The 72,089-nt window shown below is 38.0% G+C and overlaps 2 protein-coding genes and 1 long non-coding RNA gene across 3 annotated transcripts; all 3 read right to left on the bottom strand.

The window, feature by feature from the left end:
* Nucleotides 1-4,301: 4,301 nt before the first annotated feature.
* On the bottom strand, nucleotides 4,302-5,201 carry LOC135087418 (uncharacterized). Its single transcript, XM_063982185.1, has one exon. The coding sequence runs from the start codon at nucleotides 5,199-5,201 to the stop codon at nucleotides 4,302-4,304; it is 900 nt and encodes a 299-aa protein (XP_063838255.1).
* A 17,406-nt stretch (nucleotides 5,202-22,607) lies between these two features.
* On the bottom strand, nucleotides 22,608-26,139 carry LOC135087417 (uncharacterized). The gene is made up of 3 exons (XM_063982184.1): nucleotides 26,098-26,139; nucleotides 24,493-25,359; nucleotides 22,608-22,631 (listed from the first exon to the last, which is right to left on the bottom strand). The coding sequence occupies exons 1-3, from the start codon at nucleotides 26,137-26,139 to the stop codon at nucleotides 22,608-22,610; spliced, it is 933 nt and encodes a 310-aa protein (XP_063838254.1).
* A 32,587-nt stretch (nucleotides 26,140-58,726) lies between these two features.
* On the bottom strand, nucleotides 58,727-61,009 carry LOC135087415 (uncharacterized). Its single transcript, XR_010260803.1, has 3 exons — nucleotides 60,918-61,009; nucleotides 60,382-60,536; nucleotides 58,727-59,092 (listed from the first exon to the last, which is right to left on the bottom strand). It is a non-coding gene; the product is annotated as an uncharacterized LOC135087415 (long non-coding RNA).
* Nucleotides 61,010-72,089: the final 11,080 nt, after the last annotated feature.

The following is a 72,089-nucleotide window of genomic DNA, read 5'->3' as shown; positions in this document are numbered from 1 at the left end:
GTGTGTGTGTGTGTGTGTGTGTGTGTGTGTGTGTGTGTGGGTGGGTGTGTGCGCGCCTGTGTGTGTGTGTGTGCGTGTGTGTGTGTGTCTGTGAGAGAGAGAGAGAGCAAAAAAGGGTGTAATGATTTAATTTAAAGTAAATGTTCAAAATGTCCGTCGCTCTGACCTGAATGCACATTCGACAACGACGCAAAACAATTATTCGTAAATTTACAAAAGCTTCTTGTATTCTAATATGGTTTATCATCAAAATTTTCATATTCCCTTTTGTATACCACATGAAGAGCAAGAGCTTCCACGTTGTGGATAAAAATAATATTTTCAGTTATTGTCTCTAAATGTGTTCTACATAACGTAAGTTTAGGGGATTGCAAATATTACTTAGTCCTAAGAAAGTCAAAAACATGTAACGGAATCTCCGACTTACTACTTTAGTAAAGCGATTACAGAAAATAATGGCCTATTAAGTACATGTTTTTTTGTGTTATTATGAAAGTTCAGAAAACTGCGCAGTTTTTAAAATTATTTTGGACCTATGGAAATTCTTTTTTTTCTCATACATTTCAGTTGAAAATTTTAGAATGTTCTGCTAATAGCATATTTTTTATGTTTCTAGCAAAAATTTTGTATCTTGCATCAAAGATAAGAAGGTGATTATTTTTTTCAAACATCTGCAATTACTAGGGAATCTGTCAAAAAAAAGAAATCTGAGAAAAGTCAACCCAAAAAAAAGATAAAAAAAAATTAAGCCACTAGGTCATAAAATTTGAAAAAATCTCAAAATTAACGATAACTTCTAAACTATGAAAAATCGTAGAACATACATGGGGGTGAAATCGATAGGTCTAGTCCTCACCTATCACCTGCCTTCGGCTTGACACCTTACAAGAAACACCCTGTATAATCGGATGTCAATACAATAGTTTAGTACAATCGAGCTGATGATATTTAAACATCCAAAAGAAATATTGCTATTAAAAAGTGATAGGAAAGTTATAATTCTATGTGACAGCCCTGGCGTATATTTTCAATTTGATTTTCCTCAAATATACCACGGAATTTAAGGGTGATTTTTTTTATATAATTAGATTAAATATCAAACTATATGTTGCAATTAAAAATGTTTGCATATATTATGGTATAATGGAGAAAAAAAATAAAAACAAAAATCACTAAAATAATTTTTCATAATTAACTGAATGCGTTTATGAAGCATTTAATACACTTATTACGTGTAGTTTTAAGAGCTCTATGAAGTATTATAACATTTCTGAATTAAATGTTATTAGTTAACGAGTGAGAATATTTTTGCAAATAACCGCGAAAACTACATGGAATTTTCAAACTGGAGTTTTACCATTATGTTTGTATAACTGAGCTCTATATGGTTTATCAAATTAATGAGAATGTCCGATTATACAGTCTCATAACATACTGTGTGATGGTCTGATGTCATGATGCAGTTCAGTCAGATTACGCAGCAAGTAAACTAATTTAATTTTCGCTATTCAATCACACACTCGCGATGGCAACCGAAATCGCCCGAATTAATCTGCCCCCTAGACAAGAGGCAAAATCTGACATTCTATTCGGACTGATTCGATTTTCGAAAAGTGTGACTAGTCTAGTCTACTAATAGACCCACTGATCGCGTTCGAAGCACCTGTGCGGCGCTAAACTCGTCACGACATGCAACGAGACAATGGGCCAACTATCCGGCCGCCGGATATCCGGCTATCCGGCCTAGCAGCTGGCCGGATATCCGGTATCCGGTATCCGGCCAAACAACTATCCGTTTCATCTCTAGTGTAAATACCTGACGTAGGTGGTCCTCGTGCTGGGCTTTATGTCTGCTAAACACTAGGAAATCGTCCAAATAACAGTAGACGAAGTCTAGTCCGCGCATCATCTCATCTACAAACCGTTGGAATGTTTGGCCTGCGTTTCGCAGACCAAACGTCATAAAGGAAAATTCAAACATACCGAAGGGGGTGGTGATTGCTGTCTTCGGTATGTCCTCCGCGCAGACAGGTATCTGATTGTAGGCTTTCACTAAATCTAGGGTGCTGAAAATAGTACAACCAGAGATATTGTGAGCAAAGTCATGAATATGACGTATAGGATACCTGTCTGGGATGGTTCGGGCGTTGAGCTGCCTGTAGTCACCGCAGGGTCGCCAGCCGTTATTTTTCTTTGGCGCTAGGTGGAGCGGTGAAGACCATGCACTATCTGAAGGCCGAGTTGTACCGTCTGCTAACATGGCTTCGAACTCTTGCTTTGCTATAGCTAATTTGTCTGGAGCTAGTCGCCTAGGAGGAATGTGGACTGGGGGACCTGGTGTTGTGCGGATGTGGTGTTGCGTGTTGTGTGGTACCGTACGCAGTGTGCCAGCTGGTCGCGTTATTTCTGGAAATTCCCGAGTTAATATGTGATGATACTGAGAATCGCCGGTCAGAATCTTTACCGATAAAATATTATTGTTATTCTTAGCCAGTGAAGCTGGAGTTGACACTGATGTAGTATTATCTATTAACTTTTGATTTTTACAATCTACAATAAGGTTATAGTGGCACAAAAAATCTACGCCTATAATTGGTTTGGTAACGTCGGCTACTACGAAAGTCCATGGGTAGTTACGACGGAGTGCGAGGTCCAGGTTGAGATGCGTGTAGCCGTAGGTGTCGATGGTCGTCCCGTTGGCTGCGGTGAGTTTGTATCCCGTTGATGTTCGCCGTTCGTGAAGTTGAGACCGTGGAAAAACGCAGAGGTCGCTGCCTGTGTCGACCAAAAACTGGGTTTTTGTTGCGCGGTCTGTTACTAAGAGGCGACCAGGGGAGGTAGGGCAGTCTTCTGTCGCCATTAACCCAGATACTCCTGAAACTTTTTATACTTGTCAATTTTTATAAATTTTTAGTATGTTTCTAAATAGAGGTCAAGTGTCCACAGAAAAATATTAGAAAAATTCTTGGTCAACCGGAAAAGCCGGAAAATGGGTGGTGTTTTAACACCTGGTCGGAGAATGGACTACTACCACAACTACTACTATGAGAAAAAAACATACTATGATTTTGTTAGGTTTAAGAGTTAAAAACGAATTGTAAGTTACACTCATTTACTAGAAAAATACCAAAATCTTATTCAGAGGTATGGTATATGGTAAGACATAAATCATAGCCTAGGATGCTTTAGTACGTGGCGCATTTTTTACACCAAATTGTTTTTTTCTTGCAAATTTTACATGTCACTTGCGTGTAGTACTCGTAAGTAAAGTAGTACATACATAGGGAGGGATGTAAGCTCCGTGGACCTGGTTGCTATGCCATGTATATTTTAGACATTTTGGCACAGAACTTTCACAGAAGGTGCTTGCACTATATTGATTTGTTGTAATTGTGATTGCGGTAGGTACTTTCATGGCAGAAGAACTAACTGCATTGGAGGCATCATTAGATTCATTTCGTCTTACTTTAAAAAAATCAGAGAGCGGGATGTTATCATCTTTATCTGAAGAAGATTTGTCGTACAGTACTTCTGCCTAGGCTCTAAGTTGCGAACCTAAAACGAAAAATAGCAATAGAAAACTTACACGCTATAAGTAGTAATGCAGAAGCAACGGATGAATATTCTGGTGAAGAAGACCACGTTACCTTACAAAATCTTCCAGGTTATAGTTAGATAAACGGAACCAGGCTAACCTGGAAGATTTTGTAAGGTAACCTGGTCTTCTTCACCAGAATATTCATCCGTTGCTTCTGCATTAGCATTTTCTGGTGGTAAAATTGCTATGTGATTCGGTATTTGAGCATCGTCGTCAATGTTTTCTAATACGTCCACAGTTTCGTGAAGTCTCAGCGGTCTTTTATATAGTGACCTAAATTTTTAATGAATATACAGGTTAGACGTCGATTATGCGACCAGGTGTTAAAACACCGATCGTAATTTTGTCATAAAAAGTATCAAAAATGTAAAGCTTTTCAAAAACATATGTTTATTGTTTTGTAGCTAACAGTAGTACATAAAATAATAACTAGTATAATCTGAGGTATTACTAGCAAGTTTATGAAATATCTTACCATTTATTAGACGTTTTTGCACAAAACTAAATAACAGAATTCAAAATAATAAAAAACTAACAAAATAAAGCAAATATGCGGTATCGAACATACTCAATTATAGCTTGATTCGTAATGAAGAGAAAATACAAGGAACAGTAAACAAATTCTTGATATTTTTATAATTTATCTGAGGATATTCCGAACTACTCTTTAACGGTGTTATAACGCCTGGTAGGAGTAAGTGGGTTAATGACCGCCCACGTCGTTTCCCGCCTTATAATCACAAGGCTTTTGGCATTTGCGCGCTTTCGAACCATATTTCCAGTGATACCAACAGACTGGGTGCCGATTGTAGTCGGAAGACGATCTGGATTGACTTCTTGAAGATGGTTGGCGCTGTTGTGGTCTAGACCGGTTTTGGGGGCGCGACGCTCTCGAGTACTGGTCCATTTTTGATTCTAGGCGTTCTACCATCATCCGTAGTTCTGCGATCTCGCTGTTCGAGGCGTTGCTGCTTGATGCAGTTGGTTTCGAAGTGGTAGCCACGTGACATCCAGGTCCTGTGATCTCTTGTATGCGGTCTGCTAAGTCTGCTAGCTGCTCCAGGGAGTGAGTTGGCTGCGTTGTGAGCACCGTTTGTATTTGTTTGGGCAGGCGGTTTGTCCAGATTGATCTTACAAACTCTTGAGGTACGTCTGGGCCAGCTAGATCCAGAAGATGGCGTAGAAATTGAGACGCAGTTCGATCTCCGAGTTCTTCGTATGTCAAGAGTTGTTTAACTTTTTTCTCGTGTGAGGCCGTTAGCCGTTTGATCAGCTCTGATTTGATCTTGTTGTATCGGTTTGTGTCTGGTGGGTTCACGATAATGTCCTTAACCGTCTTGGCATGGTGTATATCCAGGTTGGTAATGACGTTGTTGAATTTCATAAAATCGTCAGTTATGCCAAAGTTGTTAAATTGCCCTTCCAACAATGCAAACCATATCTCTGGGTCGTCTGGGCTGAATGTCGGAACCTTCAGGTTTAACTTTAGGTAGTCGACCGACTTTTTCTCGGACCCGTCAGTGGAAACGCGCTTGATCTTTTTGCGTTCCGTGACACCTCCCTTTTGTGTTTCAGTATTTGATGATTCGCTGACGTCGCTCATCGTGTAAAATACGGGGTCACCAGTTTGGGGATGTAGATGTTATTGTTGTGTTTGTGTATAGTAGTACTTAGCTGTAGGTGCGAAGAATAATACCGCAGTTCCAGTCCATACATTTATTTGCTACACACAACGGTAACAATTAGTCCCAACACTTATTTGTATAGCACAGAGAGAAGGAGAAGCGACAGTTCACAGCGAAGAAAGTTAGGAAGATACAAATAGGAAGCTTTCAAGTTCGCGTCACAAACAATTTACGCGAGCGGGTAGCGAGAAGCAAAGCCGGGCGCACGGCGACGTGCGTTTGGCGCTGGGCAGTGATTCTGACTGACGATACGCGTCCGCGGCCGGCGCTCGCGCCGTTCGGGTGCGATAGCTATACTTATACGCGTGTTGATCGTTGACTCGTTTCCACTACACAAGCGGCGGGCGGCCAGCTGATGCACGGAAAATAACGGCACGGGAATTTATATTATTTAAGATGGTTCGCAAAGTGATGTATGAAAGTAGAAGTGTGTGAACGATATTTATATACGTATTTATATTGTGTTTACATATATTAGATATTAAAGTAAGTGTTGCAACCTATAATTAAGGCAGCACTTAGATTAAGTTAAATACGTTATAAATATTGATTGTCTTCCAGTGTATGTCTTGTTGGTTGTCCTATTAAATAAATAAATAAATAAATAAAGTGTTTATATATGTGTGACTGAAAGAATGTATATATTAATATTTATAGTATATATTTATTTATGATGTAACGTAGCTTTAATATAATGTGGGAGAAGGCCACACACCGACACCTTTCCCTGGCAGCGTGTGTGTTATCCGGGAAGGTTTCCGTAAACAATTAATACCAGAGTCGGCTTTGGATGTCATGGTTGCCTCAATAGCAAAAAATACTATCACTCAGTATACGTCTAGTTTAACACAATGGTGGGAGTATTCTATATAAAATAAATAAAATAATAATTCTTTATTTCAGACAATTTTAAAAGTCCATATTAAACGGGTTTGAAAATAAACATACACACAAACAATGACAAATTAAAAAAATTGTACCCTGTGCAGAGACGGACCATCATGGGGGTGGATAAGGCCCCGTGATCAGTCTCTGCACAAGACACTTCCATAGCGGCGATGTGTATCTGTCCGCTAGGGTCCTCAGAATGCTGTTGCGACTGTCTCGCACCCTGGTAATAAGGGATACAGATTTCTTACGTATTATGGCGCTAAACCCGTCTGTATGGTAATCCGCAAACATGCCTGATGCGCTACAAAAACGAGGCAGTCTCAACAACGTCCTGAATATATTATTATATTGGACGCGCAGGGCCTCAAGCGATCTTTTGATATACCTGACCTACAGGTTCCCCGTGTACATGCTCTGGCAGTATGCTTTAAAAAGTGTAACCTTTACTTGGTCTGCACAACGGGAGAACCTGCGAGCCAACATTTTACCCCTTATCGCTAGAGCCCTGCCCATCCCTTTCAATGTCTGCATCATCCTTGAGGTCACTGGTAATAATATGTCCCAGATATTTAAATTTAGTGACACGTTTCACGCTCAGGCCATTAAGGGTAACATTATGTGCAGAATTGAGACATTTACCAGCGGCCTCAAAGATCATGTACTCTGTTTGTTTGACTTTGTATGTGAGCCCATGCTCCGCAGCATACGTCTCACACACACTTAACATTTCTCTTAGGCCACCCACCGTCGGGCTCAGCAGCACCATATCGTCAGCGTAGCTTATATTATTGATGCTAACGCCGTCTATGCGACATCCGACGCGCATGCTGCTCAGCTCCACGATGAGGTCATTCACGTACATGTTGAAGAGCTTGGGAGACGTCAACCCCCCCTGTCTCACCCCGCACTCCAGCACGTACGCTTCCGAAAGGGAGTCAGCCCTTACAAGGTTGGTTTGGTTAGAATACCAAAACCTAAACATATCCAGCAACTCCGCCGGTACACCCCCACCCGCTAACTTTCTCCAAAGTACTTCATAGGACACTAGGTCAAAGGCCTTGGAGAGGTCAAGGAAGCAGGCGTACACCGGCGTCTTGCGATCTGTGTAGTACTGGACAGTGTGCTTTAGACTCAGGATCGCGCTTTCAGTAGATAGTCCAGGTCGGAACCCAAACTGCGCGTCATGTATGTTTGCATATTTGCCTAGCTCCAAGTCAAATACACTGTCCAACACCTTAGCAATTGTTGTTGCTAGTGATATAGGGCGGTAGTTAACCTTGCTAGAGATGTCACCGGTCCTGTCCTTCACGATGGGCACTACGATGGTCTTGATAAGTTCATGTGGTAAATAAGAGTGATTTATGCATAACGAAAAGAACAGGGCCAGTACTCTCGGCAGGTGAGGCCCCGCATGCGTAAGGTGTTCTACACTAATGCCGTCATGACCGGGAGACTTGTATAAAAAATGGAATAGATTTTTTTGATTTTAACGTTAATTCTTTGCTAGGATTTCTCTCTCAATGTTTTAATAACGGGGCATCATATGGAACCTTAAATAGTCACAGGTCAGCAATTTCTTTGATATCGACAAATAATATTAGAGGAAATTATTATATTATTATAAAACTTTATTGCACAATAAAATAGTACAAAAGGTGGACTTAATGCTATTTAAGCATTCTCAGCCAGTCGACCCCTGGGTTATGCAGAAAGCTGTGAGTGCGAAGGTAGAGGTAGAAGGGTAGAAGTTAAAATTGAAGTTAAATTTTTAATTGATATAACATTTAAGATACTTAAACCTACATACATACATACATATACATACATTACATATATACAGATACATACAAACATATAATATAAATAAATATAATTATATTATATTATATTATATTTCTTTTTTTTTTTTGCGCTGGCATCCCTAGCTGTCAGACGCGTAATTTTAACGGGAAAAATTTTTAATGTTAATTTACTATAATTTCGTGTAATATTGTGATAAAATATACTGAAATCAATTGTTTATCGTATAAATAATGTATACGAGTGTTATCCGACGAAAATATTTAGTATTTACACAAAAAAGTGAAGACAAAATTTCGTCAGCTGTCAACGAAAAATCTTCATAAATTCAAATTTACGGAACAAATTAACAGGGGAGTATTGTTTTTATTCATTAATTAACTAATATCTATAGGTACATTACATGTATTTTGCATTATACACTGAAAATAAAACATTACAATTCCCAACGTTGAGGTTATAATTTCATGTAAATATTCATATTTTGCCTTTTTATTACTCAGTTTTAAACTTTAGTCTGTAAAATAACACAATTCGTGTAAAATATCTTTTATTGTAGTGGAAATAAATAGAAGAATTATCTAACCTTAACAAAAAATCCTACCCACACAACTTAGCTTTACTTTATAAATTGGTTATTTTCTGTAATAAGACTTTTAAATGATAATAAGATAGTATTCAAATACAGATCCCTAATAGTCTATCACCTACTGTTATTGCCAAGATCACTAAAACCCTTTTTTGTATTTTTTTTCTCGGTTCTTCGATCGGGATCGCTAAACAAAATCCTATTTCCATTGGTAAACTTCACTGCAACAAGCTTCAAGGATGTTGACCCGTAAGGCCACCATGAAGGACATGGAAGTTAAGTTGAGGCAGGCTCTCCTGGACCTCAAAGCTTCACGAGAGGTCAGCGACCAGCTTCTCCGGGAACGTGAAGACAGTGAACAGGAGATTCATAAAGTTGTAAACAGGAACTCACAACTGAAGAATGAGCTTGCCGAGCTTCATGGCAAATATCTGGACCTCGCGGAACAATGTTTGAAATTGCAACAAACGGTGAACTCCTTCAGTGAATGCAACAACACTCATGAGCAGGCTTTGGATCGCATCCATGACCTCGAAAAGAGCCTATGTGAGTCACATAAAACCATAAAATCTATGGAGGAAGAAAAACAGGCTCAAGAATTCAACTCAACCGTGAGCTTGTATAATGAATTGATGAACAATGATCATGAATCGAAGAATCCAACTATACCTATAATAGACTTGACCTGTGATGTCTCCTGTTCCGGTCCAGCAGTAAAGTATCAATTTAATAGTAATAATAAACTTAAAAAATATATTAAAATCAAGAAATTTATCAAGAAATGCAAAAAATTAATTAAATTTCAACGTAGTTTACCTAAACAGTCAATTCTATTGAAAGAAAAAAATCTTTTAAAAGAAAAGCTTAAATCATACAACTTAAAAATAGAACAAAACAAAAAGTTGTATGATGATAATACTTTGATCTTACATGAGAAAATAGATGACTTGGAACTTTATCTTAATCAGTTTAAATCTCGATATGAAATGGCACAGAAACAAATCAATGAACATGTACTGGCCACATCCAAACTTGTTGACCTATGTAATTACAACACTGAGCGTTTTGAGACCTTATCAAAAAAACAGTCTTGTAACTGTATTAATGGCCTGCAGCCCACTACAATACCAAAGTCTATTCAAACTGAGCCGGCGCAGGACATATTAGTCACTGAATCCCAAACTAATGAAACTGCCTTGTCTAAAAAAATTAGTGATACCGGTAATGGAGGGAAAACCTATATTTATTCTGATCAGCTTGGTCAGGGGGTAGGTTCTATGCTCAGGGAGCACTTGAATACACAAGTCTTGAATTATTGCTATCCAGGCAGGTTTCTGACAGAGATAATTTACGAAATTGGTAAAAACCAAGAATTAGATGAGAACTCTAATGTTATTATAATGTATGGTAATAGTTACTCTGTAGATAAAAAGAGTATAATTCAGAATATTGACCAACTCTTGGATTTGCAAAATAGGATAAAATGTAAGATAATTTTGTGTACTTTACCCTATGTAAATTCAGGGTATAATCTAAATAAGATAAACAAGAACATATTTGATTTAAATATACTTATGTATAACTTGACTTATCGTCATAGCGACGCACTTTTACTTCTTGACATAAATAAATTTATTTCTAGCTTTAAGTTGACTGTAGATACAATGTATCTCTCTAAAAAAATGAAGAATAAATTAGCCTCATTGATTGCATACAATATTAAATGTAATTATATTCATAAAACTGATCATAGTCAGGGTACTAATAATTTGATATCTCAGTATGTAAATAGTAACAATATTATGACTGTACCTACTACTAGTTGTTTAAACTGAGGCACTCGACAAAGGCCAAGCCCGGAACATTTAAGATTGTTCATCAAAATATTCAAGGCTTGGCCAGCAAAGTCTTAGAAATAGAGCTATTCTTAAAAAGTTTTGATATTAATGTAATGTGTATTACTGAACACTGGCTAAAGAAATATGAAAGCTCTTTTCATATAGATAATTATCAGTTAAGTAGCGCGTTTTTTAGGAAGTCGGCCATTCACGGAGGCTCCTTAATATTTGTGAATAATAATATCAGATATAAAGAACGCAAAGATGTAGTAGGGCTATCAGTTGAGCGTGTTGTCGAAATTTCCTGTGTCGAGCTTGAGAGTTACATCATTGTATGTGTGTATAGACCCCCTTCTGGGGACTTTGGTATTTTTGAAGCGGCTATTGAGGATGCTCTTAATAAAACTTGTAACAGCAACAAAAAGGTCTTAGTTTGTGGAGATTTTAACGTCAATTTACTAGATAGCTCATCATCATATTCTGTAAGACTACTTTCCCTTTTTAAGTCATTTAATTTGTTTAGTCAATTTAAGGAACCAACTAGAATTACGGAAACCACAGCTACTTGTCTAGATAATATTTTCTCTAGCTGTGTCCCTGACAATAAAGCTGTCATACACAATCTTACGTCAGATCACTGTGGTATTAAAGTAGAATTTATTTGTAATAATTTGAATAATAAAAGTAATAAAAATGCCGTATGTAGACCTGTAACCATTAGTCGTCTAGAACGTTTTAAAATTAATCTTGAAAATAAATTGCATTTAGTCCCGTATGTGCAAGGAGACCCGGATGCTCTTTACAATAACCTTTTCGAATGTATTAAAACCGAACATGACAAAGTTTTTACGGTAAAACCATTAAAACCAAATACCAAATGTAAGTTTAGTGACTGGGCTACTAAGGGAATATACAAAAGTCGAAATACGTTATATGAACTTTATGGCATGAAAAAGTATAATAATAGAGTATCTTTTCTTGAGCATGTAAAAAAGTATTCAAAAATTTTTAAGAAAGTTTGCTTCATGGCTAAGTCTTTTTATATTCGGGACAAGATAGGGAACGCCAGTAATAAAATAAAAGAAACTTGGAATGTTATCAACCGAGAGACTGGTAAACTAAAACCAAGAGATAATGACTTTTCTCTCAAAGTTCACGATAATTTGATATCTGCAGATAAAGATGTAGCGGAAGCTTTTGACAAATTTTTTGGTAATATAGCTTCAGCAACAACTGCCAACTTAAAGTCATCTCCCTCCGAGGCTGAAGAAATATTGAAAACCCACGTGACACCCTGTGACTCGCACTTCTCTTTTAAACATATTACTCCATTAGATATCACTAAAACTTTTAATCTTTTAAATGTAAAGAGTACAACTGATATCTGGGGCATCTCTGTCAAGATAGTCAAACACATTATTGATATAATTTCCCCACAGTTAGCGATAATATTCAATAATTGCATAGAGAAGGGCATCTTCCCCGACCTCATGAAACATAGTAGACTAATGCCATTATTTAAGTCTGGTAGCAAAACCGACCCTGGCAATTATAGACCCATTTCTATCTTGCCCGCTCTAAGCAAGATTTTTGAAAAAATCATACAAGAGCAACTTATGATTCACTTTGGCTCTAATAAACTATTTCATAGTGAACAATTTGGTTTTACCAAGGGTCGTTCCACCACCGATGCCGGGGTTGCACTACTTAAACATATCTTCGAGGCTTGGGAGAATTCTCAAAATGCACTAGGGGTCTTCTGTGATCTCTCAAAAGCTTTTGACTGCGTAGAACATCAAACGCTAATTCGCAAAATGCACTATTATGGGGTGAAGGACTCTGCTTTGGATTTAATCCAATCCTATTTAAACTTTAGAGTTCAAAAAGTTGACATAAATGGTGTTTTGTCTTCTGGGTCACCTGTGAAAATGGGAGTTCCGCAGGGGTCCATTCTGGGTCCATTCTTGTTTCTTATATACATTAATGATCTACCATATTTTGTTAAGGACTCTTGCGAAATCGTGTTATTTGCTGATGACACATCTTTGATTTTTAATATTGATAGAAGTAAAAATAACTTTGACGATGTAAATAATGCACTAACAAGAGTTTTAAGTTGGTTCACTACAAATAATTTACAACTCAATGCAAAGAAAACAAAATGTATAAAATTCTCTTTGCCTAACGTAAAAACAGTTAGTACCCAAATAGAACTTAATAATAATGCAATCGATCTGGTAGACTCTACTGTATTTCTGGGAATTACCCTGGATTCAAAACTCCAGTGGGGCCCCCATATAGAAACTCTAGCGGGAAAGCTCAGCTCAGCGGCTTTTGCAATAAAAAGGATACGGTCATTAACCGATGTTTCAACAGCTCGCTTAGTCTACTTTAGCTACTTTCATAGCCTAATGTCATATGGAATCATGCTATGGGGCAAAGCTGCAGATTTTGAAACAATATTTATTTTGCAAAAACGTGCGATAAGATACTTGTATAAAATGAAATCAAGAGCGTCCCTTAGAGAATTGTTTAAAGAAATTGGCATTCTCACGGCCGCTTCACAATACATCTTAAACTGTATTCTATTTATTCAACAAAATATTAACGAATTCAAAAAGAAAAGTGATATTCACCAAATTAACACTAGAAATAAAAATAAATTGGCTATACCCGCTTTTAGACTTAATAAAGTGTTTGCCACTTTTATGGGACAAGGTATCCATTTTTATAACAAAGTCCCTGATAAATATAAAGAGCTACCGTATAATAAATTTAAAGGTATAGTTAAAGATCACATGCTTAAAAAAGCCTATTATACAACTCGAGATTTTCTTAATGATAAGTCATCCTGGGAGTAGGATTATGGTCCTCTCATGCTCGCACTAAAAAGAATTAAAATGAAAAGTAATATTGTATAAACTAATAATAATTTCTCAAATGTTATAGTGTCATGCTTCTCAATCTGGACTGTTACTTAGCTTTATTATAAGTTTTTTTTTTTAAAGAGATAACTTGGCATTGTCATTCTCACTAAAATGTCTCTGGGGTGGTGGCGTAGTGAGGCGGGTCGTTACATTCCCTCTAATATGGTCGAGTGAAGCGATGGCTGGTTCACTCGTCATGTCTGTGAACAGGCGCTGCTTTCGGGGACTGGTCAATCCAAGTTATTCAAATTTATGTATGCGAGTCATTTCTACTAGTACCTTAATATGTAAGTTTAGATATTAGCACGTCACTACCTTGTTTAATATACCACGCAATCTTGTATACTCATTCTTATGATACACCATACAAGAATGCATGGTAAATTCAGTGAACTGCTCCTGAATCGAATGTACCTACTACTACTATTTCTATTTATTTATATTAACCGGCAGACAGTGGTGACTGAGTTTGTTGCGGCGCTTCTTCTCAGCACTTGCCAAATGTTGGTCTCGAAGCGCTGGTAGGGTAAAAAGATTATGAGACATGTAGAGGCTCCTAAAGAGCATATGACGATTTGTAAGAACTATTTATTAGTCTAAACAAATAAAGAAATTTTGACTTTGACTTTGACTTTGACTATATTATATTTGTAAAAACTAATTTGTATTCTGTTGCTGTACCTAAATAAATAAATAAATAATTAACATATTATACCATATATGTGATAAATAAACAAACAATATTACGCAATCATGTGGAAAGGTGTTTACGTACTCTCATTTTAAACGATGTCCTCGTTTCCGACTCTCTGATATCTTGTGGCAACGAGTTCTAAAGGCGAGTAGCCTTCACTGTAAAGGACTTCGAGAAGAAGGCAGAGTGGTGGACAGGTGTAACAAGCCGAAGGTTATTGGAAGAACGGAGAGTTCGGTCATGCGATTGGTGTAGGTATGAAATTTTTTCTTTGAGGTAGGAAGGAGAGGTGGGATTAGAGAGAACGGCGAAAAGAATGCCAAGAAGTCTAGAGTTCCTACGCTGACGAATGGGAAGCCAATTGAGTTGGGATCTATAACTCGAGATATGATCAAATTTCCGGAGGCCGAAAATGAATCTAATGCAACCATTGAGAAGACGATCAAGTTTGTCAGTGAGGGCCTCGGAAAGATCACAATAACATGCATCAGCGTAGTCAATGATGGGTATTATGAGAGTCTGCATAAGAGTGAGCTTGGTCTTGAAAGGAAGAAAGAATTTTAGACGATAGAGATTCCTCAGGCACGTTGTTACCTTACGGCTGACCTCAGCAACGTGGACGCTCCAACTAAGTGTCGAGTCGATCATAAGGCCGAGATTTTTCACTACAGAGCAGTATGGAATCACTGTCCCTTCATATGCAACAGGTCTCAGATGTGCATGAGGAATCCTCGACAGAAGTCGGGGACTTCCCACAATTATAGCCTGACACTTTGATGGGTTAACAGAAACGCCAAAATCGCGAGACCACTCAGAGATGTAATTCAAACTGTCATTCATCAGGTCAACGGCATCTGCCAATCCACTGACATCAGAGTGCACGTACAACTGCAGATCGTCAGCGTACAGATGATACGAGCAGCGAAGGTTTATTGTGATGAGATTTATGAAAATAGAAAAAAGCAAAGGAGAAAGAATACCTCCCTGTGGTACGCCAGAGAGTACTTTGTTCCAATCAGAGGTTGAAGTCTCAGTCTTTACACACTGCTGGCGGCCATGGAGGTATGAGTGAAACCATTCTAAAGCTGGGGTAGAAACTTTTAGTTGAGAAAGTACGGCTAAGAGAAGGTCATGATCCACGGTGTTAAAAGCATTGGAGAAATCAATTAAGACTAGAAGAGTAACTTTAGAATTTTCCATACCCTCTCTAATATCTTCTGTAACCTTAAGCAAAGCGGTAGTAGTGCTATGAGACGGACGAAAGCCCGACTGAAATGCATTAAGGAGGTTATTTTGAGAGAAATGTGATGATAACTGTTTTAAGACACACGATTCAGTAATTTTGGAGAGATAAGGTAATATAGAGATGGGTCGGAAGTGATTTGGTGCAGTCGGAGTGGGAACCTTGGGAAGAGGACGGACGATAGCCTTGCGCCATGAATCAGGAAATTGACCCGAGTCCAAGGAGAAATTAACAATGTGCATGATAACTGGCGAAAGTACCTTTGCTAATGGAGAGATCATTTGTCGACTGATCCCATCCACCCCAGTCGCCTTGGACGTAATAGAGGAAATAATTTTTAAGATATCATCCTCGGAAACCGGGGCAAAAGAGAAGGGCTCGATATCATGAGAAGGAAGGGAGTCTATGTACGCTAACGTGCTCGCCTTCTTATGAGAATTGAGCGCAGGGAGATCTGTAAAATGGTGGTTAATATCGTTGAGGTTCGAAGAGATGGGAAGGTTGTTAGCTTTTGACCGACCGATTCCCAGTGTTCCCAGAAACTTCCAAACATTTGGGGCTGAGGAGTTCTGAATTTGATGGTGAATGTGTCGTCGTTTAGCATTTCGTATCATCTGGTTACACCGGTTACGCGCAGTCTTATACAGATCCCAGTTGTTCTCACATTAAATTTGTTCCTTTTAAACCTTCGGAATGCCTTGTCTCGCCTAGACATAGCACCACGTATGGATTGGCTTATCCAAGGTGCTGGCGGCCGCTTAATGCGGACTGTGTGAATGGGCGCATGTTTGTCGAAAAGCTTAAGGATATTCCCAGTAAACAGCTCGACCTTCAGGTTAATAGATGTAGCCAACGTCAGTGGCTCCCAGTCAATTTCCAGAGCGTCTCGCAGCAGGTTTTCATTGTTAATACGCCCGTAACTACGCACTTGAACCGTCTGGGGCTTGCATTTTGGAGGCCGCAATCTGTATGACACATAAAGCAAGTCGTGCCTTGAGAAACCTGGTGCCAGCAGCTGACCGAAACCAGTAACAGACTGAGAGGAAGATATAATAACATGATCAATCCATGTATCACAAGAGTCAATGTTATGATGAGTGGGGTTAAAAGGGAGATGGAGAAGACCAGTAGACTTGAGCAGAGTTAAGAATTTTTGTGCTCTGGGGGAATCTCTAGACAAGTCGGTATTAAAGTCACCCATAATAATATGGTGAGAGTACTCAGTGCCAATGAATTCCAAAGCAAGTTCCAGTTGAGGGAAATAATCGACAGCTGGAGGGCAATAAACGACTCCGAGGACCGCTACCGCTCCTCCCAAGCTGACCTCCACGAACAAATTCTCAGCTGAAGCTGAAGATATTAATTTATAAGGAATATTTGATCTGAGATAAATAGCCACACCACCGCCACCCTTTCCAGTACGATCATTCCGTAAGAGAATGAAACCAGGCAGACTATACGTAGAAGATGGCATGGACGGCTTAAGCCAGGATTCGGAAACAAAAACAGCGTGAATGAGATTAGATGAAAAGCTATCAAGTAAGTCGTTATAATGCCCAGGAATGCTTTGTGCATTTATGTGACAAATGTTAAAGTTATATTTGTTAACCACTAGGCACTTCTCGAGTTGAGCGTTGAGTGTTTCGATATCAGAAAGATCGGAGTCGAAGGAGTTATTGCACGAGTGAAAAGAAAGAGAAGAATTGACCGAGTTAAAGGATTCATTATTTGTAGACATAATTGCTTAGTAATATTATGCAAATAAATATAATATAAATAACTATTAAATATTTTAATATAAAATATATTATAATATATGTCGACGCAACACTATAAATGCTTCAACACATAATAATAAGTATAGCTGATTCTTATTGTTCTAATTATTCGTTATTGATTCTAAAAACCTTGCCTTGATTTATAAATTAAGAAAGATTGTTTTGTGTAAAGTTTCTTTAATTTATTAAACTAATATGGACTTGTTTACCAGTCGAAATATCCGCCGACATTTTTGGATATTCCCGCCGGATGTTTCGACTGGAATTATTTGTAAAAATTACCTGAAGGTCTAAACAAGCTTCTAAAAATAGTTCATGAATTTACATGTCATTTACTTGTCAAGGCAAGACTTAATTTCATTTCCAATTACTTTCTATTATTTTGAGAATGTAATAATCAGTATTGCCAATTTACGATTTATTAATTTAGCGCTGATAGTTTTAAAAATCTTGCCTTGATTTATAAATGACACAAAACCAGTTTGTTAAAATATTTTGCGGTAAAACACGAATTATTAAAACTTATTTGAACTTGATTACAAGCCGGAACATCCGCTGCCATTTCTAAGATAATTCAGCGGATGTTTCGACTGAAACTCACCGTAAAAATAATTTGAATATTAAAAGTAACTTGTTAAAATTATTAATGATTTTACAAATGTATTTCGTCGTTCTAAAAAATCAATCTGTTAATATTTTCTTAAAAGTAGTGTTTTGACTACGGTACTTCCGCCAAGCGACGCCATTCTAGTTTTGTGTTCGGTTAAGTGATTTTGGTGGCGGCGCGCGGCATTATTGAATCGACTTTGGTCGAGGGAGGACGGTGATCACGAATCCTGTGAGTATTTTATTATTTTTATAATTATTGTAATTAAAACTAATTATTTTCTTTAAGTAATTTTTGTTTTATGGAATAAAATCAGTGTACGTGCTCCAACCTGTGTTTTCGTTAATTTGTGATGAGTGATGACGAAAGGGATGACGTCAGCGGAGCTGACGTCACCCCTTTTAAAAACCCTGCTGGCCCAAATCCTCCGTTATCAGAAGTGGGATCACAACCCACTTCTGCTCGCCCTTCTGTTTTAAATGATGAAAATAGTAACGCTTCTGTTAGCGGAGTACCAGCAGAGTTTTTCTCACAAATGATGCAAATGATGAAGCACATGTCCGATCGTATTTGTGTGTTACCCGATGTGAAAGTAAAAATCAATGATGTGTTTTTGCCATCATACGATCCGGACGCCAATGTTGGAGTACGTGAGTGGTGTCAGCATGTGACCACTGCCATGGAAACCTATAACCTGAGCGACTATGATGTAAGAATGAAGGCGGGTAGTTTACTCAAAGGTCGTGCCAGGTTGTGGGTCGACAATTGGCTTGTTTCTACCACCACCTGGCAGGAATTGCGCGATGTTTTAATTACAACATTCGAACCTGAGAATAGGTACTCTCGAGATGTTATACGTTTTCGAGAGCATACCTATGATAATTCAAAGGATATCGCGCAGTTCCTATCACAGGCTTGGGTGTTATGGCGACGTATTACCAAGGATAAGTTATCCAATGATGACGCAGTTGAGGCCGTAATCGGTTGCATTGGGGACGAAAGGCTTAGAATCGAGCTGTTGAATGCCAGGGCCGCTTCAGTGCCCGAGTTAATATCAGTATCTTCATCCATACGCCGCATAAAACGCCCTTACCCAAGTACATCAAATGTACAGCAGGGCCCTGTCCAGCGGCAGCGACTCGCAGATAAGCCATCGTTATTTTGCCGAATTTGTAAAAAACCCGGTCATGATACGCGTGATTGCTATTACCGTGATAAAAATGAAAACCCTCAACCGCGTCATCTGGATGATAAAACCGTGCCGCAAAAGGATAAGAGGCCGACATGCACGTTCTGTTCAAGAGTTGGTCACACATATGAAACGTGTTACAAACGCGAACGCGCAGTAACATCAAATGTGAATTGTGTGGGCATACCAAAATTAAATTCCATGCCCCTAATAATCGGTGATTTAAAAATTTTCGCAATTTTCGATAGCGGGGCGGAATGTTCCGTTATGCGGGAGTGGATAGCATCAAAGTTACCCGGGAAACGAATTCATGCTGTTAATTATTTGAAAGGCATAGGGCAATATACAGTCGTATCATTATCAACATTGACAACTATCTGCATGATAGACAACATGCGAGTGGAGCTTCAGTTCCACATAGTCCCGGACTATGAAGTAGGCTCCGATGTTTTGATAGGGATGAATCTTGTAGAGAACACGAATTTAAGTGTGGTAGTGAATTCTCGGGGTGCAACATTGGCTCATCAACCGTCGGTTTACCACGTGCGATCGCATAGCGAAAAGTTTGACAGTTTAGATTGCGACCTGATTGATGTTGATCAAATTAGCGAATTGAAAATATTGTTGAACAAGTTTGAACACCTGTTTATCCGCGGCTACCCTCGCACACGGGTCAATACTGGCGAACTGGAAATTCGTTTGAAAGATCCAAATAAGTGCGTCGAGCGTAGACCGTATAGATTGAGTCCCGTCGAGCGGGAAAAGGTGCGTGACATTGTCAATGAATTACTTGAGCACAATATCATTCGAGAGAGCAAATCACCATTCTCTAGTCCAATCATTCTTGTTAAGAAGAAAAATGGAAAGGATCGCATGTGCGTGGACTACCGCGAGTTGAACAAAAATACCCTGAGAGATTACTACCCATTACCAATCATTTCGGATCAAATAGATCAATTAGCGGGGGGTCTCTACTTCTCTACATTTGACATGGCGGCTGGCTTTCACCAAATTCCCATTTCTGAGAACTCTATTGAAAAGACCGCCTTCGTGACCCCGGACGGCATGTACGAATACTTGACCATGCCGTTTGGTCTCAGTAATGCATGCTCTGTGTACCAAAGATGCATGAATAGGGCTTTAGCGGAACTTTTAAATTCTCCTGATCAGGTTTGTCAAGTTTACGTTGACGATGTACTCTCAAAATGTAAGGGATTTGATCAGGGTCTAGCCCATATTGAGCGGATACTAATTGCTTTGCAAGAAGCCGGCTTCTCGATTAATGTGGAAAAGACTGCTTTCTTTAAACGCTCCATCGAGTATTTGGGCAATATTGTGACCGACGGGCAAGTCAGCCCCAGCCCACGAAAAGTGGAGGCTTTAACGAAGGCACCTATTCCACAAACAGCTAAGCAAGTTAGGCAATTTAACGGCCTCGCCGGCTACTTCCGGCGTTTCATTCCCAATTTTTCACGCGTAATGCTACCCCTTTACGAGTTAACTAAGAAAGACGCCAAATGGGAATGGAATGACCGACATGACGAGGCTCGTAACAAAATTATACAACACTTGTCTACTGCGCCTACCCTTGCACTATTCCAGGAAGGCGCACCAATCGAGCTCTACACGGACGCCAGCAGCCTCGGCTTCGGAGCGGTGTTGGTCCAGACTGTTGGAGACCGCCAGCATCCAGTCGCGTACATGAGCCAGCGCACCACCGACGCCGAGAGCCGCTACCATTCGTACGAGTTGGAGACCTTGGCGGTGGTGAGGGCCATCAAACATTTTCGGCACTACTTATACGGCCGAAAGTTCAAGGTAATAACAGACTGTAATGCTTTAAAGGCATCCAAGCACAAGAAGGACTTACTTCCACGAATTCATCGCTGGTGGGCCTTTCTACAGAATTACGATTTCGAGGTAGAGTACCGAAAAGGTGAGCGTTTACAGCACGCAGATTTTTTTAGCCGAAACCCCACAGCGGAAATTTCCGTTAACACCATGACCAGAGACACAGAGTGGCTCCGAATTGAGCAACGACGCGATGATACTCTGCGTCCGCTAATTGAAAGCATAACTACCGACAGTCCCGCTGCAGGCTACGTGTTGGAAGAGGGCGTGCTCAAGAAAACGATCACCGACTCAATACTTGGTACGTACAAATCAATAGTGGCACCAAAATCATTCCAGTGGAGTTTAATAAACTCTTTCCACACAACACTCCAACATCCAGGATGGGAGAAAACTTTACAAAAGTTGAGAGAAACTTACTGGTTTGCTAACATGACCACTATTGTCAGGAGGTTTGTGGACAATTGCGTAATATGTAGAACTTCAAAAGGCCTGTACGATATCGGTACAGGATCCCAAAATCCTTGAGTTGAAATTCAAATAAAACTCCAATCTCAGAACGGAGGCGATTTAATGTTTGTAAGAAAGGTATAAGTAGTTCGGAAAAAACACAACGCTTGCGCGATCTAAAGAAGCACAGCGCCATCTATTGGCAACCTTTTGAACTTAACTAATGTGGTTTATGTACAATTTGTAAAATTATTTTCTATTACAAACATTATGTTTATTATTATTGTATATTATATCTATGAATTTAATTATGTACTTTATTTATTTATCTTTGTTATTTAATAGACTTAACATTCCGCCCACCAAAGACTAGTCTTTACAATCCGCCCACCATGAGAATAGTAAGTTACCGATTACAAAATTTAACATTTTAAATAGACTCATGGTAAACATCTAAAATGAATTGAAAATATTAGCAACATTTTAAAAATTTTAACAATACACTTTTCTTTGGCTACGGAATAAGTATGGACAAAGTAACACAATAAAATCGACATTCTAAGTATATATCTAATTCTAAATAGATTTAACAATCAGCTGTAGGTAAAAGACACAACTTTGAAGTTGGACGCTTGATGACGGAGTTTTTACAACGAAGTGAGACCACGCGTGTAATGTTGTCTCTACCCGGGTGCAATTCGAAAATCTTTCCATACAACCACCTAGCCGGAGGTAAATTATCTTCTTTAATCAGGACTACATCTCCTAATTTAAATCCTGGTGTGCGTACTGACCACTTATGTCGTTGAAAAAAGTTTGTCAGGTATTCAGCCGACCACCGTCGCCAGAAGCATTGCACCATCCTTTGCGTCAACTGCCAGCGCCTTAAAGTGATGAGATGAACATGTTGTTCAAAGTTGTAATCTGGGGGCAATACAAGAGGTTGCCCAACCAGAAAATGACCAGGTGTAAGCGGAGCTACATCTGGTTCAGAACTGGCCTTAGACAGCGGTCTCGAATTAAGACACGCTTCTATTTGGCTTAATACTGTGCATATCTCTTCAAAAGTGAGAGTGCTATCTCCTATCACACGTTTAAAATGGTGTTTTACGCTTTTGATCCCTGCCTCCCATAACCCTCCAAAATTTGGAGAATGAGGAGGGATGAAATGCCAGTCAGTGTTGTTGTTTGCTAGAGCATCGGCTATTTCACAAGCGACCTGACTCCTCTCATCCCCGAACAGACAACGCAGTTCGCGAGAAGCACCCACAAAATTCGTGCCATTGTCGCTCCAGAGGTGGCTACAATGGCCACGTCTGGCGACAAATCTTTTGAAGGCGGCGAGAAAGCCTGCTGACGTCAAATCCGAGACGGCTTCGATGTGTACGGCGCGGGTGGCCATACAAACGAATAAACAGATGTATCCCTTGTATGATTTTTGTCCTCGCCCCTTGGAACATCGAATGTTTATGGGGCCTGCGAAGTCGACACCTGAATTTAAAAACGGTTTACTAGGTGTAACTCGACAAGAAGGTAGTTCTCCCATTAACGCATTTCGAGAAGCTCCTGCGTAACGGATACAAGGAACACAGTTGTGAATGTGTGATCTTATTATACCTTTGACCCTCAATATCCAATATTTAGACTGTAAGAACCGGAGCATCAATTGTTGCCCGCCGTGAAACGTTCGTTCGTGAGCATCAGCCACTAACAATTTAGCTAGCCTTGATTTGTTTGGGACAACAATAGGGTGCTTGCTTTCAGGTGGTAATTCGGAATGACGAATTCTCCCACCAACTCTTAAAATTCCGTCGTCGTCAAGAAACGGCGACAGCGAAGAAAGAGGACTACTCTTGCTAACCTCTTCCTTTGAATGGAGAGTTCGAAGGTCATCTTGGAACCAGGTTTTTTGACATTTCAGAATGCATAGCTGTAGAGACTCCTTTATTTCGGACACAGAAATGTAAGGTAACAACTTAAGTTTGGGCTCGCGACATCTTTTTATGAACCTTTTGCAAAGAGCGACTACTCTGACCAGCTTTCGTAACGAAGAAAATCTGTCCCACAACCAATTATCTTCATCTTCGGGAGTTATCGCCGTCGCATGAACGCGGACTACTTTTTCTTCGTCGTTGTGGTTTATAGAGCTAGGTCTGCCGTAATTCAAAGATTCGCCGCGTAACCAACTTGGTCCTTGTAGCCAAAGAGGATTATGTAAAAGCTCAGTTGGAGTAGTGCCTCGCGACGCAATATCGGCGGGGTTGTCCTTTGATTGTACATGAGACCACTGTGAATTGTCCAGAAGACCGAGGATTTCCGACGTGCGGTTGGCTACAAACGTCTTCCATCGACTTGGGTGATCGTTTAGCCATGCCAACACCACTGTAGAGTCAGTCCACGCATGTAGGCGAGACTTCGGTACTCCCAGCACTTCGGCTACCTCAACCAGCAAGTTACTCACAAGGACAGCACCACACAACTCGAGTCGCGGAATGGATACTTGTTTTATCGGTGCTACTTTGGACTTGGCAGTAATTAAGTGGGTTTGAACATTACCGATTGGATCAATCACACGGATGTAGATGACGGCCGCGTAAGCAATATTGGAAGCATCACTGAATCCATGTAGTTCAACTTTGGCGTCATTCGTGGTGTTAACCCATCTCGGTAAGTGAAAATTAATCAATTTGTTTAATTCACTGCGATATGATTCCCACTGTTTCAGAAGCTCCGGCGGTAGTTCATCATCCCAACCCATCCCAGCGATCCACAGTCGTTGAATGAAAACCTTTGAGGTAATTATGCATGGTGCAATCCAACCTAGTGGGTCAAACAGACGTGAAATCTCGGAAATAATTTTTCTTTTTGTTTCAGGTGCGGACGTGGCGGCGCGCGGAGGTAGCTTCACCGAGTAATCAAATTCATCAGTAGTTCTGTTCCAGGTAAGTCCTAAAACTTTCGTTACTTGATCTTGCTTTATCTCTACATCTCTTCCTGCATCTTCTTTAAAAACTTCTAAGAGTTTGTCAGAATTGCTTGTCCATTTCTGCAATCTGAAACCACCTTCTGCTAGGAGTTGGTTTAACTGCTTGTAGACCTCAATTGCTTCGGCTTCCGATTGACACCCTGTCATGACATCATCGATGTACACATCTGATTTTATCCTCTCAGCGGCCAATGGATATTTATGACCTTCATCACAAGCAATTCTTTGCATTGTTTTGACCGCTAAGTAAGGTGCACAACCGGTACCAAACGACACAACCAAAATGCGATAATCTTCAATCTCTTCTTCCGGTCTTTCTCTCCACACAATTCGTTGAAAATCGACGTGTTCTTCAGAAACTCTTACCTGTCTGAACATTTTAATAACATCAGCAGACAGGCATATAGGATGAACGCGCCACTTCATGATAATGTGTCGTAAATCTGCTTGCAGTGTGGGTCCTACCATTAAGGTATCATTCAAGGAAAAGCCGTTCGTTCCCTTGCACGATGCATCAAAAACCACCCTTAACTTGGTAGTGCTCTTATCCTCCCTAATCACCGCATGATGTGGCAGATATACCGCATCAGGTTTGTTTCTTTGAGTTTCATCTGTGATCTTTTCCATGTGCCCAAGTGTCAAGTACTCATTAATCACTTCTGTGTATTGTTTTTTAATTTCAGGGTGTTTCAAGAACTTCCGTTCAAGACCTTGAAGTCTCTTCACGGCGATGTTCTTCGAGTTTCCATACTTACATGGAGGATCCGCGCATCGGAAAGGAAGATTCACAACGTATCGGCCAGACTCATCTCTTCGAGTGGTAGCATCGTAGTAGTCTTCACAAGCCTGTTCTTCTTGCGTTAGACGCTTCTTGAGGGAAACTGGTTCTGGTTCTAGCTCCCATATTCGTTTCAGCAAGTCATTTTCTTCAACATGTGTGTGCATGCTGACAATAACATTGTGATGACACTCCTTACGCAAATCTTCAATTGGTCCGGAGAGGATCCATCCGAGGTAAGTGTCTTGGGCAATAGGCGTGCCTTGCGGGGCTTTAATTAGTCCCTCCTTTAAAATATGACAATAAGTCTCGGCTCCTAACAAAACGTCAATTTTGTTTGGGGAATTAAAGTTCGGGTCAGCTAATTCAATATTAGCGATCTCAGGCCAATCTACTAAAGCAAATGTCCTTTCAGGTAAAACTGACGTAAGAGTTCCGAGTACATGGGCTCTGACCTGAATGGAAAAGGTAGGGTCACAACGGGACTGAATGTTGAGCATTACCGTATATTTAGAGGTAAGATCACCTTGTCCCCCACCTAAACCTGATATGGCGCTTTTAGTCGATGTCTTTTTCAGCCGCAGCAATTGAACGGCAGCTTCTGATATAAATGAGGCCTGCGACCCCTGATCCAACAACGCTCTCAAAACTTGAGACGACCCATCTTTCGATTCAGCCTTAATAAGGGCTGTTGCTAATAAAACTTGTTGGTGGACTGTAGTACCTTTGGAAAAATGGGCGGCAATATTAGTGACGGCCTCGCTATTCGACACAACATCGGCAGCGCTGTGGTCAGCAGTTAATGTAGTCGTGGTTGTGTCGGATTGGCTTTTGGGATGCAATAGGCTGTGGTGTTTGCGTTTGCAAATACGGCATTTGGTGAACGAGCGACAAACCTTGCTCGAATGGTTGTATCCGAGGCAGTTGAAACATAGCCCCAACGAGTTGGTAATGCTACGACGTTTATCAACATCCTCATTAGCAAACTTCTTGCAATTATACAACTTGTGTTCTTCAGAACAATGTGGGCATGAAATATTTGTGGTTGTATGCAAAGCTTTCGGGTTAGAAACTACATTAGGAGTGGCCTTGGGTTTGGTTTTAGGTTCAACAAACTCTAAAGCGCGAAAACGAGTACCTAAGAAATCTTTAAATTGGGTTAGTGTAGGTAAATCATTGGAAGTGCTACTAACCTGCAACTCCCATTGCTTGCGCGACTCGGCGTCCAACTTCATACTTACAACGTATATTACAATAACGTCCCAGGAAGTGACGTCGATACCTAAATTTGTTAATTCATGCAAACAATCGGTAGTTACATCTAACAATTCTTTAAGGGCGCTAGAAGACTCTTGTACAATATTACGTTGACTGAACAGACGTTTCAGAATGCAAAATGATATGTATCTTTTGTTATTATATCGATCTGTTAACATATTCCAACATTTAACATAGTTATTCTGCGTAATTGGTACATGGCGTATGAGCTGATCCGCTTCACCTGACAATTGTGTCTTTAAATAATGCAATTTCTGAACGTCGTCAAGTGACGCGTTGTTATGTACGAGGGAAGTGAACAAATCGCGAAACGACATCCATTCAACGTACTTTCCGCTGAAAGTGGGCAGCTGAATCTTAGGTAATTGTAAGACAGACTCTCCCTTAGGGCCATCATTATTTTTATTGTCAGGTGAAACATTGTTAGACTCGAATTTTGAAAGTACATTCTGAAGTTCAACCTTATAAGCTAAAAATGTCTCGAAAACGTTATCGAATGCATCATCCTGTATGTAACTTGATTTACTTAAATCTTCAGTAGTAAATTCTGCAACTAGCTTTTCATGTTTCTTTATAAAGTCTTGATACTGCTTATCTAGAATATCCAATCTCGCCCTAATGTAGTTTTCAGTTATCCGATCTTTAGGTGACTTTTTATAGTTGGTAAATCCTTTCTCAATCTGTGATTTTAAATCTATCAATACACGCAAAGCTTTATCCATTGTGAAAAATAAATAAAGTTATCTCTGGTTGGAATCCTAGTGAAGTGATTGTAACTCGAAGTGCAGATGTTGGGGTGTGACTGAGACGTCGAGTTGAAAATTCTAAGTCCGGTCCAATTTTTGCGTAAATTTTCTAAGTCTTTTGAAGCTTGCAATCGCTATGAAAACCGGCGTGGATTCCCCGTCTTGTCACTTTTAAGCGAATTATTCTAAGTCCAAGATCTACTGATTTATTCTAAGTCCAAGTTACTTTACTTAACACTTGTAACACATAAATGTACTCACGGTTTCACTTGCACTTTACTTATCACTGATTACGGCTACTGCTCCTTGCTCGCTCATCCAGTTCCCAGCGCCGGCGACGGTTGCTCACACAGCACGGTACGGTAGGGGCAGCTTCCAGGTAGTACAGCGTGGCAGCGGTGCTCGAGACTCCATACATTGGATCACTTCACTAGGCACTTAATACTTTGCATACAATTTCCAAGGGAGGACTTGTGCGTTCACTCAAAAACCGTCCATCCGGCTCGAAGGACCTTGTACGATATCGGTACAGGATCCCAAAATCCTTGAGTTGAAATTCAAATAAAACTCCAATCTCAGAACGGAGGCGATTTAATGTTTGTAAGAAAGGTATAAGTAGTTCGGAAAAAACACAACGCTTGCGCGATCTAAAGAAGCACAGCGCCATCTATTGGCAACCTTTTGAACTTAACTAATGTGGTTTATGTACAATTTGTAAAATTATTTTCTATTACAAACATTATGTTTATTATTATTGTATATTATATCTATGAATTTAATTATGTACTTTATTTATTTATCTTTGTTATTTAATAGACTTAACAAGGCCCTTCCGGTGCAATTCAAGCCCAGCTTCATCCGATACAAAAACCCACTACAGCATTTCAAGTCATTCACATGGACATTACCGGCAAGCTGGGTACAAGAAACGCTGAAGGTCAGGACGAGTACGTAATAGTCACCATCGATGCGTTCAGTAAGTACATACTCCTCAGTTACTCCAATGACAAGAGCCCAAGCAGCACTCTCGCAGCACTGAAACGAGTTGTACACTTATTTGGAACTCCAATCCAGGTGGTAGTCGATGGCGGTCGGGAATTTCTCGGTGAGTTCAAAACCTATTGCGACCGTTTTGGTATAAATTTTCATGCAATAGCGCCAGGAGTAAGCCGAGCGAATGGACAAGTTGAACGGGTAATGGCTACTGTCAAAAATGCACTAACCATGATCAAGAACTATGATACTGAAAACTGGCAGACCGCTTTAGAAGCCCTTCAACTTGCATTCAACTGCACTCCACACAGGGTCACAGGAGTTGCACCACTTACTCTCTTGACACGCCGTCAACACTGTGTACCACCAGAATTGCTAAGGTTGGTAAATATTGATAATGAGTCAATAGATTTTGATACACTCGACCAACACGTGCAACAGAAAATGGCGGCTGCAGCTCAGTATGAAAAACAACGCTTTGATCGGAGTAAAGCAAGATTACGCCCATTTCAAAGAGGTGACTATGTACTTATTAAGAACAATCCCAGAATTCAAACGTCCCTGGACCTGAAGTACAGCGAACCATACGAGATCTTCAGAATACTGGATAATGACCGCTACATGGTGAAACGCGTAACGGGCAGAGGGCGACCACGCAAAGTCGCTCACGATCAATTACGTAAAGCTCCTCAACCTGGTGAGCAAGAAACCGTGTCGACGGGGTCCGATGACGATACCCAACAACAGACTGCACTCCAACTCGATGACAACTCATCGGCAGGCGTTAATGACACTCCACAAACAGATACCTCTAATGAACCACAACCTTCTACATCTCGAGCTGCCTTGCTTTTGGATGCCTCAACTAATTGGTTGGTATCATGACATTAACCTACCTAAAAGACCAAAGGTTACTTTTTCCTTCGTTCCTTTCCAATTTCTGTTGTTTTCAGAGCCTCTGGGGACCACGGTCATAAAAGTAAGGCCTAGGCCCCAGCATCGTCCTTCCTCTATCCTTTAGAGCCCCTGTGGACCACGGCGTACGAGACCGCTCAGCACCACAGCAACATTTACCTGTGAGCTTCAACAAACGCAAGTACCTATTTTTCAGAGCCCCTGGGGACCACGGTCATAAAAGTAAGGCCTAGGCCCCAGCATCGACCTTCTCCTAAATCCTTTAGAGCCCCTGTGGACCACGGCGTACGAGACCGCTCAGCACCACAGCATCATCCTATTTCTAAAAGGTATGCGTGGAGCATTTGCATATAAACAAAACATATAAACCTGATCAGTACGAGTATGTGTAAAATATTTTTTTTTATTCGTAACATAAAAGTAAAAACTGCGCTCACTTTCCTTTATCCTGTTCTATTTCTTGAGTTCTCTTATTTTTACAAATTCTCAAATGATTTAATGTGAATTTACTAAAACATGAATCGTAATAAGATGCAGTATCAGTACTTGCCAATATTATAAATCTGAAAGTACTATTTACAAAATTATAGCTGAATACTTGGCTGTGATCATTGTCGTCAAGTTTCGTTAATAACACTATGGAGTACCATAACCAAGTTATCGGCTAGTGTACCTCCTAACAGATACCTAGCTCAGAGAAACCATTTGTATTTTGCAGAACTAAGACTGGCGCAGAGCACGCACCGTCTCGCAGAATGGCCGTGTCGACGCAACACTATAAATGCTTCAACACATAATAATAAGTATAGCTGATTCTTATTGTTCTAATTATTCGTTATTGATTCTAAAAACCTTGCCTTGATTTATAAATTAAGAAAGATTGTTTTGTGTAAAGTTTCTTTAATTTATTAAACTAATATGGACTTGTTTACCAGTCGAAATATCCGCCGACATTTTTTGATATTCCCGCCGGATGTTTCGACTGGAATTATTTGTAAAAATTACCTGAAGGTTTAAACAAGCTTCTAAAAATAGTTCATGAATTTACATGTCATTTACTTGTCAAGGCAAGACTTAATTTCATTTCCAATTACTTTCTATTATTTTGAGAATGTAATAATCAGTATTGCCAATTTAAGATTTATTAATTTAGCGCTGATAGTTTTAAAAATCTTGCCTTGATTTATAAATGACACAAAACCAGTTTGTTAAAATATTTTGCGGTAAAACACGAATTATTAAAACTTATTTGAACTTGATTACAAGCCGGAACATCCGCTGCCATTTCTAAGATAATTCAGCGGATGTTTCGACTGAAACTCACCGTAAAAATAATTTGAATATTAAAAGTAACTTGTTAAAATTATTAATGATTTTACAAATGTATTTCGTCGTTCTAAAAAAATCAATCTGTTAATATTTTCTTAAAAGTAGTGTTTTGACTACGGCACTTCCGCCAAGCGACGCCATTCTAGTTTTGTGTTCAGTTAAGTGATTTTGGTGGCGGCGCGCGGCATTATTGAATCGACTTTGGTCGAGGGAGGACGGTGATCACGAATCCTGTGAGTATTTTATTATTTTTATAATTATTGTAATTAAAACTAATTATTTTCTTTAAGTAATTTTTGTTTTATGGAATAAAATCAGTGTACGTGCTCCAACCTGTGTTTTCGTTAATTTGTGATGAGTGATGACGAAAGGGATGACGTCAGCGGAGCTGACGTCACCCCTTTTAAAAACCCTGCTGGCCCAAATACTCCGTTATATATTAATATATTTTAAGCTAGCATGTTATAAATATTAGTATTTGATTTGATTAATTAATTGATTTATTTAATTTAACCGGAAACACGAACATTGAGCACGTTTCCGTTACAATATGCAAATAGTGTAAAATATTTATTGGCACTGGAAATACGTTTTAAATATAATATTAATATTAAATAATTTAACTTATAATTTTTGTAATTTTGAATTGTGTTTCCAGTGGCAGTAAATATTATTTTTAATTTATTTCTAAAACGGAAGTTGTTCTAGTGGCGCCACCTGTACTTTAGTACGCCGCCATTACGAGTCGGTTGCCACCTGTGTTAACATTATAGCTCTAAGTCGAGATAGTAGTTCAGTTGTTCATGTCAATTGGAAGAGTAAACATCTCACCGAAACGCTGCTACTTTTATTTCATGAACCCACTTCTAACAAATCAGAAGTGGGATCAGAGGGGTATTTTTTTTTCTCTATGCCCTTTGAAAAATACCCGCGTTCACTATGAGCCGACGACGCATACGACATCCTGTTCTGCAGTCATCTGAGGAGGAAGAACCTGATGCAAATCCGATTCCGAGTAAACGGCCAAGACGTAAGAAGAGTGCAAGACCAAATAATACCGAACGACTTACCCGATTGGAAAATATGCTGGAGGAATTAATTACACAGAGAAATGCAACATCATCACATCATGAAGACAGACCAGTCCCATCCACATGAAGTTTGGAGGTGGAAGGAGCCGGGGTCCAAGGTCAACCACAGTGCATGGACAGTATACAAGGTACGTCGTTAACTATTATTAACACATCAAATTCAACCACAAATTCAGTGTTGAACGATGTAAATATTGGTCACATACCAGCGCACTCTGTTGTCAGTAATTCTATAAATAAACCCATAAATGACAACAATGTGTTAAATAGCACTGTGGCCACCTCTATTTTTGGAAATAATTTTTCAAATAATTCAACTAATAACCAGAATTTTGGCAATAATTTGAGATATCTGGGAAAACCTGAAAACTTACCAAAATTTGATGGAAATTCTAACACTATGTCCGTTCACACATGGCTACATCGGTTGGAGTCCTTGGCAACCATCTATGGCTGGGATGAGAAGACGCTGATCTACCACATGACTGCCAGCTTAGAAGGAAATGCGTTGCTGTGGTTCGGGCATCAGCAAGACATCAACATACCTTGGGAGGAGTGGAAGAAGCGCCTGGCCGAATTCTTCCCAGCTGGACGAGGGTTAGCAGCGAAACTTCATGACTTCGTGACGACTTCGAAGCAAAAGGACGAGAAGGTACTGGATTTTTATTATAAAAGGCTTGCGCAGTAAACTTTGCGAATTATCCGATCATATGATTTGTGATGTAATAATTTACACGTTAAATGACCCATTGTTAAAGGCGGGAGCTCGTGGTGCAGGTTGTAGGGACACACGGTCATTACTGAACTATTTGACTGATGCCGTAGTAGAACCACTTACTTTTGACACTGACAAACCTTCGAAAAATAGTGAGGACAGTGAAAAAGGAGCTTTTAGACAACGAAAATGCTTTGTATGTGGTAGGAGAGGTCATACTTCTTTTTCATGTAGAGAAAATGTACGTTGTACGAATTGTAATAAAGTTGGCCACAAAACTGAAGATTGTAGATTCTCAAAGAAGTGTTCCTACTGTAACAAATTAGGTCACGAACGTGATGATTGTTACAGTTTAAAAAATGCAACTAATTCTAAACAACCAACAACTAGCACAATTTCTGATAAAGTACAGGATAAAAAAACGTTGTACCACATTCGTCCAATCGATGAGGGCGACCGCAAATATCACAAAACTGTTATTGCAAATGGCCAAACCCTCACCGGGTATATTGATTTAGGCAGCGCATGCAATACAATAACTTTGAGTGCGGCTCGACGGATTAACTTGTCTTTTAATACACAATGTCGAACTAGTATCAAGGGTTATGGAGGCCAGATCATTGCACCTGAAGGTGAAAGTTTACTCAAGCTTAGCATTGATGGTGTATGTGAGGTTACCCCTGTTTTAGTTGTCCGAGATGACTTGCAGGATACTGACATGATAGTAGGACGTGCGTTTACTGAATTACCTGGTATTTTCTTGACCAAAACCTCCCGGTCTCTTACCTTTTCTAAAGATCATGATGATCTTATTAATTCTGAATTACCTTTTTCTAACGGCATTGAACCGAGTACATCTAAAGTGCAACTTAAAGTCCCACATGATACAGTGCTTGAACAGGGTCTAAATAGAATAATAGTGTACACTGAAGAGGATGTTACGTCTTCCCAAATTCAAGTTTGCCGATCTGAACATAGGTCTTTAGGGAAAGAAATAGATATCCCAGAACAAATTGCCAATATTTATGAAAATATGGGGTGCATCGACGTTTATAATTTTCAGTTTGACCCTTTAACTTTGTATTCTACCCAATGTATTGCACGGGGTCAGTTACAGTTCGATGATAGTTATGATACTGACGTACAAGGAGATTACTTAACCCAATTGCATAATCTTTTGGAAAGATTTGACCACTGTTTTGATGATCAGTCTCGTTTAGGTAATTGCGATGTTGAAATGACAATAGAGCTAACATCGGAAGTTCCATTTTATTACCGTCCTTACCGAATGTCAATGAAAGAGCAAGAGGTTGTTCGAGACATAGTTAATGACCTTATCGACAAAGATATTATTGAACCCAGCAATTCTCCATACGCCAGCCCAGTAATCCTTGTCCCAAAGAAAAATGGAGAATTTAGGATGTGCGTAGATTATAGACAACTCAATAGACTGACAAAAAAAGATCGCTATCCCTTGCCTCTCATACAGGATCAATTAGACAGATTGAGTACGGATAAATGCTTTACAAAATTAGACCTAGCAGTTGGTTACCATCAGATCAAAATGCATCCTGATAGTCGAAAGTACACAGCATTTGTAACGCCATTTGGCCAATTTCAGTATAAAAGGATGCCCTTTGGATTGGCTAACGCGCCAGCCATATTTCAAAGAACGATGAACTCCGTATTAGGACAATACAGATTTCAATTTGCTACTGCCTATATCGATGATATACTAATTTTTTCGAAATCTATACCTGAGGCTTTGGATCACTTAGAGCGCATTTTAGAATTAATCAGTAAATCCGGAATAGTCTTACGTCGCGAAAAATGCTCCTTTTTGAAAAGTCATATTGAATATTTAGGTCACATTATTTCTTGCGGAGAAATAAGACCCGCTCCTGAAAAAGTCAAGGCTTTGAACGAATTTATAGCTCCCACAAACATTCACGAGTTTAGACGCTTTATTGGCCTTGCGAGTTATTTTCGGAAGTTTGTAGTGTCTTTTGCTAACAGAATTCGCCCCCTTTCAAATCTGCTTAAGAAAAATGAACCCTTTTGCTGGGGAGAGGAGCAGGAGACATCATTTCGTGATATAAAGACTGCACTTACTTCCGAACCAGTACTTGCCATATATGACCCTAATCTAGAAACCCAAGTACACACAGACGCTTCAAGCTACGGAGTGGGTGGTATTTTGTTCCAAAAGCAACTAGACGGACAGTTAAAACCTGTAGCCTATTTTAGTAAACAAACGTCCGCCACGGAACAAAAATATCACTCTTACGAGCTTGAAGCCATGGCTGTCGTAATGAGTATAAGAAAATTTCGCGTTTACCTTGTAGGTAGACCTTTCAAAGTTTTAACTGATTGCCAAGCTTTAAGCACTACGTGGACCAAAAAGGACATGCTTCCAAGGATAGGACGTTAGTGGTTAGAATTGCAAAGTTTTGATTTTATCGTGGAATATAGGCCCGGGGTTAGAATGCAACATGTTGATGCTCTCAGTCGATGTGCTCTTCCTTTACAACATATCACAGAAAATTGGGTATCAGCTGTGCAAAATAACGATGACAAATTACAAAATATTATAACTAATATTACAAATCCGGAATTTCAAAATTTATACATGGTCAAAGATAATATACTATATAGGAAAGTCGGTCAAGAATACAAAATTGTTATTCCTAAATCAGTACGCTGGAGAGTTGCCAAGTGCAACTTAAAGTCCCACATGTGTTTCATGATGACAATGGTCATATGAACGAAAAAAAGGTTATAGAACTTATTCAAAGAGAGTATTGGTTTGAAAAGCTCCGTCGCTTTGTATCGAAATGGCAATGCCAGATTTTGTATGGAAGGTGGCGTCTTTTTTTTTTCGAGCGGCCATCGACCAAACTTTGTTTTTTGATTACAAAATAGTGTAATAAACCAAACTTACTACAGCATGTATACCTCTAAACTCAGTCTGAACTGAGTTACGAGCATTAGAAGTTTGATGATTTTACATACTAGATTTGCTTTTTGCGCGCAAGTTTTGTAAGAAATTGCAACAAAATATTGCGCTATTTTTTTATTGCGCTGATTCTGCTCCATACTGATGTCTGGAGCCTTAAATGGATGGTATTGTTTGTTTACACATACAATGTCACTATTTTGTTTCAATTTCTTACAAAACTTACCCGCAAAAAGCAAATCTAGTATGTAAAATCATTAAACTTCTATTGCTCGTAACTCAGTTCAGACTGAGTTTAGAGGTATACATGTCATAGTAAGTTTGGTTTATTACACTATTTTGTAATCAAAAAACAAGGTATGGTCGATGGCCGCGCGAAAAAAAAAAGACGCCAATTTCCGGCATTGTCTTTTGTACGAAGTTGTATTTCTTGTCAATTTGCAAAGACACCAACAAGCGTCGTGGATTTCTAAACCCTATTGATAAAGGAAATATTCCTTGGCAAACATGGCATCTCGACCATTTAGGTCCATTTTGTTTATCCAAAAACAAAAACACGTATCTGCTAGTTATAGTAGACGCATTTACTAAATTCACGTGGCTTCAACCAGTACCTGACACAAGCACTTCCCATGTCATAACAACGATGAATTTACTCATTCGAATTTTTGGTTTACCTGAACGTATAATTACTGACAGAGGCAAGGCATTCACGAGCCACCATTTTCACGATTATTGCAAATCAAAACAAATTCGACATATTTTAAACGCTGTAGCTTGTCCTCGTGCCAACGGTCAAGTAGAACGGTACAACCGTACCGTTCTCCAATCACTGATTGCTTATACAGGCGAAAATGATAGTGACTGGGAACAATTCGTACCACAAGTTGAACGTGGCATCAACACAACTATTAATAGTACGACACTTAAAAGTCCGTATGAATTACTTTATGGGTATAAACCGCGTTTCGAAATAGATGTTCCAAATCGTTTTGCAACTGTCCCGAATTTACCTAACCTACGAGCTCAAGCCAAAAGTAATACGATTCAATCAGCCAAAAAGGCGAAAGATAGATACGATAAAAATAGGATCCCTAGTATTAAGTATCAAGTAGGAGACTTAGTTCAGGTTCAAAGAAGAGTTATTAAAAAAGGGTTAACTAGTGGAAAACTTGTGGATAAATATGCTGGCCCTTATAAAGTTGTAAAAATATTAGATAATGATAGATACAGAGTTATCTCTCTGAACAAAAAAGGTAGAAAATACAACAATGTCATTGCATGTGACAAAATGAAAAAGTTTAAAGTACAAACAATAAGTGATGAGGATGTATCTGATGATAGTGAAAGTTAATAAGACATTGTTATATTTTCTATTATAATTTTATCTAGTTCAATAAGCATGTGTTAAATTACTGTTAAAATATAATTATTATTAATAGAAGCCTGATATACCTAATAAAAATTGTAATAATATGCATAATGGCAAAATGGGTGTGTTCCCGAAATATACGGGTGTGTCCCTAAATAATAATAATAAAAAAAAAAGGTGTGTCATGTAAGAATAAAAAAAATAATATGGGTGTGTTCCCGATTCTAAAATAATGATTATCATTAAAATTTAAGAAAAAGATTTTTTTTAAATTATGGGTGTGTTCCCGATACTAAGAATTAATGTTATTCAAGAAATATTTTGTTTTTACTCTAATGTAAGAAAAACAAACTGTTACTCAGTTACTGTTCAATTAAAACTTAATTATTATTTTTTCTATTAAATTGTTCTTGTAATTACGAGGTCGTAATATTTGTCAGGAAATGCCGAGTGATAGTCATAATTTAATATATTTTAAGCTAGCATGTTATAAATATTAGTATTTGATTTGATTAATTAATTGATTTATTTAATTTAACCGGAAACACGAACATTGAGCACGTTTCCGTTACAATAGGCAAATAGTGTAAAATATTTATTGGCACTGGAAATTAACTTATAATTATTGTAATTTTGAATTGTGTTTCCAGTGGCAGTAAATATTATTTTTAATTTATTTCTAAAACGGAAGTTGTTCTAGTGGCGCCACCTGTACTTTAGTACGCCGCCATTACGAGTCGGTTGCCACCTGTGTTAACATTATAGCTCTAAGTCGAGATAGTAGTTCAGTTGTTCATGTCAATTGGAAGAGTAAACATCTCACCGAAACGCTGCTACTTTTATTTCATGAACCCACTTCTAACAATATATATGACATAAAAAAAAACTAAAAACGCGATAATTAATAATTTGACTAAAGCCACACTGCAACACCCACCAGCAGAACTGTTGAGAACATGAATTAATAAAATATAACATGTTTACAAACAAAACAAAGAAAGAAAAAACGAAAGCGAGAAAAGAATTTAACAAAACAAAAAATAAAAAATTTAGTTTAATAGAAACACTGACTGGCTGTATGGCGTAACGCCTTTGCCCCAACGTGCAAAATCCACTGCGAAGGAATCGAACAAGTTAGAGAGAGAAAAAAAAAGAAATCTGACATTGACAATTAGAGTGTCATCGTGAAATTGAGGTTAAACCAGCACTATTATATTCAAAACAATAAAAAAAAGTTATTTCAACGTTACCTTCGTGGATTTCAACTAATTGTAACAAAACTAAGGACGTGACATGGGACACGAATAAGTAAAACTAGCACTACGTCACTTCCTTGCGGCCTGCCTACGAGTTCCAATGATTTTAGTGGAAGAGCTCGAAGTTGATGTCGAGGATGCGGATCTAGCTGCCGGTGCCGACCAACCTTCCTTAGCTGCAGGCACAGGATGCTTAACGTTGGCTGTCGGGTCCAGATCGCCTAGGGATGTAATATGGCAGCGCTTCCCGTCGGCCAACTTTGCATAAATGTTGCCGTCCAGTGTCCAGACGTTCGTCATGCCGTATCTTCTGCGTGCCTCCAAGAATAGAGTCTGTCGACTGCGCGTGAGGAACTCCGAGATGACAGTGGGAGTACCTTTTAGCGCAGTCTTCTTCTTCCAAACTGCGGATTTTGTAGTGTGATCAGTGAACCGCACCAGAATTGGACGTGGCCTGCCTTCTCTGTTGGATCCTAGTCGATGGCATGCCTTCAATACTGATTTGGTCACATCAGGCATGTTAAAGCGGGACCTCAGTATGTCACAAATGACCGCAGGGGCATCCTCCTTCGTGTCCTCGGGGATTCCACCAAATAGAAGATTTTTCCTGCGATGGCGCATCTCCAGAGCATCTGTGGCACGTGAAAGCTCCGCAATCTGTGAGCGCAGGAGCTGCACAATTCCGACAACACTCTCCTTGAAAGCCCAGAACTCGGAATATAGCTGTCCGAGTGTAGTCGGCTCCGATGCCGATTGCTTAAACTGTGCTTCAAACTCACTCATGCGCTTGTGTAAAGATTCTTCCAGTGATGTCTGCAACTGGTGTACATCAGCCAAGGTGGACATGTTGGTGTAGTTGATAAGAAGTGATGAGAGCCGGTGACAGGTGCAGTGTAGTGGTAATCACAGCATATAAAGTGATGCAAATGATAGGGGGTTTAAATTAGTGCCCTTTGAGTTAGATCACACTATATAAAGGTAACTATTCAACTTTTAACTATTTTTAAACAATTGTAATCTGAGAGAGAGCTGTTAACCACTTTTACGCCTACCGCCGAAAAAAAAAAGGAAAAAGAAACTCAAACTCAAACAGGAAATCAAAATTTAAAACGGTTTTTTAAAGGCATTTTTAAGTTGAAGCCCGTGTTTCCTCGTTATAATATTACGTGGAACCCAAATATTGTGCTAAATTACTTAGAACAAATGTACAATGATCAAATCAATTTGGCTATGTTAAGTAAAAAACTGGTGATGTTGTTAGCATTAGCTAGTGGGCAAAGAACTCAAACACTCTCACTAATAAATTTGAAAGATATAAAAACATACAGGGTGGAAACGATAAGTGATCTCACTCGATTATTTCTAAACTATACAAGATATCCAAAAACTGGTTACTGATCCTGAAAGTGCTTCACGAGTTTTATCCAACGGTGCCAATAATAAGTTATAAAATAAACTGGATCTATCCGAAAATTCAATGTTTCCAGCTTCCATACATTTAGTACTGCCACAGTCATGGCACTCATGTCTCGATAATATTATAGCAAGTAAAGCTTAAAACCAATGTTTTCCATGAATAATTTTAAATAAGAATGCAATTTACGAGTTAATTTTAAGTGTTTATTATTTAAAATAAAAAAATTAACACTTCTAATATTATGTGGCTGGCATAGTGCCATACATTTAGTATGGAGGCTGAAAACATTGAATTTTCGGATAGATCCAGTTAATTGTGTAACCTATTACTGATATCGTTTTAAAGAGTGAAGCACTTTCAGGATCAGTAATCACTTTTTCGATATCTTGTATAGTTTAGAAATAATCGAGTGAGATCATCGATCGACTAATAATCCCAATAACTAATTTGATTAAAACCTCTGCAATTGGTAGGTCCCGACCTATCCTTAATCTCCCATGTTTTAATCAAAGGCCGGGAATATGCCCAGCTGTAGTCTTGCAGAAATATGTAGAAGCAACATCAGTTCTCAGAAATACGGAAGAACTCCTTATCTTAACTTTTTAAAAACCGCATAAGGCTGCTTCATCTCAAACGATTGGGCGCTGGATAAAGCAAAACTGTTTGCGATTGCGGGATTGATACTTCGGTTTTCGGGGCCCATAGCACGAGGCACGCTTCAACTTCCGCGGCATTTCGTGTTGGTTTGAATGTAGACACCATAAGGAAGAGTGCTGGTTGGTCAGCACAATCAGCCGTTTTTGCCAATTTCTATAATAGACCGATTGTTGACACATCTATAAAGGACAATGGGCAAAATGGTACCCGGTTCCAATAGATATGCTTCTAGTGTCGTTTGAAAGGTCTTACCTACCAAGACGAACAACTTTTACTATGGCCACCAGCCTCAGATCTGGTTGTGTTCGAAGATAAACACACTTTTTTGCAAAATGGTACCCGGCTCCAATGGTTATGTTTGTAGTGTCATTTGAAAGGTCTTACCAAGACGAACAACATTTACTATGGCCACCAGCCTCAGATCTGGTTGCGTTCGAAGATAAACATACTTTTTGTGTAACCGAAGTATCATAACTACGTGTCCATCGTATGGTACTTAGGTTATGCGAGGCATCCTTCCTTAACTCTATAATTATTGATAGGGATAATTGTGAAATAAATGTTTTTATTTGAAGAACTACTACCCCCTTATTAATAAAAAGTTATAGCACCTAGGATGAACCTTGGATTAAAATGACATTTCCATACCAAATGACAATTTAAGCCAGAGTTCAACTAGGGTGTAACTTTTATTAATAAAAGAGTTGGAGTTTTATTACTTCTTAAGGGTTTTATTATGGGTTGCTAAAGCGAATAAACCCACAAGACCCAATAAGTCCACCCACAAGATGGACCGACGACCTCATAAAGGTAGCGGCACAAAATATAATTATATTTTGTGGTAGTGGGAAGGCACTGGATGCGGGCCGCCACCAACCGGCCATTGTGGAAATCATTGGAGAGGCCTATGTTCAACTAGACGTCCTATGGTTACAATGATGATGATGATGATGATGAAAGCGAATAAAGGGCTAATGGCTTGGGTAGTTCATCGTAGGTATAATCCTTGCCTTTTCAATGTTTATTTTAGTTACATTAATAGATTCTAGTCATAGTACATACTCGTATACATGGATGATTGTGTTATACTTTCATATAATACTTAGTGGAATTACTGCTTTCAAAACGTGAATTAGAACTGGCCCCATAGCAGACATTTTTCTACATCTAAAGGCCTTTTGAAATATATATTGGTTATGGCTATTGGAGCGGGTACCACTTTCCATACATTTGTGCCCATCATCCTTTATTAAGTTCATTATCTTAGTGTTCAGATATTACAAATTAAAAGATTAAAAAAGATGTATTTAATAACAATATTTTTTCTTTTGTTAAATGATCTCAATTGTTTACAATATTATGAAGTCAGAAATGTGGTTATATTTATTGTTTTTCAAATTTAATAAAAATATGATTAACTATTAAATCATGTTGTTTTCCTTTTCTATTCGCAACATAGATCATTTCTCTAAACATCTACATAGTAAGAAATAAATCTAGAAGACGAAGACAGGATAATTGAATGATCAAACGAACTTACCTGAAGTGAAGTTCGATCTTAATGAGGATCAGTACTGTTGTAGAAAATTCAATAAAACTAGTATCTACGTTAATCTTTAAGACATAAGAAAGATAACGGGTGTAAAAAAACCTATCCCGAAGCCGAAGGCTACTTATTCTCCACATCATGAGGATCATTTTTTTCTTTGGGACCATACCTGGGAAACTTGTGGTTTAGGAGATATTGAAGGTCAAAGCACAGAATACATAATAGTAGCAACAGAAATTGCACTCCTTTGTGTAGGATCAGATGCCGGCATTTTAAATGAATTTAATTAATTTAATTTAATTAAATGAATTCAGCTCGCACAGCACTACGTACCTACAATTTTATTCACCTACAAGTTTTGTCTCTTTCTATCGCGTGCCTCTGAACTCTTCTTACGCTGTTAGGGTTGCTGTCTAGTGAAAAAATAATTAATCTACTTATTTGTAATGAGGTACGTATATGTAGGTAAGTATGCATTCATTATGGAAAACCTTGGGAAAGGCCTTTGTCCAGCAGTGGACGTCATTTGGCTGAAACGAACGAACGCATTCTGAGCAGTAGTCATAGTAGGTTAGGTTCCTATACTATCCTAAGAATTATTGATTACCTACATGGCCAACATACCTTTCAGCATCTTTGGGAAGCGAAAAAAAAAGATAAATCCGGTAGATTTCTTTTCGAATTTAAACACCCGAACGCCGCACAATATTTTTTTCTCATCATGTCCATTTTTAAATAATACTTCGATCATAGAATTATAATCATACTACAACGCACCAGCGTCCTGACGGGCGCGCGCGTGACACTCGACTGATATAATACCCGCCGGCGGGGCGCTTCGCTGTAGGTAATTATCGGATGTACCGCGCGGAGTGAGACAGGCCTGGCGATAGCCACAGGATCACTGACATTGTTTACATTATTGGGAAGTCTTTGTTTATGCTCGGTAGATTTGGTCGCGCGCCAAAATTTAATAAAGTTTTTATTAGCCCTGTGCATAGTTATTATATTCATTTTTATAGACTCCTGATTTTCCTGACACCACTTTAATTTATTCTTAAAAGATTTTCGAGTTTCACGCATATTATCGTATAAAATACCGCTCGTAGGCTTACCACACTCCAGCCATTCCCTGAAACATGTCCTAGCCCTATAGTGCAAACCACTAACGTGGTAGTTCCACCCGGTGACCTGCCCACGGCTAGTCCTACCACCGGAGCGCGAAGAGGAAATTGAAGCTTCCTGTAAAATAGAGACTATATTACTGTATAAATAATCAATGTTTTTAAATATATCATTTTTGTGACTAGAAACTGACTTTAATTCATTAAAATGCTTAAAACAGTATTCCCCATACTCATTAATTTGGTCAATATTTCTACGACCCCATATTATACCCTTTCTATTATTGTTATCGTATTTTGGCATATCATTACTATTACATATCACAGGCAAACCAGTCACATTACATGATAAAATCAAAGGGAAGTGGTCCGACCACTGCACATCACACATAATATTCACTTTTTGCACGGTATCATAGGCAGACTGCGTAACCAGGCAGTGGTCTAACCACCTTCTGGACCCGTGGGACTCGCTGATGAATGTAAAAGTTTCCGAGTTGGTACCCAGAAATTCCACATCCGCACATGTCCACAATTGTTCCGCACAGAACGAGAGTAGTTCGCCACCAAACCTAGATCCAGGGTGTGCATTGAAATCTCCCATTATATAGGCTGCCTCAATTTCGCATTCCTCAATTATTGCACTTATATTTGCCAGGATATCCGTAAATTCAATCAGATTATCTTCTTCGTCGACAGGCATGTAGATGTTAAATATCAAGAAACGTCGTTCTCCATTCCCAACCTCTATAGCAGATATTCGATTTGAGGTATAGTTAATAATTTTTACCTCTTTACATACTGACGTTCGCCATAGGATAGCCAGGCCCCCGTATGGTCTCCCACGCAGCACCCCAGCTCCACTATCGACCGAGGACTTAGCGAATGCTCCAAAGTCAGGGTCTATGTTCTGGACAAAGCCAAGGTCATGCTGAAGCAACCATGTTTCCTGGAGGACGACTACATCCACTATCTTACATAGTTCACGTACATATTCAACTGAACGCTTCACACTTTTACAGTTGAATGTCGCTATATTTATTATACTATTATATTGTGGTGTACTATTCATTACAGTTGTTTTGTAGTGCGGTTAGAAACGTAACGCTCCTTATAACGCCTGAACACCAACCCGGATGGCCAGAAATCCCCACGCAGAAACCTGTCAAGTTTACTGCTGAGAATCTCAATTTTAAACGAGTTAAACGTTGTCTCGCGGCTTTGCTTAAGCATCTGTATACTACGGCAATCCTCGCCCATATCCCGAATATGGCATTTTATATCATCCTCAGAAACATCCTTTGTAAATCTTGAGACGTAAATACAACTTGTTGATTCCGCCACTCGTATTCTGTTGCAGTTTTCTAACGTTCCTCTCATATTGGTTATTCGCTTGCTGCGTTTTTTGTGTATAACTGCCTGGAAGTCAGAATCGTCACTAATGCGTATACATTCTGAGTCTAATTTCCCTTGAGTCAACTTACACGCCGGCTGAGTCTTCACTATAATGTCCCTATAGGTAGGTATCGACGATCCCTCACCGTGCGGGCCGTGCGCTTGCGCCATAGCTGTTTCACCGCTTGCGCGGGACGGTTGTGCAGGTATCTTTGAGTGAGCGCTATTCATAGAACTCGTACTCGGGACACCGCAGCGTCTTTCCATTCTATACATAGCCAGAACGCAAGGGTGTGAAACTAATCGAGTATAGTTTGGATATGACTTTTTTTATTAAGCTCCTCCAAACTATACACGACCAATACGCATACGCTGCGTACTGCTCGCGTATACTTTGTAGTGACTTAGGTCAATTATCTTCCTCCAAAATATACATCGCCAGTACGCATACGGACTAATCATGTATGTATTGTAATAAGTGCGTGATTACAATTTATACGCGAGTAGTTGCATGCTAGTCATTTTGACTTATTGACCTCTCTTTCTATTACATACTAGCTTTCCGCCCGCGGCTTCGCTCGCGTGGAATTTTGTCTGTTACAGAAAAACAATATCGCGCGCGTATTTGCTCACCGTTTAGACCTACCCTGGACTACGACAAACATTTTAAAACCAAAATCAGCTCAATCGGCCCAGCCGTTCTCGAGTTTTAATCAGACTAACGAATATCAATTCATTTTTATTTATATAGATAGATTAATTAATTCATATCTGCGTGTCTACTTTAAACATTGAATCATCTTACGACACGTGTCATTGTTTTGATAAAGGATTTTTTGGTGTTTCTTATTCTGCCATAGGAAAGATATTTGTTTTGGGGCTGATATTTCACCAATTGTAGGTATGGAAATATGTCAAAATGATTTTGTTCTTGAGATAAAAGTTAATAAATAAAATAAATAATAAATAAATATCCTTAGACATTTTACACTGCGCTTCTAGTCCCAAACTAAGCAAAGCTTGTACTATGGGTACTAGACAACGGATATAAACATAATTAAATACTTTTTTTTGTAAATACATACTTATTATACATAGAAAACACCCAGTCCAATACAAACAAATAATGCACACAAATGTTTGTACTGTGCGGGAATCGAACCCGCTACCACTTCGAACCACTACACCAAACGGCCGACAATACAAACCTAGCATTTAAAGTCTCGCATAATATTGTATTTAATGCGCGTTGAACTTTCTTCTCTCACTCTCTCTCTCATATTAATTAAATTGTTATTTAATTTGAAATCTACCTAATCAATTTAATTTCAAAAACACTTACAATAGTTTTAAAAATCTAGATTTATTATAGATTCAGTAAAATAATAATATTTTATGTAATAATATCAAATAAATGTAATTTTAAATATAGTTCCATATTTTACTGAATTTTACTAAATCAATATCAACTAAACACACTCTAGTCAAGTGTAAGTGGTGTAGTAGAAACTAATCGAGTATAGTTTGGAGATGACTTTTTTTACTAAGCTCCTCCAAACTATACACGATCAGTACGCAAAATTCGTGTATAGTTTGGAGTCACAGATTTACAAACGGGCACTCCGAAATATACACGAGCAGTTTCCTATGGGTGCGTTCTGGCCATGTATAGAACGGAAAGACGCGACACCGCAACTTGCCTCCTCCATTTGCGATGTCGTCATTGAGTGTGTGGATGTGCGTTTGGAACTTTTTGGTGTTGACTTGGTCATTGTGTTTCTAGCTAAACGTAATTGTTTAAGCTCGTCATTAATACTCTTTAAGTCTTCCTTAGATATCAAACTGTCTCTTAATAAATTAAGTTCTGTTTTTAGTTGGGTCATATCCTTGAGAAGTCGGGAGACATCAATATGGTCAAATGTAACAGGTGGTAGCCTGTTCAAGTCCTTGGCCACAAATTGGGGATGTTGGTCAGGGTCAGTTTCCTTCAGTAATTTAAGGATATCTTTTAGGTTTTTCTTCTTCTTGTCCTCGCCTTTTCTAGTTACGATTCTAGATCCATCCGATATTGAGTCGTGTAAAATTGCTTTTGCAACTTCAATTTCTTCGTCAGAATAGTTAGAGGCACATATCTGCACTACACTGAGCTCGTCAAGAACATCCAGTTTATTTTGAACAAAAGTCAATAACTCGTTAACTATCATATTATTAGTCATTATTACGATTTTGCAGTAAAAATAACGTACGTGCGCGCATACTACTACATAACAAAGTTAAATATTACGCGCGCGACCGCTCGTCACTGTTCCTGCGCGAGGACTGAAAAATAAATAAATTAACCATTATTTTCTGAAAAATTCCCGGACTCGAGGCGAGTCCGTATACTAAGCGACAATATTTGAATAATCCCCTGTGTGTGTTTATGACTGTGTACTTCCTAGAACTCTCGGATAAAACGATCTGATTGTAGGCTTGGGAAAGATCCAGTTTAGTAAAAAACAAGTTACCACTAAGATTACTGAATAAATCTTCCATTTTAGGAACCGGAAATCGATCGACGTCTAAAACTTGGTTAAGTGTTACCTTATAATCTGCGCATAATCTTAAGTTACCATCGCTTTTGCGTACTACGACCAGTGGCGTGGCCCAGTCGGAGTGGTCGACGGGCTCGATGACGCCAGCGCGCAGCATGGGGTCCAGCTCCGCATCGACGCGCTCGCGCAGCGCATACGGCAGCGGCCGCGCCCGGTAGAATATCGGCTCGGCACCCTCTCGCACACACAGCTCCGCTGTGCCCCCCGAGTATCTTCCTAAGGTGCCGTCAAACAGGCCCTTATGCCTAGAAATAATGTCATTAACTGTACTTTTACTGTCTAGATCCCTTTCCGCTAGGAAATGAGTTGATAATTTAGGTCTGGGTACTTCAATAGGAATTTTTAATTCCGCTAGCCACTGTCGTCCCAATAAATTGGTAGTTCCTTTATCTATGACATACAAATCTAGTCTCTTAATCACGTTATTGTAACTGACTAAAGTTTCTATAAACCCTAGGGGCCGGGTAGCTGACCCATCATAAAACTTTAATTGTAAACAGCAAGGTTTTAATTCTAAATCGTTATACAATTGATTATAAACATTCTTACTTATGCAAGATAAAGCCGACCCGGTGTCGACTTCCATATTTAACAAACGATTCTGGACCATAATATCAATACACACCGGTTTATAATTGCTTAGCGATAACTGATGCATAGATTCGCTAATATCTTCTTCTGTCTCGTTGTCGTCCATGTCGTCCCGCTCGCTCAACATGTACATACGAGCTCGATCCTGGTTTCCGCGCCTCGTACCGCGCCACCCGCGCCCCGCGCCTCGCCCTCTGCCGCCCGCACCGCGGCTGATCACGCGACCTCCGCGTGATGATGATTTCGGGTCGCTATCAGGGCTACCTCCAAATTCCGCTAATCCCGATCCATTGATTACTTTCCATTTTCCTGGTATTTTTTTTGGACACATCCTCCTTAAGTGGCCGATCTCTTTGCACCAACTGCAGACGAAATCTTTGTATATACAATCAGCTGATTGGTGTCTGTAGTCTCCGCATTTAACGCACTCACCGAGCCCGAACTTATTAACTCCTACTGATGATTCGGTACCATTTCGCTCCACAGCACTTGCGTCCCGCTCTGCAGCTTCTAGTGACAATGACAAGTTTACGGCCCGATTGTAAGTTAAATTGTCTTCGGCGAATAATCGTTGTCTGATTATTTCACTCTTTAAACCACATACAAGTTGATCCCGCAGATTTTCATCCAAGTTTGAACTAAACTCACAATATTTAGATAGTTTTTTCAACTCTGTGACGTAGTCTGCTATAGTTTCGTTGTGAAGTTGCCGTCGTTGTCGAAACTTATACCTCTCAGTAGTAGGGAATTGGGTTCTCTGGCTCACGGTCGTTCAACATAATCGGAGTTTTAGTTTTCAGTCTAAGTGAATCGTTCAACTATAGAGCGCTCTCGAGAGGCGCTTTACAGCGCCTCTTAAGCGCGCAACGAGTTGACTGATTCACCTAGACTGAAAACTAAAACTTCGATTATGTTGAACGACCGCGATCCAGAGAACCCAATTCCCTATTATCACACTCACAAACCCTAGTACCTTAGTAGTTCTAAGCTTTCAATGAACGTAATAGTAAAACTTTTAAGACAACTAAGTGAACCTATGAGCTGATCTATGCATACTATGAGTAATTATATAGTTTGAAAACTAAAACTTCTGCTATAATTAATGATAAATTAATATTAATTATTCAGAATTTAGAGATGTCACCGTTTCACCTTGACTGAAAACTAAAACTTTGATTATGTTGAACGATCAAACTAGATCAATGGAGAGTTTAGTGCATAGCTTCACGTTTGTCTTCACAAAAATCTTATCCTTTGATAAGAATTTATATTTCGTATCCTTTAACAATGTAATGGAAGCTGCTGAATCTTAGTTATGGAAACTACATTAGATAATAGGATAGTTATTAGCTTTCAGAAAGAGTTAATAGTAAAACTCTTAAAACAATAAATTGAAATATACCAGTGTGGTAGTTTCATGAGGTGCAGAAGATGAGTATACCTAGGTAGGTTTTAATATAGGTAAAAATCTCTGATATCATTAGTAGGTAGTTATGTAGGAAAAGGAAAGAAAGAAATTAGTTTAAAAAAATTTATTCTCTTCACACCATTTGTGTAAACAAAACACATTTTTTAATGCACATACATTAGTGTGATACATACAATTAAACACATCGTTTGATTCTTTATACTTATCATATAAATTAAGTAAACTAGGACAAGACTTATCTTCTAAATTATAAACATTGCTGTTTCCTGTTATATCTTTTATCCAAATCACTTTTTCTAGTCCCTTAGTATAAACTTCTTTGTTTGACAACAGTTCCATGATATGATCTTCATGATGAGGGTACGGCATGAAACCCTCTTTCCAGTAAACAGCTCTGTTTCTCTCAATCCAACTAACTTGTCTCCTCTCTGTTTTGGTTAAGTTGTAGTAATATGGAAACGGGGGTTTTATAAGAACAACATGTACTTGACTTTTGTTTAAGATGGCAATTTCCTTCAGGATAAACTTATTATCATCTGTTTTAAAACCTTGCACATCTACTATAATCTTCATGATAATTTTCGAACAATTTTACTCAGAGGCTTGTATTCAATCAGACGATCGTTAATAATTAAACAGTATGCTGTAGTATCAGCCGGCAAATAGTCTGAGCATTCAAATTCTATTCGCACATCTACAGGCCCAGTTTTCAAACTATCGTTTTGTCTTGATCAATCAATTACGAACAAGGGAGCTTTGCTTTTAAAATTATCTAGGTTGAGTAATGGGTCCGATGGAATGTTGTAATACGAATGACGGAATTTAGTGTACATCTCGTATAATATACTATATTTATTTTCATCAAACTTCAAATTCATAGATTCGTAGGAGTAATATTGTGAATTCAAAAATAACGTAACGTTTGTTAACTTACAATGATCAAATTCTGAACAGTCCAATGTCCTACTATTCTTTCTGTTTATTTGTAAGCCTAAAATAACGTAACGAGGTTTTTCTATTTGTGAAGTAGTCTTTACTGACCATGAATGTTTTACTGCTTTAGGCAATACAGGGTATTCATATAAATCCCAGTTTCTAAACGCAATTTGGATAGGTTTATCCTTTTCAAGAAGTTTAAGCAATGATAGTTTCTCATAATCCGAAACTTTAATATGTGGAACTCGCCATTGTACTTTTTGTATATTTATTTTAATATGATTTACATCATCTGGCAAAATAACGCTATTCAATACGCTATGACCTCTGTTTAAAATAAGTTCATGCTTGCAGTTCATTACAATTTTCTTATAATCTTCTGCGAATCCTAATATTTTATCAAGGGGTATAACCGCACTAAAACAATTATTAATCTTTGAAGTTCCATTTAGACCCCATCCCCATATAGCTGCAACTTTGCTTTCTCCTTCATTCATTGATATATACGATTTTATACAAGTGGTTATGCCCGCATTTTTGATGCGGTCTATTTCAATACCATTTATTTCATATCGTATATCTTGGAATAGAAATAAAACTGGGTTATTAGTGAGTTTTATAGCTTTTTTCATATGTTTACCATCTTTATCATAAAGTTGTATATCTCCTTCAATATAGATAGCACTCGCTGATGGTAATATGTATATATCTTGCTGATGAATTGGAATTCTTATTTCATCATTTTCATTAAAACTATTATTGTAAGGATTATAAGTATGAATTTCATAACTTTCAATTGAGTTATCGTGTTGAGGAAAATCACTTATTCCTAGAATACTCATGTTTTGAATCCTAGAGCTTGAAGAAACTTTTTATTTACTTTCGTTATTTTTTTAACAGGCTTAACACGTGTGGACACTTTAACACTATGACAAGTATTGACGCGCTTGATGTTCGGATTCTGAGCTTTATAAAATACTATCATGTTGCTTTACGTAAATGAAGACGCAATTGAATACGCTCTCCTCTGAAATCAATGTAATTTCCGTGTTCGTCTAGAATCTTTACACTAAGAGATGATATAAAGTATTTGTTAACAGGTAGATATATAATATTTTTCGGTATTTCTATATATCGGTGACCAGGTGATACGTCCGGCACAAATTCATGTATAATATGTGAAGGCGAGCCGTTATTATACGATCCTTGCACTAGATCACATTCAATCCTTATCACAGACAGAGGGAGAATGTTAACTGGACTTACAGATTCATACCATTTATTTGCTTCTAACTTTACATTCTGAAAGCCTAGTAACTGCCCAATGCTATTATTTGCACTGAAGTCCACTCTTTGAGAACAATAAAAATAACACTTTAAGGTATTGTTATTGGGTTTAATCTTGATTACACAATCAGTGATACTTGTTTCAAGATATTCAGCAATATCGTAAAGGTCGTACGTTCCAACAGGTAACTGTAACTGTTTATTATCATCACCATAAGTAAATATGTTGTTGAGAGCAGTTACATTTGGGATGGAATTTAAAGCGGAAAAGTATAATAATCCACACTCACATTTTTCCCATAAAGTCAAAGGTGGTTGGAACTGTGATTCTAAACAGGACTTGTGTCCGGTAATGGTTAAAGTGATAGACATTATTTAATACTAATTCATTTGAAAGCTTTCCTAACTATTTATTAAGTATTTCAGACCAAAAGTTTCTGAGAAATTGGAGACATAAATGCCCGCAGTTAAAAGGATGATTTTGTTGTATATTTTCAATATTGTATTTTATATTACTTGTACCAACATAAGAAATGAATTCTTTCGGTGGCTTCAAATTACCATAGCTATCGAAATATATTATATTTTTATGGTATTTTGCATAGGCTACCCAGTGAGAACCTGATTTTTTTGAGCTGTCTAGATTAATAATACCACATTCTTTTGAAAGTGGGTACTTCGGCAATTCATCACGCATATAAACACCTCGAAAGAATGGAATATCTTTACAATTGTTAATAATATCGATATTGCTCAAAGCTCGATTGGGTAGCCGATAACTTAGTTTTTTTTTTACTATCATTAATGAAAATTCCTAATCCCTTTTGATGAGGTCTGACTTCTAAACCTTTCCCTATATACAATGTTTCCATCTTTTCGTTGTGTCGTTTTAGTTCAGCTAAACGTTTTTTAGCAGCTTTAAATGCATTAATAGCTTTAGTGATTGCTGCTGCTCCACCTGCCAAGCTTCCAGCAGCAGACAATCCAGCAAATATAGGTATAAGGGGAAGAACTCCACCAGTTTTTGATACAGGAATCATACGAGGTAGTTTTATAGTAGAATCTTTCATGGACTCCTTAGCTGCTGCTATTGCTAGTTCAATAGCCATTTTTTTACACTTAGGCTTTAGTTTTTGTAAATGTTTTTTTGTATGAGAGACAATTTTTTTTAAATGTTTCTTCACACTACCACCACTTTTCACAATCTCTTTTTTCTTTTTTCTCAAACCATATCCGGTAACAATTTTAGCCAACATAGCTTTATTCACTAAATGAGCTGCAAACTTTTCTCCTAGACCAGCATTTAAATCTTGTGTACGTTTTCTTGCCATTTTCATCAATTTCATATCAGCTATGTGACGATCGCTTAATGAAGATGATTTGTAATAAGCTATATCGTGCTCTTTACAGTACTCGTCCAATAAATTAATACCCCTTTCTCTTCGAGGTAGTTTTGTTACTAGTTTAGTTCCAGGACCACAATAGTTATATCCAGGTAAGTGAAGTTCAAAGGGTAAATGATTTATAAACCAATTAAGGAGACTGCTGTCTACCATAACTTGCTAAGAACTAATTGGATTGTAGAATGTATCTGTTTTAATATACTATTGAACTATATTCGATTTATTAATCCAGCTATTTTCATTTGAAGGTAAACCTAACCATTTCACAAGTACCTTATTTCCTTTTATTTTTAATACTTTTTCTATTAAGTATATGTTAGGATGCTTTGTTTTTAACAATTCTTGCTCATAAAATGCGCCTAAAATAGCTCTTTTTCCTGCATCTTCAATTATGTATGTTGGTGGAGATGTTTTTTGTACTTTGATAATCTTGAATATTTCTGCTGACCTTTGCTGAGGTGTATAACCTTTTTCAAATAATCTCTTATGTTTGCTTATTCGCACATAATCCCCGACACTAAACTTGAGTCTCTTCACTATTCTGTTCGATAGTTTGATATACCTATCGCGCAATATCTGAACATTATTTTTATTTACATTTACAGGCTTTAGCCCTATAGTTCTATGATAAGCATGATTATATTCATGAATCGCGTCATTTAAAGTGCCGTCAATCCATTTGTAATTACCTTTTAGACTAAATAATTTATACATTTTCGTTTTCAATGTTCTAATAAATCTTTCTGCTATAGAAGCCTTTTTAACAGAATACGTGGAATAATGTCTGATATTAAGTTTCTTTAAAATTTTCTTTAGGTCACTATTATAAAACTCTGTTCCGAAGTCAGTTTGCAAATTTTTTGGTACACGTCCATTACCGAATAAATCAGTAAAAGCTTCACATATATCATGTTTTGTTTTTCGTTTTAATGGATAGGCCCATGCATATTTTGAGAAAGTATCAATAACTACTAAAATATATTTATAACCATTGTTTTCTTCAGAGACAGCTTGCATATCGATTAGATCAGCTTGCCACAAGTCATCAATATCTTTCATAATAACTCTTCGTCGTGGAAAATTGACCCTCACATTTTTGTGTATTTCATTAATCACATCGGCTTTACTCATTTTTTGGATTTATTCGAATTTTTTTCAATATTATTTATTTTTATAGTCAATTCACTCAACTTATGATTAGTTGACTGAATGACTTGCAGACATTTATCTATGGATTTATATAATAAATCTTTTTCTATAGTATTTTTGATATCTATCTTTTCAAAGATATCTTCAATAGATTTATCAACATACTCCTTGTTTACGCTATCTGTAGCTTGAACTGGTAATTTTAAATTTCGTATAATTTTATCTTGTGCATCTAAAATAATATCACTCACACGTTTTAGAGAACAATCAACTATCATTAAATCATTTTTAATTCTTTTGTTTTTATATGCATGATGACCGAATTTGTCAACGTTCATATTGAAAGTTTGTGAGACACTATATAAAAATAAAATATGTTCCTGCTTTTATTTATTCTTTAATAATACCGCATTCTTTTAATTCTTCAATAATAGATAAAATTTCGTTATTATGATTAGTATTTCCAGCTTCTTTTGCAATCAATAATTTTAATCTTTCAATCAACTCATTAGGATCATCCCAGTATACCAAATCAGTATTAGATCTATACGTTTTAAAGTTTGACAAATTTCCACCATGCTTTTCTGAATTAGTATTACTGAATAACGGTTTGATTATTTCACGGTATTTAGCGCTTTTATCACCTTTGATCTGTCCGTTAGGATGGTAATCTCTTCTATGTGCGTTGGTAATGGAAAGCATATTTTTATATTTAATTTTATCATTTTCAGAAACCAAACTTAAATCAGGTTTCTTAGATAAAATCAATTCTCGTAGTCCAGGTGTTAATTCATATCGTTCATTATCAATAGTTATGAAATATTTAGTATCACAACCCGGGACATTATCCATTTTAGAAATCACTACTTTTGAATTACCCATAAATACATTTCTATGAAGACTTCGTATTCCACATGGAATATTAATGTTTTCATAAATATCGAACAGATCATCTTTCACTAATGACCTTAGTAAAATATCTCGATCCTCATCCTCATCATCGTTCAAGTTAGAGCTTTTATATGAAATGTTTGTTTTTTCACTTTCATCGTCATTACCTTCTTCATCATTAATAACTGTATTACTATAGTTTAAATCTTTGAAATATTCGCTTGGTGTACTATTCTTATGTTGAAATAGTTTATTATCATTATTACAACTATTTTCAACCAAGGTTTTAATAGGAACGGTTACAGGGTTCAGTAACTTTTTCATAGTTAAGTCAGTTTGATCCTCTTCATTTTTCATTCGTTTTATTTTAGCCTTAATAGATTTAACCGATTTAATTAATTGGTGTGTAATATTTTCTTCCATAATCACAACACATCCATCAATTGTAATAGAAATAAAGATACTAATATTTTTACCATGTCAACCGATTTTTATTAGTGAATGATTTCCTTCATGTTAAAATTATAGCTCAGTACGTTTTACAAAATTATGAATACATCGAACTTTTTTCTATATCTCCCCTCTGCAATAGGCCTGTCTTTATCAATTACTAGAAAATTGTGTTGATCTTTCCAAATTGCTGAGCATATATTTTTAAAAGAATGCCAAGTCATGTCAGTGTTAACATGCTCATTGTAAATATGTTTCAGATTAGTATCGTCTTGTTTAAAGATTATTAAAAAGTTAGCGTTATCACGTACCAATTGTTTTGGTATTTTAGAGTATGTTTGTGACAAGTAAAAGCAATCAATATTGTGGTGTCTACCCATCGTAAAATAATTGCGAATTATTGATTGTTGATTACATACAACGTCATCAAATATAATGATGGAATTCGGGAGAGCATCTTTAGGAAGAAGAACTTCATCATGCTCATTGAATCTAAAAAACTTTACCTTATCTACTCTTTTTAACACATTTTGTAAAAAGCAGTATTTAGGTTGAAAAGCTGTTTTAGAATATAAATAAACGTGACGAAACTTCAAACCATTTTCGTGTAATAATAAACTTATCATAACGTTTGTTTTCCCACAATTTGAAGGACCACAAGTTATACACCTTATTGTATTAGGCAAAAGCTTACTATGCCTCACACCCAGCTGTTTAGTATCAACATTCAAATTATTAACGTCCAACGAAAGAGTTTGTTTAACGAGCTTCATTATGGATGTGAGGGCTGGAAGTATGTGTAGCTTCCTTAAATATGATTCGAAATGTAATCTACCTAGTTAATCATTTGTTTGTTCTTTGTTTGGGTGTAGGAACAATTAAAAGTCTTAAATCAATATATCATAGGCAATTATATTTTCATTTAATAATATTATCTATTAACAAATTATAAAACATACAATATTTGAATTATTTTACACTTATTAGTACTAACATACTATATAACATACTATGTATAGACATAGATAGACATACCATTTAGCAAAATACAATTAATATCAGCTTATACACACGGTATAATTTATGAAATGTAAGTACAATATAAAATTTGCGATCAAAATAAAGTATCACAATGCCCCCACGGTAAAGTTTCTATTTGATTTGACATAACTTGTCGTTTATCGTCCTGTCTATTTAAAACCAGTTTGTTAATTCTCTGTGAATATATAACATGTTTTAAAGATCTTATTAAATTCATTTTACATCTTATATTTATATTTTTATGTAATGTGTTTTCATAGTGACTCGATTTCAGTTTCTTAGTTACAGACTTCGATACACCTTTTGCTTTTTTAATCAAGGTTTTCATACTCTCGATACAATAGAGTTTTGCCCGCAAACCAATAAACTGTTTAATAATATCACCACCCATTTCATCTTTAAAAAGACCTGGTATTTTTGCATTCAAGCCAGGCATACTATAAACATTGTTCTTTTCATAATTACTGGTATCGTAATAAGCAATATTTTTTTTAATTTCTGTATAGAAGTCATTACAATTTACCAAATAAAGTAAACTGTCGGTGTCAGTATAACATAATTTTACTTTATCGTTATACTTCTGTTTAATAAAATTATAGTGAAAATTATACATATGTTGTTTTGCATATTCAAGAACTGAAAACCCTATGTATATTGGTCTATCTAAAATAATCTTTTCTAATTTTAATTGAATTGCAACAAAATTTTCTGAAAATACGGATACACTTTTTAAGTTGGGTTTTGATATTAGTTTTTCTGCCCCAATTTCTTTATTGGTTTTATTATTCATGTTTCTCCATTTTGTAACCAACCTAACGTCAACCTGTTTTCTTCTGTTTTCAATAGTCTTTCCAAAAATAGCGTTATTCAAAAGTTTAAAAAAGTCTTTTTCAAATGTGGAAGATGACTTTTGACGCAAATTTGTATTTAAATCTATGTATTTAGCTAAAAAATTATGCTGTCGAAAACGTATCACTCGATGAACTTTTTTCAATACTAAACCATTTCGCATGCATTCTTTTAAGTATACATAATGGATAACGTAATAAAACTTGTCATATAAATTTGCTATGAGTTTTCTGGTTTTGCCACCGGGTGGAATATGTTTTTCCGGTGCAAATGGTAAATCACTATGAATTGAATGTAAATTATCAGGATAAACCAGATCCACTTCTAAAATGTATCCATATTCAGCATCATCAGGTATGGTCAATATATTTAAACTTTTAATTTCATCATCAGATAAAAATTTAAAGTCAGACATAGGCATTTTCTGCATCATAGCATAACCGTACAGATTATTACAATCTAAGTAAATAAGATAGCTAGATGGTGCTGATTCATCATAGTTGGGCATGTATTTATTATTTGCCTTAGCATGTCGAAGCGAGCACTGAGCTAACCCACCACGTATTCCGTTTTCTATCATTTCGTACATATCTTTATCATCTATCAAGTCTAATTTAACTCGTGTATATAAAAGCATGGCATCCCAACTTAAGCCTGGAGAAGTAACATAATAAGCTGGGTCAAGTTTATAATACATGAGACTACTATTTCTAAACTTTTCAAAAATATCACATAAAAGCAACACATCACATTTCAAATATAAGTCTGTATAATCTCCGAGTGATTTAACGTTAAAGACTTTCCAAATTGCATGTGCTCGAGAATAATCCTCTTCACTAATGTGTTCTCCAGTTAGACTATTGTAAAAGTGTTCTATTCTTGGTAAGCTTTTTTCTTCAAATCGTTCACATGAATCCATGTAATCATAGGGATATACACCTTTTTGACGAAGTAAATAGAATTGTTCCTTAGAATTAAATATTTTGTTTAAGTGTTTCAAATCTGTGTCTGCTAAAGTTTTACTTAAAATATCTAAACTAGAACTAAGAAACTGAAACGAGTCTAAAAACTTTATTTGAATTGCTGAAGGAAAATTTCGGTTTTTCAAATATTTTGTGAATGATATATATTTTTCTTTAGTCTTCGGAATAACTTTGATATCACCTTCATATTTCGATAATTCTTTAACAAATAAATGAGCATCATAGTTTGCTAAATTGTGGAAAATTACTGGCACAAAAGGGCATACTCTATATAATAAGTTGCATTTAGTATGAGCAGCACCTCTGTATTCACCAGTTATATGATCATGATCAGCGACTTTATCAGTAATTATAAGTGGTAGCTTACAAATATGACAAATACTAGCATTATGATATTCATCTTTTTGTGATTGAGTCAACGGTAACATGGGTTCCTTCTTTCTTAGTATTTTTTCTATGCATATTACATCCTTGATTAGACGTTTAATAAATACTTTAACACAATCTGATCCCCTATACAGCACAAGTTTATTAAGATTTTCGTCATGCGAACAACAAATGTAATATGCAAAACATGAAGGTTGATGTAATTTATAAGTTTCAGTATAACAACTGTTTTTTTCATGATTGTTTAATAGTAAACTTTCAAAATCTGCATAAATAACAAAATTAATTTTTTGTTGCCTTTCATAATTTTTGAATTCTAATTTACTATTTTTACTTGGTAAAACTGTTAAAACTTTTGAACAAGTGTGTGATTTATATTTTTCTTGTGTTACATAAAACTGAAGACAACTTTCACATAAGTATGTTTTACCATGATGTTTACTTAATTGTCGACGAGTAAGTTTAGCCAAGTCTTTTGTTAAACAATAATGACCTCTTGATTTCTGCTCAAAATACAAAAGGTTGATATGATTTTCTTTTCTCTGCTTTGTCATATATAATGGGCCTGTGATACGATTATTTTTATCTAATCCATAAATGCTAACACTAATAGAAGGATTATTTTTTTCGAATAATCTAATATCTGTGTATGATGGTGGGAAGTTCATTCCTTTAATGTTTAAAACTGACGAGTAAAACGGATATGAACTTGTTCTGTTAACGTTTTTTGTACATGGAAATAAAGCAGCCACTATACTCCAAGCAAAACAATGATTGTCATAATTTTTCACATTTAGACAACTTTTAGTACTACTTATTTCTTTAGGTAGTTCTAAATAGCTACCCCCCCTTAGAGGGGAGTATTTATTAATGTTTATTTCTAAATGACTCACAGAGTTAAAACACCAGCCTGATTCACAGTGTTGAAATTCGCTTAGTTTATTAATTAACTTATTCTGCGTTTTTGAATACAGTTCAGATAAATCAGTGTTTTTAAATATAGTCTCATACTTGGCATTAAATGATAAATAAATTTGAATTTCATTTGAGCCAGGTAATTCGAAATAAGCAAACAATTCAAAATTAAGTTTTATGGAACCATGTTTAACTAAATTCATGACTATTAGTTTTTTCACATCGTCTGTGATTTTGTCTAAAAATTCCTCAGGAGTTGAAGAATCATTACCATCAGAGTTAACTCTATAAGTAACTATTCTCTCTCTAAAAGCTGTGGCTATAATATTAATGTTATTAAAACTTGTTTTCAATAAGCAATTCTTTTTATGTAAATTAGTTCTTAAATGAAATCTGAAAGAACTTTCTAATATTTTAATATTACAATCAGTACAAAACTTTACTTTATTTGTATTTATATTTTCATTCAAGGCTTTGGAGCGGTATTTGTCTGAAAGAATAGAAATATAAACGTTAATAATTATATTTTAATAAGCATGAATGATACCATAATACAATTCTAAAACTAATCTAAGGTAAGGTTATTTAAATAAATCAGGCAAATAATAAATGTATTATTTATTTAGTCATTATAATATTACTTATATTCATTATTCATGATTATAAGAGACTAATAAAACTGATTAGGTATATTCGTTAACATTATAGAAGGGTAATAAAACTGATTATATTCATTAACATTATATGAGGCTAATGCCTGTTTTCATCATAAATCCCTATTTTTTAAGTGACCCTATGAAAACAAAATTCATAAGTGTCACTTAAAAATTAGATATTGATGGTGAAAACGGGCATTAGCCTCATATAATGTTAATGAATATAATCAGTTTTATTCCCCTTCTATAATGTTAACGAATATACCTAATCAGTTTTATTAGTCTCTTATAATCATGAATAATGAATATAAGTAATATTATAATGACTAAATAAATAATCATTTTCAAGAATTCAGCATTACATTTTTACTGATTCGGTGAACTAACATAGGTGATCGGACAATCTTTAAAGTTCTTCTTAACTTCTTTTAAAAACTTAACTAAATAGCGGTATGCTGGATTGTCGTCATCTATTTTAGTTTTCACCATTACTACAGCATGGCGCCACCTGTTCATAGGTAAAATATTTTCGATTTCACTACACATGTAGAGCTTAAGATCTGCAAAACGTAAGCCTCTAATATCTGCATTGTATTGTTTGGAAATACCGTTAGATCCACAACGACATAAATATGATATAAGCTCATCTCTTTTACCGGATTTTTAATCTTCAACCACATCCGAATATTATATTCATTATTCATGATTATAAGAAACTAATAAAACTAATTATATTTATTAACATTATAGGAGGCTAATAAAACTGATTATATTCATTAACATTATAGGAGGCTAAGAAAACTAATCATTTTCAAGAATTCAGCATTAAATTTTTACTGATTCGGTGAACTAACGTAAGTGATCGGACAATCTTTAAAGTTTTTCTTAACTTCTTTTAAAAACTTAACTAAATAGCGGTATGCTGGATTGTCGTCATCTATTTTAGTTTTCACCGTTACTACAGCATGGCGCCACCTGTTCATAGGTGAAATATTTTCGATTTCACTACACATGTAGAGCTTAAGATCTGCAAAACGCAAGCCTCTAATATCTGCATTGTATTGTTTGGAAATACCGTTAGATCCACGACGACATAAATATGATATAAGCTCATCTCTTTTACCGGATTTTTTATCTTCATCCACATCCGAATCGGTGCCCATAATGTCTTTCGCAGTGACCTTGGTGGACGACGGCCCAGCAAGTGGTTGTGCAACACTGGCATTATTCTTCACCTTATGCTTCTGACTTTTCTTTGTTTTTTCTTCACGCTTAGCTCTATAATAAAAAAAGTTTTAGGTTAGAGTCTAGTTTTAATTATACAATAAGTATACATACATTCACCTAATTCAACATATGAGACAAATAATATTAGCCTGTAGAATAGTTATTTTTATTACGAAATTTAGTAAGCTGTAGGTATAAAAATGTTTAGTGGCTAGTTTTATTTATTTAATAAAGTAAAACACAAGATGAACCTACGTATTATAACTAAATCAGTATCTCCGATGATTTAATTAAATGTGTGGAAGAGCTTTAACTTAAGTAACTAGTTAATTATTGACACCTATATAAAAATAAAACCTAATCTTTATGATAATTAATTTAACTTTATGATAAATCATGTAATGATTAAAAATATAAAGTATTTTATGGTACCTTTTATTAGTCGAATGCGAATGCGAGTGAGCGGACTTCCTTTTCCTCTCAGGCACTGCAGGCTCCGGCACTGGCTCAGGGGCGCGCTCAGGGGACGACTCCCGGCTGCTAGACGAGCTGCTATCGCTCGAGGAGCTGCTGTCACTTATACGCACTTCTTGTTTGCTCGACCTGGAAAACATTGTTTTAAAATTTATTTATTAAGTTAACTAGTATCACAGTAAAATGCTGCTATAAACAATCCATTCACATATTTAAAAAACATATCGTTGAATACTTACATGATTAATCCACTTGCACTTTTAAAACTCTTATATTTAAAAACTGAAGTTAGTTGAAAACTCGCTCACTTGATCTCACACACAAAATAATATGCACAAATGATTGGGGGGCAACGGGTCAAGATCTATATAGTTTCAGGATGTGCATTAGTGGAGGTTTGTTGTAAGACGTAGGAACCTTACTCGATATGGTATTCGTGAGAGAGTGTGCGCATCTTCGCAGCGCGTGGTGCATGTCAGCAAAATTTCCTTATTAGAAAGATAATCGATATCTTTACTATACTAGTATTATCATATGACTTTCCTCGTGTGTTTAATTTATTTTATAGAATATGGGATGATAAATTTGAAAGAAGTAGGTTACCACGTAGGTACCTTGCAACAGATTTACAAAGAGTAACAGTTTATATGTGAGTAATGTTGTAGAAACAATAAGAATATGTAAGTAATATACCACTTCGTCAATATTTTATTAGTCTCAAAATATTGTCAGGTATAGTCACACGTACTTGCAGGCACCTATCTGTACGAGTAGAGCTAAATCAAGATCAAAACAAAAATGTCGGTAAGTTCAATGCAAATCAAACTTTGTGAACTTAATTCTAATGAAAAGCATTTTTATGTGAACGTATTTGTTCTTAATTTCAGGATTCCGAGTCTCTGTTCAATTTCAATGTACCTAATCAAGTGCAAGAAAATTATGGGAAACAAGTTGCTGAAGGATCGGGTGCATCAAGAAAGCGAACAAAAGAAAACGAAACATATTCGTACATCAAAATTCCTGCCGTTGGGCGAAAAGTTATCAAATTAGAAATTTATGATGCAGACCAGTTTAAAAGCGAAGGACCAGTTTGTAAATGTAACGCTGAAATATGTGGACAGCATATCGTTCAAAACATTTTTAAGGATGAAATATACCAAGCTGCCCGTGAAATAATTGATAAAATGAGTGAGAAAATGTGTAATGCAAGTGATAAGTATTTTTAATATTATTTTGACATCTGTAAAAACTCCTACAATAAATATTTATTAGTTTTACTTTGCTGTTTTATTTATTTATTTGTAATTATGATAAAAGTTTGTAATATTTGGAAATAATATAATTCGAGTTCTGAATTGTAGTCTTAAATAGAAGAAGTTTTAGTTTTCAAACTACATACATAGTACCTAAGAATAGTTTTACTAACCTACCTAGGTATACTCATCTTCTGCACCTCATGAAACTACCACACTGGTGTCTTAAGAGTTTTACTATTAACTCTTTCTGAAAGCTAATAACTATCCTAATATCAGTTACTAATGTAGTTTTTTTTCAATATATTACTCATAGTATGCATAGATCAGCTCATAGGTTCACTTAGTTGTCTTAAAAGTTTTACTAAGTATTACGTTCACTGAAAGCTTAGAACTACTGAGATACTAGGGTATACACTAATCTAGTTTGTGAGTGTGATAATAGGGAATTGGGTTCTCTGGATCGCGGTCGTTCAACATAATCGAAGTTTTAGTTTTCAGTCTAGGTGAATCAGTCAACTCGTTGCGCGTAGAAGTACATTTCAATTCTTTCCACATAATTCGACCAATTTCCTGATTTTGTATCAAATTCACGCACTTGTCCGACCGACATTTTGATAATGAACACTGTAATAGTCAAATAATAACCGAATTGCAAATCGTTTTCCCCGTTCGCCACTGCTAAATAAAAGACGTGCGCTTGATACCGTGGTTCATTCTGACTGCCCGCACACACATACACAACAGGTTTAACTCAAAAAAACTAAATAACAGGTAGGTATTGCGTGTACATCAAAATGATCTTCATAGCAATGTCTTGTAGCCTAGGCAGAGTGTATCTGCCTCAGCTATACCTAATATTGTTAGAAGAAGTAAATAAATTAATATGTACTTATACATTTATATATTTTACTTGGAAGAAGATATGACTCTAACAACACTTATGAACACTTTATTTGAATAAATCGCCAAATATACCACCGCGAAGACCCCAATCGCGTTCCATTGAATCGTATGAGCGTATGGATTTTTTGCGATATTTTTCACAATTTCTATTTTTAAAAATTACTTATCGATAGCTTACTTTATTCTGATGAATAAATGTCATTACAAGTTTTTCTCTTAAACTGATAGTTTGGCTAGAAAAAAATATTTTCTATCCACGCAGTACGACGGCAGCGTTCGGATCGGATATAGTGACGTCATCGTTCCCGCGCCGGGCGGTCAGTGAACTTTTTTAGTAATTTGGCCATAACTTCGTCAATTTTTGTCGTAGAACAAAAATGTTTGGACTGTATGTGGGAGATTAATTTATTTTATTAAAAAAAATATATCTTAATTTCAATTTAAACAAGGAGTTTACAAACGACTTGTTATTCCAACGACAAAAAGCATTTCGTGTTCTCCCCACCTTGCCTTGCCGCTTGTTTGTGTCGTATTATAAAAGCGCCTGCAGCGCGCAGAGGCGGTCAGTTGTTGGCCGACTGCGGGCCCGGACGGAGTTCGTCAGGTAAACTAATTGTATTATGTAATGCAATACCTATTTACTGTTGTTATAATTATAATATTATAATGGCTTGATACGTAGAATATTTGGTTGAATAACAAAATGTTATTAAATATATAAATATCATTTTATATGATTTATAACTATAATAAATAATATAATTAAATACTTATATGTATTTAAATTTTAAATACAACGTTATTTTCAAACACTCTTGCTTTTTATTTTACTTTCTCCCATATCAGAAGTGGGATCTGAACAAAATTAGGGCATCTTGCTCACATATATTCTTGTTTACGAGTTTCAGAGACGCAGCACGATGACGAGTCAACAGCATCAGCCTGAATGATGCAGCCGAGACGCCTGAGTCACCTGACCCTGGACTTCAGCGCCACCGGCCTGCTTCCAGCACGCATGATGCTGGCCGGCCGAAGTGCTGGTTCAAGCACTAGCGATAAGGCGAGCAACCTAGCAGAGTACGTAACTCGCAAATGAAGGCAGTTGGCATGGAGGTGACTGAATCGCATTTGGTGGAAGCCGTAATACCAGGTATGTCAGACTTTCATATTTGATCGGACTTGTTGCGACTGACACCTAAAACCTTATACCTCAAGTATTATTATTGGTTTTTGGGCCTTCATTTGCGCCAGCTCAACCAGGTTTGATCTATTGTGGCAGCCCTTGTCTTTAGAGTTCACTGCTTAGTCTCGTTGAGTCTATCTACCTCAAGTAATACAAAGCCTGAATTCTTACGAACGTAAATAGCCAGTGTCTGATGCTGATCGTGATCATGTTATTCCTTTTAAGAAATGAAATCTGAATATAAATTGCAGCGTTGCAAAACATTGAGCTATTAACTAGAGAAACAAACCTCATTAAAATGTGTTAAAAATGTTGCTACTGAAACGCGATGACATAGCTTGGAACCACTAGAATACCTTTAGCCCACGGCTTTAAATTTAGTCTGCAACGGATCTTCATAAATTATAGTTTATTCTGGGTTATAAACAGTAAAACTGTAAATTTCCCCAGAATCCGTTCAGTAGTTTTTGCGTGAAAGAGAAAAAAATACTTACATGTTAACATCCAAACATCCATACTAACTTTCGCAATTATAATATTACAATGCAATAGAAACAATTAGGTTGAGTGGAACCACCTAACTTTGACCACCGGTGTTTTTGTATGGAGTTTCACAGATATTTTACTTTTGTCAAAGTTAATATCTTTTTATTTGGTGTAACCTCCCCTTAGACATGTAATGGCGCGATGAGGTTTCCTACCCATGACAAAGTTTACCCAACTTTTTAAGTCATAAAAAAAAAGTTTAAAAAGACGTTAAACGTCAAGTGAAATAATTTTATAAATTTCTTATTGAATGTGTATTAGAAGTTTATTCAAATAGTTAAGACATTTTCTTTGTGAATATTTTTAATTTTTCTTAGTCTTCTAGTCAATACATTTTTAAAAACGGTGAATTGTGGTGGTTATTTTCCTCATTTGATGCTTTAACGGCGATTCAGTTATTGCACCTAATATCTCTTTTTCGATTTCTACAACATTTAAAACTAGGTTCTTACCTAGTGGAAACACTGAAATTAATATTTAAAAAAAAAATCCTCATTTTATTGTGTTTTTACTATGATATAACCACAGAAACAATAGACGTACATGTGGAAAGTAATTTCAGATATTTTTGTGATCTTGAATCGCACTCTTTCACTGCGCATTTACCCATTTTTGCTATTTTTTCGTCCCGTGTCACTAGATCCGCGTCACGAAGAGCACTGAAATGACTTGAGCTACGATTAAGGCTGTGGCCTTAAGTTCAGTGGCAACACCTCGGCGCGGTAATTAGGGAAACGGGTGCTAATGCTGGCACCCATTAGTGATCAGCACTCCCGAGATTTTTATGCAAATATTAAGGTTCACTGACTAATAAATAAGAAAAAAAAATGCTAAATGAAGAATTTATTATTTAGTAACAACACAAAATAGTGATAACGAAATAACTGGAAATACCGCGAAAAATATCTTTTCTGTCATGGTGATGCGCTACGTCAAATTTCTCGCGAAATATAATGAAAATTCGCTTAGACTGGATGAGTTTAAAATTCGTTTTTATTTGTTACTAGCAGCCTCGAGTTTCGATTTTATTTTTTAGGGGTTTTCCGGAAATTATTCGAATTTTTCCACCGTAAAAACCATCCTTGGACTACAACGATAATTAAAAAAAAAAAAAAAAATAGTAAAATTGGTTCATGCGTTGTTGAGTTATGCGCTTACCAACACATTTTGCTATTCATTTTTATGATTTAAAATTGGTTGGTGTGTTGTTTCTTTTAGTCGATAGGTAAATTTAGTACCGTTTAAAGCAAAATCAGTTATGTTACAACAAGTAGTTGGAAATATGTTTTTAGTGGGGAACCATTGATTATTCCCGGTGTTTGTTCGAAAGCCTAGTCATTGGCACTACCAATCGTTGTACCTCTTCCCCTACTTATCTAGTGTAAAATAATGTTCATCAATGTTTCCAAAGATGTTTTTAACTGAGACATTTTCAAAGGGACTGATAATCATATTCCTAGTACTAGTTCCACCACCGCTCAATCTACAAATGGTCAATTGAATGCCGAGTCTCAAAAAAAAAAGAGGCATACACTTGACCACTTTACTTTTGTAGTTATTGTTATGACAAATTTGAAAATTGCTTTAAGCAACAAAATACGAGTAATAAACAAACTTCTGCAAAATCAGTAAACAATTTTGGTTCTCAATTATAACTACCAATGTCCAGCCTTGTTCATTGTACTGTATTATACTTCAATAGGGAATATGCAAGGTTTTTGTGATTGTCACATTTCTCTAACCTTGGCATAATGCCAAATGATCAAGTACTTTTATTTTTGATATTTTTAAAATACCTTAAACATTGCTACTAGAAAGCTCGGACGTCACTTGTCACAACATGCAACAGCCTGTAAAGTCTTAACGATTTTGAAACATCAAGTGGCAAAAATATATTTAAAAAAATATATATATCTAACAATTATATTTTTATCGTGGATTGGCGCCCTCCTGTCAATGTATTGCTGGGACGGTTTATTGTCGGACATCTGTACAAAGTTTAATTAGGCAGCATCACACACACAGGAACAGGAATTGTGAAACCTTTGCCACAATATGGTCTATTTGTTTTGTTGTGTTTAATACTGTATCACATGTTGATAGCCCAATAAATAAATAAATAAATATTGAACTTCATTTTATAATAGAAATTAGTGGTGTCAGGCACGCAAACAGCCAAGTCTAAGGTCTTATGAGGGTTCTGACTGCAATGATTGCTTCACGCTTATTTAAAACACCTCGGCAAGGGGCTGGAAAGATGTGGTTACAACAGTTCAAATGAGCAATAAATAGTTTATTCAATACATTCCAGCCACTTGACGGGTGCCATCGAACACCTCCTGCCACCTCTGCTCTTTTTATTTATTTTGGTTGCCTTGATTAAAATGTTTGTAGAGCAATAGCTTAAAAAAAAAATTTTTGATAAACGTGCATTGAAAAAAAATATATAACTTGAAAAAAATAATCGAACTGCCTAAGGCGGGAATTGAAATTAGTTTGAGTACTGAAAATTATATTTTTAAAGTTTCGTGATTTGAGCTCATCGTTTTGTATACTCCTTGAATCCTGGCCAGATGTCTGGATGTATACAGGGTAATGAGCACAAATGTAAATTTTTGGCCGTGCCCTTGTGGCGTTTTTTTACCGAGGCCACACATTAAAAAAGAGGCTGTGCCGTACATTCGGCGTTTTTACCGAGGCCCACACATTAAAAAAGAGGCTGTGCCGTATAATTCGGCGTTTTTTACCGAGGCCACACATTAAAAAAGAGGCTGTGCCGTACATTCGGCGTTTTTACCGAGGCCCACACATTAAAAAAGAGGCTGTGCCGTACATTCGGCGTTTTTACCGAGGCCCACATCAATGGCTGTGCCGTATAATTCGGTGTTTTTTACCGAGGCCGAACTTTAAGATACATACGATTTAAAAATAATGTGAATGATCACATTTTTGTCAATGATTGTATTATGTTGTTGATTTTCTTGATATATCAAAATGATTAAATAATTTATTTGCAAAGTGTTATTCGCGAGCCTGACTGTGTCGGCTGCTCGTCAGTATGGCCGTGTGGGAGATTAATTTATTTTATTAAAAAAAATATATCTTAATTTCAATTTAAACAAGGAGTTTACAAACGACTTGTTATTCCAACGACAAAAAGCATTTCGTGTTCTCCCCACCTTGCCTTGCCGCTTGTTTGTGTCGTATTATAAAAGCGCCTGCAGCGCGCAGAGGCGGTCAGGACACATTCGCTTCGCATCGCTCGCACGGTACGGACGTGCGCTCCGCCTCGCCCGCCCGCTCGCATGCGCTGCGCTCCGAGTTCCTCGAGCTTATCGCCCTCGCTCTGCGAGTCTTGTTTCTGTGGTGTTTTGTCACAATTACGTGGCTTGCCCGCGGCTGCGCTTGGGAAACCTAACGGTGATAACGAACAAGCGTAGTTAAACGCCTTTCTAAAGGCGGTTCGGTTCGATTGGGAGCGACCGACAGTGCCTTTTTCAAGGCGCTGAAATTTCCTGCCGCCGCCGGTATATTAGGCTGTGAACCTTGGCCTCCTGGAAGGCACGTTTGAGAGGGTGAGGCGTTCCTCCTCGCCCTTGAGACACTCGGTTTCACAGTCTTTTCACTGCCGGGCGTGACCCCCCCTACCCCTCCCTACTTTCCATCCCTGAAGGAGCGTATCCCTGGTTGTTTTTGCAACCGGGGCCCTCCTGAAGGACTGCTAGGAGTAGGTACTCGCCCTACGTCGCGGCGTTGCTACGTTGCGGCGTAGTTACATTGGTTAGGGCACACTTTTCCCACTCACCCCGCACGGTTTACACCGACTGTGCGGGACTTACACACCGCTATAACCACCGAGTTTCTTGCCGGCTCTTCTCGGTGGTTGCGACTTGCGAACCGGCGTAGATTCACGCGTCGCGAAACCCAACTCCATGCCATGGACACGGAGGAACTTTTAAAGTTCCTCCGGGCCACTCACCCGGAGGTCCTCTCCGGGTTTAAAGCCCACATACGGGCAAAGACCCTCGCAAGCTCTGTGTATGAGGAGCCTGCTTCCCCTTCATGTCCCGAGGACGCCATGTGCGATCCGAACTCGGCCCCTCTACCAATCCCGCTCACGAACGAGCACTCCATTGTGATAGATCACCAATCCCATGCCCCCAGTAGGGACATGGAATGTGACTCTGTCTCAGACGCCGATGACGGTGGCTTCACCACCGTCAGTCGGCCGAAGAGGACCCGCAAATCCGCGGCCTCTCCCCCTCCTTCCCCCCCTGCGAAGGCGCTGAAGGCCAACTCGGGCCTCTCTCAGCCCTCGCAATCTTCCCAGCCATCCGGCTCGCAGTCGAGCACCGGGCGGACTGTCAGAGTCCCCCCAGTCTTTGTCCAGGACAAGGCGTCCTGGAACAAGATTTCCGGCGCGCTCAAGGAGCGTCACATTAACTTCTCGCACGCTAAGTCGTGCAACGTAGGAATTAAGGTGTCCTTGTCCACCTCCGACGAGCACCGAGCCCTAACGCGTTTCCTAGATGAGAACCGTATCGGTTATCATACTTTCCCCCGCGAGGAGGAAAGGGAGCTGCGGGTTGTTATCCGTGGCATCCCCAAGGAGCTAGACTCCGCCTCCATCTTGGCCGACCTCAAGGCCCAAAACTACCCCGTCAAACAGGTTCATCGTCTGTACAGGACTCGTACACGTGAACCTTTTGACCTTGTCCAAGTAGTCTTGGACTATTCCGACGAAGCGAAATCGATTTTCAACTTGAAATCGGTTTGCTTCATCTCCGGGCTCAAAGTTGAGCCACCCCGAAAGCGCGGCGCTCCCGGCCAGTGCCACCGCTGTCAACATTACGGGCACGCTGCCCGTAATTGTCACGCCCGTCCCAGGTGCGTCAAGTGCCTAGGCGATCACGGCACAGCCGACTGTGTCCGTGACAAGGCCACAGCCACCGAACCACCGAGCTGCATACTGTGTGGTACCCAGGGTCATCCTGCGAATTATCGCGGTTGTCCCCGGGCCCCACGCACTCAGCCGCGTGCCCCCATCCCCTCTGCCCCCAGGCAGATCAATGCTACTCGCAACTTTGCGGTAGCAAGTGAGGCTCCTAGCCTCCGTCCCAATAGGCCCAATGCTTGGGCTAGGCCTCTGGCCTACACCCAGGCAGCCAGCCTTACTCCCGCACCCGCCCAAACAGCTGTGGCCCCACCCGCGCCCCAGCAGGCTCCTCAACCCCACCCAGCCCCTAAGGCTACGCCAAAGGCGCCTAACCCTAGTCCCCCTGCCCCTAAGGCACCGGCCCACAAAGTCCCGGCCCCTCAGGCCAAGCCCCAGCCTACACATTCACCTGCGGCTGACATTAAATTGGTTAGAGACTTCTTTGGCCAAATTAATGTCGGCGAGATGTTTGTGATCGCCGCAAAACTGCGCGCGACTAATGGCGAAGGCAACATCATGGATAGGTTATCTATCCTCGCCGAACACGTAGACTTTTGCTACGCTATCTCTTCTTTCCACGCTCCGTAATGGCTAATCCCACCGCTAGGATCAATCAATCCTGGACCCTGGTCAATCACCTTAGCTTTTTTCAACGCTAACGGTCTTAGACAGCAGAAGGACGAGGTTACTCAGTTCCTTACCGACCACCAGGTCGACATCTTTCTGGTTCAAGAGACCCTCCTAACACCCTCTATTCGCAATCCTAGGATAGCGAACTACAATATCATTAGACACGATAGGCCCACACGTGGCGGCGGCACGCTTATTTACTATAAGCGTTCTCTGCACTGTGCTTTAGTCGATCCCCCTTCTCTCTCTAACCTAGAAGTCTCACTCTGTCGGCTAGCCATGACTGGACACGAGCCCATTCTCATCGGCTCGGTTTACCTCTCCCCGAACAAGACTCCCTTAAGGAGCGACTTTGAGGCCCTGTTTGCTATGAATAGTGCAGTCATTCTTGGCGGCGACTTTAATAGCAAACACACTCATTGGGGTTGCGTAACATCCACTGCCAACGGCATGATGCTAAGCGAACTCTCTGAGGAACTCATTTTTGACATCTTAGTCCCTATGACGCCCACTCACTACCCTTACAATGTCGAGCATCGGCCCGACATTCTTGACATGGCAATTCTAAAGAATATAGGCCTCCGCCTACACTCTATAGAAACCATGCACGCGCTCACTTCTGACCATCGCCCGGTCGTACTCCAACTAGGCTCTCCTGAGTCTACACCCACTATGAAGACAGTTGTGGACTGGGACAAACTCAAGGTAAAACTTGGGAACTGTCAGAGCCCACAACTGTCCTCAATCCCCGACGATATAGTTTCGCCTCACGAAACTATTCACGCGATCGATGCCCTCACTAGTCACATCTCGGTCGCCATCGGCGACTCGTCTAGGCAAGTGCCTGCGATGGCTAACCACCGTCTCAGGTTGCCTGACGACGCGCGAGAGCTATTGAGGGCAAAGAACGCAGCCACTCGCGATTATGACGCTTATCCAACCGAGGAAAACAGAGCCCGCCTACGTTCCTTACAGCGCGCTGTCAAGGCTCGTATCGCGGAACTCCGTAACAATCAGTGGGATGATCTACTTAAAGAAATCTCGCCATCTCACCAAGCCTATTGGAAGTTGACGAGAGCCTTTAAGTCCGACACCGTAGCGTCCACGCCACCGCTTTTACGTCCCGATCAAACGCTTGCGTTTGACGACGACGCCAAAGCCGAATGTCTAGCCGACAGTCTAGAAGCACAGTGCTCCCCCAGTACCCTCCCAGTAGACTCTGCCCACCTCCGCATGGTGGACAGCGAAGTCGAACGTAGAGCCGCCCTCCCTCCGACCACAACCCTAGACCCGACCAACGTCGACGAGGTGCGAACGATAATCAAAGGTTTCCGTCCCAACAAAGCCCCCGGCCCGGACCGTATCTCTAATAGAGTCTTACGCGCCCTGCCCGCCCCCCTAGTATACCTCTTAGTTGCTATTTTCAACGCGGCCATGTCTCACTGCATCTTTCCCGACGCGTGGAAAGAGGCAGAAGTCATTGGCATCCCGAAGCCCGGTAAGAAACTGGCTGACCCCACAAGCTACAGACCTATCAGTCTCTTAAAGACCATGGGTAAGTTATACGAACGTATAATTGTCTCTCGATTAAGAGATTATGTTTTTTCTAATAATCTCTTAATAAACGAACAGTTTGGCTTCCGCGCCTCACATTCCTGCGTACAACAGGTGCACCG

Source organism: Ostrinia nubilalis (assembly GCF_963855985.1).
Source record: "Ostrinia nubilalis chromosome W unlocalized genomic scaffold, ilOstNubi1.1 SUPER_W_unloc_6, whole genome shotgun sequence".
Lineage (NCBI taxonomy): Eukaryota > Metazoa > Arthropoda > Insecta > Lepidoptera > Crambidae > Ostrinia > Ostrinia nubilalis.
The sequence above is the reverse complement of the archived record's forward strand: the minus strand, read 5'-3'. Positions and strand labels throughout refer to the sequence as shown.

Coding starts and splice junctions, on each gene's coding strand:
- LOC135087418 (XM_063982185.1), bottom strand. CDS start 5,201: ATGAGCGACGTCAGCGAATCATCAAATACTGAAACACAAAAGGGAGGT.
- LOC135087417 (XM_063982184.1), bottom strand. CDS start 26,139: ATGAAGTTGGACGCCGAGTCGCGCAAGCAATGGGAGTTGCAG. Junction 25,360..26,097: donor GCAAGCAATGGGAGTTGCAG/GTTAGTAGCACT, acceptor TTTTCCATTCAG/GTCAGAGCCCATGTACTCGG. Junction 22,632..24,492: donor TTATTAAAATGTTCAGACAG/GTAAGAGTTTCT, acceptor TTTTAAATTCAG/GTGTCGACTTCGCAGGCCCC.